Source organism: Halichoerus grypus, chromosome 3 (assembly GCF_964656455.1).
Source record: "Halichoerus grypus chromosome 3, mHalGry1.hap1.1, whole genome shotgun sequence".
Classification (NCBI taxonomy): Eukaryota; Metazoa; Chordata; class Mammalia; order Carnivora; family Phocidae; genus Halichoerus; species Halichoerus grypus.
Window position 1 is genome coordinate 116,938,179 of NC_135714.1, and position 72,089 is coordinate 117,010,267.

General features: G+C 34.3%; 1 pseudogene; it reads left to right on the forward strand.

Moving 5' to 3' along the window:
• Positions 1 to 25,459: 25,459 nt before the first annotated feature.
• Positions 25,460 to 50,721, forward strand: LOC118548926 (cytoskeleton-associated protein 2-like pseudogene; annotated as a pseudogene).
• Positions 50,722 to 72,089: the final 21,368 nt, after the last annotated feature.

The following is a 72,089-nucleotide window of genomic DNA, read 5'->3' on the forward strand; positions in this document are numbered from 1 at the left end:
TAATTATATTCTGATAGTCCCTCCAAAATGGAACAGATTATGTGATCCTCAAATGAATAAGACATAAGTTTTATCATAAATATACAGAATAAAGACACTGCCTAGAGTAATTATAAAAAACTATAAAACATTAAGTACATTTTGGTAGTTTATCTTTAATATGAAATCCAGAAAATAGTTAATTATTTTGTTGGGAATCCCCTTACAAGACATACAGGAGGGCAATTTTAATTATTGAATGTCATGTTGTTATGCTATTTTTGATGACATATAATTATCAAATAGACACTGTTATTTTCAATAGAGATCATCCATCATTGTCACACTCAGCTCTGGTCAATACATTTATTTTTTTATTACTTAGTGTTAATTTACATTATTACCTAATTTTCCTTAGGTAATCTTTTTTTTTTTTTTTTTTTTTTTTTTAAAGATTTTATTTATTTATTTGATAGAGATAGAGGGAGAGCACAAGCAGGTGGAGTGCCAAGCAGAGGGAGAGGGAGAAGCAGGCTCCCCGCTGAGGAAGGAGCCCGACGTGGGATTCGATCCCAGGACCCTGGGATCATGACCTGAGCCGAAGGCAGCCGCTTAACCGACTGAGCCACCCAGGTGCCCCGAATTTTCCTTAGGTAATCTTTAAAACAATAGTCAAAACCTAAAAGGAAGATTAACTTTTAAACTATTTGAACAGCAACCATAATTTAGAACAAATGAGTTGCAGCAGCAATTCTTGCCTCTAGAGATTAGGCTCCAAAATGACCCCATATGCCATCAAAGAAATTGCATAAAGATCTGAGCTCAGAATAAGTTGCTCTTAACCTTGAATGTGTGAACAATTTTGCATATCCATAATTGTCAATATGACACCCTTCAGGATACACTGGTTTCTCTGGGCAGAAAGCCAATCAGCCTTATGTTCAGTTATATGTGAGCCAGCTGGACATCTGACAGGGGCACTGTGGTGGTTAACTGCCCTCATCTACACTCTTCAACTCTCCAGTGACTTTGTTGTTCTGAGATGCTTCCTAGGGGAACAGGTCATGAAAGAGATGAGTAAGCCATAACACATGTACCTTCTGGTGATGAGGGCACCACTAAAGCCCAAAGATAATATTAAAAAAAAAAAAAGTATGACTGTTCAGCAGGCCCCTGTAAATGCTCACTTTTTGGAGAAGGCCATTCTCTGGTTACCCCTTTAAATAGGTGGATCTAAGAGCTAGCCTAAAATATGCCACTTTAGAGAATAATGCTGATATAGCCTTCATGTTGGACCAAGGCTACCAAGTAGGATGTAGGACCAATTCCTAAAAGTTTCCTTAAATTTTTAGGTCTTCTGAAACCAAATAAACTGATAAGCTACCCATATTGCTTCAAGCACTGCCACTGATCTAAGAGAGTGTTTGCTGAAAGAAGATGCCCAAATGATTAGATAAGCCCTTTTCAAAAATAACTATTATTGTCAAAAATTATGCCTATTGAAACTCTAAAGGCAATAGACTTACTTAATGTTATTCCAGGAAAAGTGGTCTGATGTGTATTTTGTCCAATAGGAGGATTCATCTTCTACTCTAGATATCATGAAAATAGTGTAGGAAAATACACATTCATATATTGCTGGTAGAAATACAAAGTTAGACGACATCTGTAAAAAGGAATTTGGTAATATCTAGAAAGAATGCCTTTTGATTTGTCCCTTTAAACAGAAATATCTCCTTTAGGAATCTTTTCCAAAGATATCCTATGATAACTGAAATGGCATGTGCACAAGGCTATTTATTGTTGTCCTATTTGTCAAAACAAAAAAGCACTAGAAATAATCAAAATGTTCATCTACAGGGGACTAGCTGAAGAAACTACAGAACATCCATGGAATCTCTAAAAACAATGAGGAAAATCTTTATACATGACTATAGATTAATCCCTAAAAATATATAAAGGAGCAAAACAATGTGATTATTGTATTACCTTTCATTTATGAAGGGATTAAGATATACATGTAAAAGGAGGTAAATCTATAAATCTATTCATCTATAATATATATGATAGATGCCTGTATTTTTCAAGTGGAAGTAGAAACAAAAAACTAATGAAAATCACTATTGAAAGAGTATAAGTAAAGAGACTTAAGGGAAAAGAAATTGAAGGTATAGTTCTCTGAATGTATTTTTTACAGATTACACTTTAGAGACTTCTAGGTGTTTTAAATAATTATAAGAAACAAATCTAAATTAATTTAAAAAACCCTACAAGTGGAAAACAAAACTAAATTATATATCAGTTTGATACCTTAACCATAGAATAATTGTTTTGTATGACCTGAAAACAGTAATGTGACAGTAGATCCTTAGTGGGATATGTCAAGGTTAAAAAGAACTGAAAAGAAATATTGAATAGTATTTGATAACCATATTCATAGAAACAATACTGGCATTATTACTTTTAAGATTTACATGTAGATAGATATGTACATTTAGATAGGTACAGAAAGACATAGATGATAAATCAAAAACAAGTATATTGTCTTTAGGAAATAAGATTTTGAGTAACAACAGAGAGAAAAAATAAAAGGAAAAAATTTTGATAAAAACTCAGTACTGTTAATTTTAATTACAACTAGAATATGAACTCATGGTATGTTTATTTTCTCTTCCACAATATAATATGTTTATTTTCTGGCTACTAAACTAAAAAGGCCCAGAAGCAATAGTCAAAACAGATATAAAGAACCCAGACTATGGTCTCTAAGTAACACTTCTTAGTAAAATCAAAACTTCTTAGAGAAAGGTTAGATTCCACTCTGATAAGAACTGTACAACATAGGGCTGGAATTATTTTCATATCAAAATGCAACACAAAGAAACTATCAAAGACTATTAGAGTCCTGTTGGAAAGTTGTGGGAGTCAAAGTAAAGAAGCTTCCACCAGTTGAAAACAGTATGGCTAAACATTAAGAACTATAATTATTGCTATGAACACTTCAAACATGTTTAAAAAAATCCATGAGCTCATAATAATTTTAATAATCTCATTGATTACCTCTGGAAGTTGCTAGGGCAGCAATTCATTTTTCTGGAAATTAATAAATAACAGGAAAAAGTGAACCATTTACCTTTCCTTTAGTGTAGAAATATACTTAAAGGTAACCAAATAGTTCATGAGTAAATTTTTTTATGGAAGAATTACAGCTAATATATCCAGAAAAAATTATAGCATTGAAACAACACAAATTTGCATCCCTAATGGAGAAATGGGTGTTGCCAATGATCTTGAATGGCTGCTAACACATTAAATGAAAAGTTGACGGAGAATTTTATAACAGATCGCAAAATGAGAGATGACCAGATATCTTGAGACTCATAAGATATTCTTGATAAAAAAATAAAAATAAAAATTGAGCTTGATTAAACCATTTGATCTAATCACTTTATATGAAACATAGAAAATAGAGAAATATGTTAAATGATATAGGGATGCAATTAGCTAAACCCCAAATGTGGAAAGTTATATAGGAGAAATGAAACAAAAATAAAGGGCAAGACAAAAAGTGAAGGGATTTTATAGATTAAAAGAGACCAAGATATATAAAATAAATGAAATATGTGGTTCTTTTTTTTGGATCTTGATATAAAAAAAAAAACCACTTACTGAAAAACACAGTTAATGGGACGCCTGGGTGGTTGTCAGTTAAGGTCTGCCTTCAGCTCAGTTTTCAATCCCAGGGTCCCTGGATTGAGCCCTGCATCGGGCTCCCTTCTCAGAGGGGAGCCTGTTTCCCCCTCTCCCTCTGCTGCTCCCCCTCCTTGTGCTCTCTCTCCCTGTCAGATAAAAAACTCAAATCTAAAAAAATGCAGTTATGAGACAAATGAATACTTGTGAACATGAAGGGATATTAAATGATATCAAAGAAGTGTTCCCCTTTTAAGGTATAATAATGGGATTCAGGTTATATAATTTTTTAAGAAGTGAGTATTTCTTAAAAATGCATGCTTATTTAAGGGTAAAATTTTATGCTGTCTGTGTGTCCTTTAAAATAACCCAGTGAGTGAGGGAAAGTCGGGTGGAATACCACACCCACCCATTTCCACATCCTGCTGAATGTGGAGGGCGTCAGAAAGACTGAGGCACTTCAGAAAACTTGTGAACAAAGTGCTCAAGTTGGAAAAGCTGAAGCTACTTAGCAGTAAAGTTATCACTATTTTAAGTCTATATTATTTTTCTGATATTCAAATAATTTATGGTCATGGAAAGAAGCAAAGGGTTCCTAGAAATCAGTTGATGATTGACTTTTTATTTGATTTGATCAAGGACATAAGCAAAGATTAACAACTTTCTCTGACTTAGTAATAAGATCAAGAAGTAAGAAAAAATAATAACTCACACAGCATGGGATGAGATGATATGAAAAACTCACAGACTAAAATAAAATTAAAAAAATGGATCATATGAGAGAATGTTGCTTTAATTATAGTAGTTATAAATCTTTATCTGCTCTTTAGTGAAGAAAACATGGACAGTGAAATCATCTTGCATTCTGCTCTATGTATTTTTTATATCTTAATACGCTTTACATTTTATTACACAAGCCATGCAAGGCGCTGGTTATTTTCACTACCAAATTTGAGTGCTGTCATTGTGAACAAGCTGTATTGTCATCTTCATAACAATTTCTGAAAGAACACCAACGTAGTGCTGCCTAAGCTGCATCTGTGTCAGTGTGCTTTCTGCTTTGCGGTGGCAGAAGCTACAGTATGAAGCGCTGGATCTCTCAACCATTCTTACATGCGCTAGCGGGGACCCTACATTTCACAGTACAGTGCTAGCCAGCAGATTTGCTATACTTTAGTCATGAAGTACTCAGATTCTTTCAAAAGCATATACTTAAAAAGCAGAAAAATGTTTAAGGGTTGAGTTTATTTTTTGAACAAAATCTAACGCTGTTAGAGGTTCATGTTGAAGCAGACCTCGATCTTGAAAATACAATTAATTCCAAAGTATTGTCACAATTTATAAACAGAGTAATGACCAAAAGATCAAAGTCTTCACTTTGTTTCCCCACCCCCTGGCACTCGCAAACACAGAGACTTTAGGAGAGGTAATTTCAAAGTTAAAAAGGGGTTCCCCACACTAAGTTTAGGAATAGACTCTGGAAAGAGTTCGAGTATCGGGGAGAGAAAAAGGAAGGATTTTATTATTTTTTTTGTTTGTGCTAAATTTTGCCTTTGAAAAAAAAAATAGGTACATCAAGGTATAGGAATAAATAGGTGTAAAATAGGTACATCAAGAAAGCCATAGGATACATTGTTTGCTACTGATACTGATTTTCTTCCTGGCAATTTGTAGACACAATTTTAAGAAATCAAAAGTATGGAAAACCAGAAAAATAACTTGAAGAAATCAATCTGAAAATTTTTAAAGATCTTTAGACATTGCTGTAAATAACAGATGCTTAAAATAATAATAAATTGCCCAGGCCAAACTTTGTGATAATATTCAAAATCTCTCAAAACTCTGCAATATCAAATATGTGTTGTAACAAATTTGAAAGACAGTTTATACAGATAAATTTTTGGTAAGTGTGTAAATTCAGTAAATTTGGAAAATAGGCCATTTAGGGAACTTATAATTTTTTATACTGATTTTTAAAGATTCCTTTTCCTAGAGTAGTTTTAGGTTCACAACAAAATTGAAAGGAAAATAGAACAGGGTAGTGTCGTTAATTTAATTAATTTGCTGAATTTTATTTTCATTCACTTGAGCCAGAGCCCAGGTGTATTCTCTGACAAAGAGAAACCCCTGCAACAGGGTCTGCTATGATTTCCTCACAGCCACGCTTCTGAGATTTTACACAGTATGGGTACTTAAAACAGTTAATACCTTAATATAAGTAAATGATTAATATGACAAAGAAAAAGTATTTAATTGACCCACTTTTTATGACTGAAAATCAATGTAATTACTACACCAAAGGTGACAAGAAAGCTTCAAATCTAATCCCAGGGGTGAGGAGATGAAGCAACTATAGCAGCCTAAAGAACTACTGGCAGAAACATGTTAAATCTTTCTTTTTTTCCTTAGAGTAATCATTCTGGGTTGCTTAAGTATTTTAATTGTAAAATTCATCTTTGGCAGGTTATTAATCAGAGTTCTGAGGAAAATAGAAAAAATCTTACATGTGATAGCTGCTCAACATTTGAAGATATCAATTATATTTGTCCCACAGGATTTTATAAGCTAAACATTCCAAGTCCCCTGAAGTATTTCATGTTACATTTTTACTTGACTCCATATACTTGTTATTCTCTATCTTTCTAAATATGTGACTCTCAGACCTGGATATATCATTTCAAATGTGACTGACCAGCATGTTTGGAACACCATGACTCTATTTCACTGTGTTTCTTTCTGTTTTTTTTTTTTTAATTTTATTATGTTATGTTAATCACCATACATTACATCGTTAGTTTTTGATGTAGTGTTCCATGATTCAATGTTTGCGTATAAGACCCAGTGCTCCATGCAGTATGTGCCCTCTTTAATACCCATCACCAGGCTAACCCATCCCCCCACCCCCACCCCTCTAGAACCCTCAGTCTGTTTCTCAGAGTCCATAGTCTCTCATGGTTCGTCTCCCCCTCCGATTTCCACCCCCCTTCATTTTTCCCTTCCTGCTATCTTCTTTTCTTTCTTTTTTTTTTTAACATATAATGTATTGTTTCAGAGGTACAGGTCTGTGATTCAACAGTCTTACACAATTCACAGTGCTCACCATAGCACATACCCTCCCCAATGTCTATCACCCAGCCACCCCATCCCTCCCATCCCTACCACTCTAGCAACCCTCAGTTTGTTTCCTGAGATTCAGAATTCCCCATATCAGTGAGATCATAAGACACATGTCTTTCTCTGATTTACTTATTTCACTCAGCATAATACCCTTCAGTTCCATCCACGTCATCACACCCCCAACCACTACAGCAACCCTCAGTTTGTTTCCTGAGATTAAGAATTCCTCATATCAGTGAGATCATATGATACGTCTTTCTCTGATTGACTTATTTTGCTCAGCATAATACCCTCCAGTTCCATCCACATCATCACAAATGGCAAGATTTCATTCCTTTTGATGGCTGCATAATATTCCATTGTGTATATATACTAAATCTTCTTTATCCATTCATCTGTCGATGGACATCTTGGCTCTTACCATAGTTAGCTATTGTGGACATTGCTGCTATAATCATCGGGGTGTATGTACCCCTTCGGATCCCTACATTTGTATCTTTGGGGTAAATACCCAGTAGTGCAATTGCTGGGTCATATGGTAGCTCTATTTTCTTTCTTTTTTTTTTTTTTAAAGATTTTATTTATTTATTTGAGACAGAGAGAATGAGAGAGAGAGAGAGCACATGAGAGGGGGGAGGGTCAGAGGGAGAAGCAGGCTCTCCGCCGAGCAGGGAGCCCGATGCGGGACTCGATCCAGGGACTCCAGGATCATGACCTGAGCCGAAGGCAGTCGCTTAACCAACTGAGCCACCCAGGCGCCCTGGTAGCTCTATTTTCAACTTTTTGAGGAACCTCCATACTGTTTTCCGGAGTGGCTGCACCAGCTTGCATTCCCACCAACAGTGTAGGAGGGTTCCCCTTTCTCCACATCCCCGCCAACATCTGTCGTTTCCTGACTTGTTAATTTTAGCCATTCTGACAGGTGTGAGGTGGTATCTCATTGAGGTTTTGATTTGGATTTCCCTGATGCCAAGCGATGTTGAGGACTTTTTCACCGTGTTTCTTTTAATGCATTCTCTTGTTCATTTGTTTTTTCCATAGTCCCTCTCCAATCCCTTAATAGCCATAGTAACTTACCCTGAATTCATGAGCAACTGGTTTGCACACATTTTTTCATAGGAATTGTTCTCAAAATGGCAGTACTCTGCATTTGTGCAAAATGTTTGGATAAAAAATATCAATTTGCATTTATTACTTAAAAAGTTATTTATTAAATATCCACTCAATACTTGCTATATTATCAGTACTATGTTAGGCACTAGAAAGGCAGAAATAAACAGGTGAACATTCTTGTCTTATTACTAATTATTTCTTAGCAGATGAAGCATAGAAAAAATTTTTAGTATATGTGCTGCCGAAGCGAGCACGAAGCATAGAAAAAATTTTTAATTAAAAAAATAGGGGCGGGGCATCTGGGTGGCTCAGATGGTTAAGCGTCTGCCTTCGGCTCGGGTCATGATCCCAGGGTCCTGGGATTGAGCCCTGCATCGGGGGGTCCCTGCTCAGCAGGGAGTCTGCTTCTCCCCCTCCCTGTGCTTCTCCCCCTGCTCATGCTCTCTCTCTCTGTATCTCTGTGTCTCGAATGAATTAAAAAAAAAAAAAAAATCTTTAAAAAAATAGGGGCGCCTGTGTGGCTCAGTTGGTTAAGCCTCTGATTCTTGATTTCAGCTCAGGTCATGATCTCAGGATCTTGATCTTGAGATCGAGCCCAACATCAGGCTCTGTGCGGGGTGTGGTGCCTGCTTAAGATTCTCTCTCTCTCTGTCTCCCTCTCCCCCTCCTCTCCCTCCCTCTCTAAAAAAAAATAATAATAATAATAAATCACAAATGTTGATAAACAAGGAAACAATGCTGTGAGAGAAATATCAATAGTAGATACTCCATTTAACAACGCTGCTTAGGGAAGACTTAGGAAGAGGCAATATTTTGCTTAGAATATAAACAAGACCTTTGAGGTTGTGGCAGAATGAAGATGTCCACAAATTCATTGACACTTTTCATATCAGGAAGTGAAGCTTATGTTTCCTTGTCTTGAATCTGGGAGACTCTGACTGCCTTGACCAATAAAATGTGTTGGAATTGAATCTGCCAGTTTTGAGACACTAGCTTTACAAGACTACTTTTCACTTCTGATCTCTTTGAATGCTCTTGGAGCCCTGACTAGCTATGTCCAAATAGCTGGCTGGTGGCTGGTGGAGAAGCCCTGAAATTATATGAAGAGGAAATATGGGCTAGCTGAGACTGGTCCTTTCCTCAGTAAGGTACCAGGTTTGTAAATGAAATGTCTTGAAGCCTCTACACTAGATCAGCCACCAACCATATGCCATTGAGCAACCGCATTCCATGCAAAGGAAAGCAGAAGGACTGTCCAGCTAAATTCCCGAGCTACACAATTGTGAGAGTTAATAAATGATTATTGTTTTAAGCCACTAAGTGTTGGGGTATTTTGTTATGCAGTTATAGATAGCTTTCACCAAAGAGGAAATAATATATAACCAAATCCCAATCTGAGAAACATCTTGGGGGTATGAGAAACTGGTCGACTACCAGGAGGGCTGTAGCTTACCTAAGGGAAATGTCCGTTAGATGAGGCAGAAGAGACAGGTAGGAGTTGGATTATTTAGGGCCTAAAATTCAGGGAAAATTTATTGGAATTTATTCCAAGTGCTATGGAAAAAAAATTGAATGTTTATGCATATGGAAGAGTTTTCTAACTGCTAGACACAGACTAAGTTGGAGAAAAACAAGAGTGATCATATGAAGATATTTAGGAGGTTGTTGTAGTAGTCTGGTAAAAAAAAAAATAGAATAGCACGGATATAATGATGGCAGAAAAGATTTCCCTAAGGATATATTCACATTTGAGATATATTTTGAAATTAAATCAACACGACTTGCCTTCACACAGACTGGATCTGGGGGGATGGTAGGGAGGAAAGAAATCAGAGATTATATTGAATAGAGTCCTTTATTAATACTAATTAATAGATGTCATTTATTAAGGGGTAAAATAAGGATAGAACACACATCTCAGAAAGGGAGAACTAAAGAGAATTCCATTTTAGGCTTTATTTAATGCATTCAATAGTGAAGTCATATAGAAAGGTGGATATGACAATAGTGATACTATCCAATGAGCAATCTAGTCAAAGAATATATGCTAGGAAGTCATCAGCAATTAAATGGAGATAAATTTCAATGAAACATTGACATCTCCTAGGGAATGAGTATATGGAAAGAGGAGGAGAGGGACAAGAAACAAGCTCTAAGGAATGCCAATATTACAAACATAGATAGATAGAATTTAAATTAAAAAAATATATACAGATAGAGGAAGATGATTTTGCAAAGAAAAAAAATGAAGGAACAGTGAAGGGGGAGCAAAATTAAGAGTAATAAAATAAAAAACAAGAGTATTGTACTTATATGGTAAATGTCTTCTAAGGAAGGAAAATAAAACAATATATGAACGATATATGCCTGTATTTCATTCCTATGAAACCATTAGCACAGTTTCAATTAAAATAATCATTATTATTTTTAACTGACCATTAGAAGATCTTTTTAACACTTAAAAATGCATTATGATATTAAATATCACTAGAGGATTATTAAACAATTATCCCTCCTTTTTTTTCCTCTTTTCCCTTTCTGTCCGAATGTACCCATTAAATGCACATGTAATGACACACATATATATCAGGCTGCAAAAATGGGGCTATCATTTCTCTTCTTTTTTTAAAGATTTTATTTATTTATTTGAGATACAGATAGAGAAAGCATGAGAGAGGGGAGAGGGAGGGGGAGAAGGAGAATCAGACTCCCCGCTGAGTGGGGAGCCTGACATGAGGCTCCACCACAGGACCCCGGAATCATGATCTGAGCCTAAGGCAGACGCTTAACCTACTGAGCCACCCAGGCACCCCTATCATTTCTCTCTTATGTATCAGTACTATAGACATTATATCCCAAAGCATTTGTAAGACAGCTTTCCATATGCTGAATTACAAATAAATAAATAAGTAAATGACTGAGTGAATAAATGAATAAATAAATAGTAATAAAAGTAAACTGATTTTATATTACTTGGCCATTTTCCAATTTCAAAATTTTTAAAGAATCAATATTTGGAAAACAAATTAGGACTTTTGGGGATTTTTTTTTTTTTTTTTTGAGAGAGAGCTGATGCCAGGATATGATTCCTTTTCTTACCATCTCATTTCCCTTTCTTACCACCTCCTTCTCATTCCCCTTTCTCACCTCCTTGTAATTCCAAAGCTTATTAAGGGATGCTTCCTTGACATCACTCAGAAAGCTTGATTGAAAGCATATAAGACAATTGTTTTTCTCATGCCTGAGAAAGCTGAACACCCTACATTTCTAAAACCTGTCAGTGAAAAGGTTGGATAAGAAACTTTGTCAGGGTAAAAAACACTGTCCAACAGAACTGGAGCCAGAAGACTAACAACTGGAATATTGGTGAAATGGACAACCAGGGCTGAGATGGGACCAAAGGAGTGGAGCAGAAAAGCATTTAATAAGCCCAAAAAGCACAGGGAGACAAATCAACTTTTTTTTTATTAAAGATTTTATTTATTTATTTGATGGAGAGAGAGCGAGAGAGAGATCACAAGCAAGGGGAGCAGCAAGCAGAGGGAGAGGGAGAAGCAGGCTCCCTGCTGAGCAAGGAGCCCCATGCAGGGCTGATCCCAGGACTCTGGGATCACGAGACACTCAACCAACTGAGCCACCCAGGAGCCCCAAGAAATCAACTTTATTTATTTATTTTTAAATTTCCAAACAAGAGATTTTATTCTTAAAATAATTAAATGCTCTAGACTTAAAAGTAGGGTGGCCAACCTGTTCCAGCTTGTCTGGGACTCTTCTGGTTTGAGCACTAAAAGTTTCAAGTCCTGGGAAATGCTTCAGTCCCTGGCAAACCAGGATGGTTGTTCACCTGGGCAGGTGTCACTTCTCACATGGCAGGCAGGCATTAACTAATTTCCTATGAAGGAAAAGCTAAACTTTGACCAACATGATTCTTTCCAGGCCAAGGTGAAAAGTTCATATTTCAACTCTCCCTTCCACTTAAGACTTTCCCACTCCTTGTCTTTAACTTGTTACTAGAGAAATCAACTTTAAACATTGCCAGACCCAAAGAGCAGAAATCCATCAGCAAATAAGAAAATCCCTGTTACTTCTTTTGTTTCTCCATTCCCACAAAAAAGCTCCAAAGACACTGACACTTCAGTTAGATCTGGATGAATCACATCAGAGGAAAAAAGAAAAAGCCCACCACATTCTTCTTACATAGTTACGGATTCTCTTCAACTTTGGCTTTACTTTGTAGATTTGGCTTTATTTGCAGATTGAAGTGTTGCTTCATATCTCGGACTGGGTTTCTGATTGAGACTGTTTTGAAATTTTTTTTTTTTAAAGATTTTATTTATTTATTCATGAGAGACAGAGAGAGAGAGAGAGACAGAGGCAGAGGGAGAAGCAGGCTCCCCGCGGAGCAGGGAGCCCGATGCGGGACTCGATCCCAGGACCCTGGGATCACGACCTGAGCCGAAGGCAGACGCTTAACCGACTGAGCCACCCAGGCGTCCCTGTTTTGAAATTTTTAAGTGACCATAAGATTGTCTATTAAGTTTTTATCCAGGGCAAGATAAAGATCACCTCAACCAGAATAACTACTAGAATACAAGAATATAGTATGTATTTACTATGTTCATGAATCATGCTTGCTCAACATACATTCATACATAAAATATAAAATTTTTATAATCAAGCATGCATGTACATTTTTACTTAAGTATGTCTTTACTATAAATTTAGTGCCATTATTTCTTTCACTCAAAAAACATTTCATAGATTGTTATATTTTATCCAAAATTACAAAGTTGATAACTTGCAGTAATTCATTAGTATTGATGGGCAACCAGTTCTTATTTATCTGTGTGTGTTTGTGTTTAAACAGTGAATTAGAGAATTACTTTTATCATCTCTAAATGACCACATTTCAATATCAAAGATTTTGATTAATAGATCTGTGTAGGGCCCAGAAAGTGATTCTAAGAAAACACCCTTGGCGGTCCTTCTGTATATGGGCCTCAATCATATTTTAAGGAAATACTGGGCTGACTAAATTTACCAGAACATTTATGGAATTATTGTCCAATGTACAACAATACTTTTACTATATTTTAAATAGTGACAGACTCGTGGCACTGTTTCTAAACCTTTTTTTTGTGTTTGTTTTCTACTGTTAATCTCTCTTCCCAGAATCCATGCTATTTTAATATGAGCTATCAAGAGAAATGAAAAAATAAAAAGGGTTTTGAAGTTGACTAGAGTTGGGTCAATCTTCTTATTACTTATGTGTTCATGGGCAAGATACTTAACTTCTTGTTACCTAAATTTCTTTATTTTTAAATTATAAAAGATAAAACAAATGCCATATTTTCAGGCATATAAAGCACATGGTGTTCAATTAAATTTAATTTCTTTCTTCTATATTCTTTTCTTCATCCTCCTTAATAAACTTATTGCCCAATAGACACATTTGTAATAGTCTTCCTCTTCCATGAAAAAGGCATAATCGAATATTTTGAATTAAAATTCCAATTTTTTTCATAGCTTTATTATAGGATTCTCTCCACTAGCACAATTTCTATATTAAAAGTGGGTAAATACTTTGGTATTCTACTGTTTAAGTCCCTGGATTTCATTTTAACATCTTTTTTTGGTAGTCACATGGATTAAATCTGTAAGAATTATTACACACTCTGAAAAATACACCAGTAATGACAACACTAAGAAGTTGTACTGTGACTATTTCACATTAATGTCTGCATTACAAATAGCTATACTTTGATGCACTTATTCTCTAATGGGGATAGGAAAATGACATAGGAGCCCTAGGGAAAAAGAAATTCAATATCATTTCACACTCATTAACCATATAAAACCAGATGTTCATTATCGTTTCTGTAGAGAAATGTCAAAAAATCTGAATGATTAGAAAAACAGGGTGTTTGATTAATGACTTTTTTAGTTGATTAATACAGTTTTAAGTTATTTCAATCTCCATTGTTGAAATATATGAGTAAATTTTTCTGTCTTAGCAAATATAACACAATAAATATAATGGCCTTTTTGTAAGCAAATTCTTTTTTTCACATAATTCTAACTCTGAATTTAATTCGTATGGGATTATATTGACTATAAAAGAAAGTGAGAAATGGATACAACCCTATTTTCAGAAAACAAACTGAAAATATTTTTCTTCAGGAAATTTGTTTTCCTATCTTTTAATTCTTTAAAATACAATGCCTAATTTAGGTTCACATTAATTGGATTGTTTTAGCTGAAATTTCCTTAAACTTTGCTCTTCTTTTACCATTTATAAAGTAGTATTTTTGTGCCCTGTGAGATTGTATCTATTAGAAAAAGAAGAAAGAAAGAAAGAAAGAAAGAAAGAAAGAAAGAAAGAAAGAAAGAAAGAAAGAAAGAAAAAAGAAAGAAAGAAAAACTAAATATATCTTTAACCAGCTTTTCTTTTGAGGTATAAGTCACACATGGATATATTCACACTAGAAAAATATAGTGTGAAATATGTGACTATGAATAACAAACATCTCCCGGTGAGATAAACTAGCATTAAGTTGAATTTCTAGAATGGCAAACTCTCTAACATACAGCACTGTCATTTATTGTTTCACGTGTGAAGCAGCAGCATATTTCCAACCTTCATGTTGCAAACACTGAATCTGTTTCTATATTTAGATTCACAGCTGGTTGGTTTTTTCACAGATGCTTCCACTACTAAGATAAGCTTTAAAGAACAGATGAATATGTCAAAATGTTTGTCTTTTATAGAGAAAATAAAAATAATTTATATTTAAAATGATTACTTGTTTTAGGATCAACATGTATTGAGCTCTTTGCACTAAGATTGGAAAGACACGAGGATACAAATTAAGACATTTCACAGGTCATGCCAGAAATGAGAGAGCCTTATATTTGTACGCCAATATTGGTCCTTTCCCATCTCTCTTAAAAGAACTAAATATTCAGGGGCGCCTGGGTGGCTCAGTCGTTAAGCGTCTGCCTTCGGCTCAGGTCATGATCCCAGGGTCCTGGGATCGAGTCCCACTTCGGGCTCCCTGCTCAGCGGGAAGCCTGCTTCTCCCTCTCCCACTCCCCCTGCTTGTGTTCCTGCTCTCGCTGTCTCTCTCTGTCAAATAAATAAATAAAATCTTTAAAAAAAAAAAAAGAACTAAATATTCAGATTACACATACAGACAAAAAAAAAAAAATTTCCCTGGATGCTAACTTATCTCTAATTTATACAAAATCGCTTGTTCCTTCTATGTTTAAGTGTAAGGCAAGTAAGGTCAAATGAAAAGTAGGTCAGGAGCTTGTTATATGAACTCTATTCTTCCACACTAGATATTATTTTGATTTGTGAAGTTTGAGTGAAGTATTTAAAAGCACAAACTTGGGAATGAGATAAACCTGGCCTTCTCAACCTAGCACTTGTGGCTATTTAATTGGTGTTTAGTTATTTAACTTCTTTGCCCTTCTATTTCATCTCCTCTTTACAACCAGGGTAATAATGTTGTCTTCCTCAGAATGGTTTGAGGATTAAATTGCGTTGAATATAAAGTGCTAGTACAGTGTTTAGCATATGATAACACTAAATTGCTTTTATTAAAATTATTACTATTTTCTCCTTTTTTATCATGAAATAAAAATTTGCACCTATTAAAAACTAAATGATAAAAATGTATTTAAATATGTGAGCCATCTTCCCAACCTAGGCCCATAATTCCATTCTCAAAACATAAACAGCATAAAAAATGTCATATGTATTAATACATAACATTTGCCTATAATCATATGTTTCATTTTTATAAGGTGGGAATGTATTATCCACATTTTCAATATACTGCTTTTTAATTTAGTTAATAATATATCCTAAATGGTTACCTGGGTGGCTCAGTCGGTTAACTGTTTGACTATGATTTCAGCTCAGGTCATGATCTCAGGGTCTTGAGATAGAGCCTTGCGTGGGTTCCACACTCAGATGGGAGTTTGCCCCCTGCCCACCCTCTAACCCACCACCTGCTCTCTATCTAAAATAATTAAATAAATCTTTAAAAAAAATTTATATCCTAAAGAACTTCTATTACAACAGCAGAGTCATTTATTAATTTTTTATTTTTTAGAGTAAAGTCATTTAAAGTATGGATTGGTTATCAAGAAATTAATTAGCCTTCTACTAAATGTTTGTGTTATTTACATTTTGGGTGTGTTATTACAAATAATATTCTAAAGAACCTTAATTAATACGCATCTTAGGTACAGTTGATAGTAAATATGTGAAAAAATACTCCTACTGGATGAATTGTTGCATGAAATAATATGTGCATGTTCAATTTAATAAATAATGCCAGGTTGCCAAAATGATAATGCCCATTTCCCCATATTCTATTATTATCAAAATCTCAACTATGATATATAATTGTTACTACATAGATCTCAAGTTGTACTATAGTTTTAATTATATTTTGCTATCTAGATTTTTATATCAATACATTAGCAGGACTTTGAACTGAGGCAAATGATTTATCTCTGCTGTGTTTCCTTTACCCTTGTCTGGAAAATAGAGTAACAACAACAACAACAATATAATCCAATGGGATTTTATACTGATGAATTGTTACAATGAATGCAAAGGGCCTTATATATGTTAGATGCTCATTTAAAAAATAAATTGGGACTTCTTCTATTATTGAAGAATACTTATTAAAATCTAGTTTCCTGTAGTAAAATTAAGTAGTATACTTCCTTGGAATCAAGGAGAACCATATAACTCTTGTTTAATCATTGCTAGGTTTCATACCTTGACTATAAAAAAAATAATAAACCTAACTGGAATTTAGATAAAAACTTGAAAAAAATTAATAAACTGTTTGGCCATACTCATTGCCTAGAATATCTGGAACTTTTTCTATATGCACTGAAGCTAGTTGGGCAAGATCATGTTCAATTAAAATTCTGATGGAGATTTTGACTAATTTCTTTTTGTGCTGTAAAGATGTATGTTTTTATTCAGAGCAATAAACCATGTTCATTTAACCCTGGAAATGTTTTTCCCTGAAATGTAAAACAATCACTAACAGGATTTCTTAGGTGTGTGGTAGATAGAATTACTGTCCCCAACTCTTTTTTTCCTCCTCCTTAGCACTCCATACTCTTTGCCACTTGACTTTACATTACTTCCCATTCTGGGGACCAGAGTGAGTATTTATTTATCAATCTATCTAGGTAGAATGACTGACTTTAAACAGATGATTAAAATGCTTTTTGACACAAGTAGGACCAACAATGGAAATAAAAATAGTAGGAAAATGTTTTTCAGTACCTAGAATTATTAATCCAATTAAATAAAATTACCTTTTTTCAGAAGTTTCATGTCACTTTTATATTATCTATTTTGGTTATTCTCATATGTTTGAAATATCCATGCTAAACATGGCAAGTCTGAAATAAAGTTAGAGAAAGGTCTAATTACTGCCTTAGATTGTCAATCTCACACTAAATTACAAATTTGGATAAAGTAACTCAGTTCAAATATATAACCTTTCAGTAGTATTTACTGTAGAGATAAAATAAATCATTTGATCTAACTGAAAAAAAGTTGAAATTATTTTATGACTTTCCTGATTTATATGTTAATGACTTATTTTCCTTTAGCCAAAACCTCAAATGCATGTATCTTGTAGTCTAGGCTCATGCCTGATATTTCCTGGATTGTTAAATAAATCTATTGAGTAAATGATAAGTAAATACATAAACAAATTAATTAAAATGTGATTTTAAAATAATTAATACATGAATTAATAAATAATGGACTATACATACACTAATATGAAAATGCCTGTAGGAGCACTCAGATGTATCAAAACAACTCAATAATGGCTAAGGGAATTATGATATTTTAACCATTCCACTATAAAGAGGTCTAGCCTAAAACAAATTATAATACAGTTTTAAAGTCAAATTTGTATTATTTTCATATGAAAAAGAATTAAAAACAGAGTGTGTGCATTTAGAGAAGATATTCTTTAACATTCACTGACAGAATAAATTGTATTGCTATCATTCCAAAATGCAGCTTCTCTAATCAATTTACTATTTTTGCTTCTGTGAAGCATTTAAGTATTTCTTTCTGTCTGGCTGTCTGCTGAGTCTGATAATATCCAAATATTGCATACTTTTCTGACACTTGAAAACTTATCTTTTTGAATGTTTAGGCATCTGTACTATCTTTTGGTGTACTGGAAGCTGGAAATTCAAATAATATGCTTTTAAAAAGAAATAATCCTCGCAGAGATTAAAACACGTGATTTTAATCCCGAACAGTGTATTTTAGTACTTTTATCCTCTGTAAGATATGTCAACCATAAAGACTTGCAAAAATACAGCCCTGGTGAGATCTCAACTTTCTCATCATTTTATAAGATATTAATGGACTGTGTTCAGAGTCATCAAATCCCTTGACTGATGATTAAGCGGCCTCTTGGAGGTAAATGATTTTATACCTAGGATTTCTGTCAAGCCTTAGATCTTAGAAAAAAACATGTTGATTACTTAAACATAGCGATTTAAAGCATAGGGATTTGGTAGCACTGATTCACAGAACGCTTTACTATTGTGAGGTGTGTCAACTTAAACAATATGATTAAGTCTATACATTGCCATCTTGGAAGCAGTAATAGTTCTTTGGTTTATGGCTTCGTAGCATCCCAGCGGACATGCAAGAAGTTAAACACCCTTACAAGAAAGTAACTTAAATATCAAGGAAGTAGCAAAACAGGAGCAAAAGAGTTTTCCTTATTCTGAACTTATTTTACTGTTTCTTAAGACCTATTTTGGTAATTGAACCAATTTTTAAAAGATACTTTTTATTTAAATTGAGTATTTGAAGCAAAATACAAATATTAAAAATAATGTTTCATTTGCATACAAGTAGGGGTTTATTCCTTTAAGGTGAGCAAATGCTAACGTCTATTGAAAACTGTTAATTTTTTTAAAAGTCTACTTCCATTTCAGCAATAGAATGTGGGCAAACAAATTAAGGCATATGTAACAAAATTAACAATCTTGGTAACCAATATAAGGGTTTAGATTTTTTATCAGATAAGCAGATGGACCTTATTCATATAATCTGTAAAATCAAATTAAATGTATTAAGTTATTTGTACAAGTAATTAGTCTAATTTAGATGAAGACAACTCACACAGTTTTAGACTCAGAAGAAATGCTTGAAATTCTCTGCTCTAACCATGAATTCATTAAAGTCCCCATACATCCCTGCAGAATAGATATAGTGACATAGAACTCTCTATCAAAGAAAGTATCCCATTTCTTTTTTATTCAGTATCATATTAAAAAACACACACACAATACTTGTTATATAGAGCTAAAATCAGGCTCCTGAAACTTCTACTTGCTAAATGTAATTCTAATCTCTTCAGAGTCAGAGTAAATCTGCTTCAACTTCAACAATATAACTCTTTGCATTTATGAAAAAATATCATTTATCTTATGAATTACATCCATTTTAAATCAAATATACCAAGTTCTTAGAATTCATAGGCAATAAACCAACAACATTAGAATAAATAAACAGCCCAAACTGGTCCTTCATTTATGATAAATCCAAGAGTTTGGCACTCATATCTATCACTAAACATACAGCACTAGGAGTAAAGGAAATGAAAACAAATGCACTAAAGGATATCAAACAATATAACATTTTAACAAAAATATGTAAAACTTCCACATGAGACAGATTTAAGTAGAGTTTCTCTTGTTAAATGAAGGCTGAAGGGCACAAGGGGACATTCATGAATTTCCCCTTCACTTCTCTTGTGGCAACCCAGGCTCCTCCAAGGAGAGACTTTACTTTCTAAGGAATATAGTTTGAAACAGTTAAATATGAAGTTTTATACAAGAACCTTTTTTTTTTTAAACTGGTTTGATGAATGTAGTGTTCCTTGACCTATCAAAAGAAAAATAATTGTTTCCTTTTGGGGTGGATTTGGATTCTCAAAGAAGAGATCAACTGTTGACCTAAGTGCAATGTCAGATACCCACATGCTCCAATTCCATAATCATTAACAAGAGAAAATATTACAAGTTAAACATCATCCTAATTCTTTCAGTAAATGTAACCAGTGAAGAGGTGAATCTGGGCAGTGTTAAGAATACATTCTTATTTGCTTATGAGTGGTTATCTAATTCAAGAAAGAGAAGGCTACTTTCCATTATTAATGTGGTAGGATTAATTCCTACCACAATTGATTGTACAGTGATGCTGCCTACTGTTAAACCTGAAAATTATTAGACGTCAGTATTATACCAAAATCTGTAGCAGGGCCCTCTTAGTGACTGCATTTTGCCCATGCTTTCCCTTAACTCCATTGAGATGAATACAATTCCATGTAAAACAATTGTAATTCCTGAAGTTGATTTGATTTAATTAGGTGATTTCAATCTATGATTTTTGTAGCAGAGTTATGAGATAAAAATAAATAGATATGTCTGCAGTTTAAAATGAATCCACAACAGGGCACTTGGGTGGCTCCATTGAGTGTCTGTCTGACTCTTGATTTCACATCAGGTCTTGATCTCGGGGTCATGAGTTCAAGCCCTGCATTGGGTTCCATGCTGGGTGTGGAGCCTACTTAAAAAAAAAAAAAAATGAATCCACATCATGTAGTAATAATATCCTCTTTTTGGAAATAATTTTCATCATTACAAAGTTTGATCCAAATATATTTATGGCATCACATGGAAAATACACATTCATATGCCGTGTTTCATTTAATTGATTCATTTATTCAGCAAATATTAATTAAGCACATAATATTTGGCATCATTGCTACAATGAATATCAAAATATTTTTTATTCATTTAATTAAAGTATAGCAGAGAATACAAATGCTGAAAACATAGTTGTTAAACAAACAAACAAAAAAAACTGACACTTCCAGCTCTTGTTTTACACAATTCATTTTTTGCCTTTGTTGCAGTCATCTGATAATCCATGCTTTCTCCCACTCTCTTTAGAGATTTTTGTTTTAGGCTCATTCTCTATCTCCAAGATAATTCTATGTTAATCACTGGTGGGTTATTCCATGACTAATCTTTCAATCATAAATATTTTCCCTCTTGCCTTCTACTGCCCAATTCACCCATTTACTCCAGTGGTCACCTACCTCAGATCAATTTCTTGGATGAATATAAACTGAATGTATCCAGTGACTAAAGATGTACCAGATTATATGAAAAATAATATAGTCATTTGATCAATAACAAACTATATTTCCTTCATAATCTTGATTCAGTCATTTAACTCTCTAACAAAACTTAGTTTCTATCTCATTCCCTATAGTAGCTTACTCCACCAAAATGTGATTCACATTTGGACTTACTTTCTATTGATTCTCTCTCCTTTATCTATCTTTCACCAACTACATAGTCTCATTTCATTCTTTAACGAGCTTAAATTTTAGTTAGTAATTATAACTATGTACATAAATATATCCTCAACTTCTTTGCGTGCTTTTGCTTCATTATACTTTAATTCATTATGCTTGTGTAAGTAAAATAAAACCTTATATCCAGCATTCTATCTATTTCTTGTCTGCACCCATGCAGTTAAACGTGGTTGAACAAAAGCACACTTTTGACAGGTCTCACTTTAAATTCATGATAATTAATCTTAAGGTCTTCATTTTTGTCCATCATTCATACTGTATATTTGCAGTCCACTCCCTACTGAACTCTTATAGATGAGGAATTCGTGATTTCTTCTCTCACCACTACCAATTAATCCATCCTCACACTCAGCTGATGATTTTGATTGATTGATATTTCCCCAAGAAGATTGAAGAAGAAATACAATAAGCTCTCCTCTCCACGTATATCCATGTAACTTGAGCTGTTCTTTATTTACTTCCTTTTTTCCTAATACTTGACAAACTTTCTTTATTACTATAAAATATAGCTCTTCTACTTGCTGTCTAAATTCTATCCTCATTTATCTACTCAAGAACAAAATTATAGCAGTTGAGTATTCACTTAAAAAGCTAATAGAACACCCACATTTTGCTCATATATCTGAAATGTGCCAGTCACTCAGGACTTCTTAAGACTTTACTCAGGGGCGCCTGGGTGGCTCAGTCATTAAGCATCTGCCTTCGGGTCGGGTCGTGATCCCAGGGTCCTGGGATCGAGCCCCGCATCGGGCTCCCTGCTCCGCAGGAAGCCTGCTTTTCCCTCTCCCACTCCCCCTGCTTGTGTTTCTGCTCTAGCTGTGTCTCTCTCTGTCAAATAAATGAACAAAATCTTTAAAAATAAAAAAAAATAAATAAAAAATAAAATCTTAAAAAAAAAAGACTTTACTCAGTCATTCAATGATATAACTTAGTGGTCAGTTTTGCAGATCACACATTATTCAAGAGTAGGATTATAGGCTGTTAGAATAAGTCCATAGGCTGTTAGAATAAGTCCATGGTAACTACAATGTGTATATGTTTAGAACTAGGAATTTAAGGCACCATTCTAATAATCTGTAATTTATATGCAAATTAAAATTAATATTTTAATAAAATGACATCTTTATAATGCTTTGTTTTTCCAAACAAGGAATTATATATTTGTTCCAGATATATATAGTCCCAATAAGTTTTTTCATAGATAGATATAGTTTTATCAAATTATTTTATCTTGCAATGCTACTGCAAATGGATCATTTCACAAAATATGTTCTAATTGAATATCAAAGACATAAAACAGAAGATGCATACCTGTAATCCACAGGAAAATATTCCTATAAGACATGAGTTATTTTATATACTAAAATCTCCTTGAAAATGTCAACTGTAAAATAACATAATACTGTCCATGAAAGTCAAATATGCAAGAAATGAATGCTCTAGAGAGGGAAGAGTGAAGTAATACTGATGGAATGTGGCTATATAATGATTACAGATCCAACAAAAGCCTGAGAAAACAGACTGGCCCTCTTGCAGATGCTTATGTTGGGTTACATTGAAATGAGTAGAGATTTTAGAACTCCACTCTGGGTTGAAGTGACTGAATTAGGGAATGGAGCAGTCTCAAAACACAGCTGTTCCCTCTCAAAATTTGTACTAAATTTTGAATCTGCAAGGGAAAGAAAGCTAAAGAGCTTTGCTGAAAACGTTATGAAGAGTTGAAATGAGTTGCCTATGGCTTTTCAGGGCTAAGGAAAGGAAGACTTGATAGGGTTTCAATTGAAATTCTTAGAGGGTCACATCCTAAAGATGAACCAGATGTAATCTTGCTAAATGGTAATTCTACTCAGGTCCAGGTTCATTTCTGGCAAGACTGAGGTGATCAGCCTCAAATTTCTATTACAGAAAATAAAGAATGGTTTTTGAGGAAGGATAACATCATATTCTATAGCTAATTTATACAAAATGTCCAATGTATAATAATGAGCAGTAGACATATTACAAGGCAACAAAATGTGGCCAATATTTAAGATAATGTTCAAGATAAAACCATGTCATAGAGGTAGATTTTGAGGTGATTTAGGAATTAGAGCTATTCAAACAAGGACTTCAAAATAATATAATCTATATGTCTAAAATAATAGGGGACAGAATGGAAAGAATAGACAAAAAAAGGAATATTATAAAAGATTTGAATGTGCTAAAAAAGTTAAATAAACATTATAGAAGTGAAAATAACCATATTTGAAATTAACTTAATAAATGGACTATTGACATGTTAGATGCAGCAGTAACAACTAGAAGTGAAATGAACAACAGATCAGTAAAAATATCAAAATTAAAGCACAGAAATAGAACAAAAGGGAAAATGATTAAAGTATAAAGGACACATGAAACATTCTCTAAAAGAAAAAAAGTAAGCGCAACTACAAGGAAGGAAATAGTAAAAATAAGAACATATACAAATGAAAAAACAAATGTACAATAAAGAATACCTACAAGGGGTGCCCCGGTGGCTCAGTTGGTTAAGCGTTTGCCTTCGGCTCAAGTCATGATCCCAGGGTCCTGGGATGGAGTCCTGCATCAGGCTCCTTGCGCAGCAGGGAGTCTGCTTCTCCCTCTTACTCTGTGCCCTGCTCATGCTCTCTCTCTCCCTCACTCTCTATCTCTCTCTCTCAAATAAATAAAATAAATAAAAATCTTTAAAGAATAGAAAAAGAATACCTACAAATTAAAAGCTGATTCTTTAAAAGATTAGTAAAACATGATGAACCTCTAAAAAGGCTAGGTCGAAAGAGAGTGAATGAGAGAGGGAGAGAGAAAGAATAATTATTATTATCAGAAATAAAAATGGGGACATCAATACAGATTTTACAGGCACCAAAAGAAAATAAAAACTTAAAATGAATACATTTCATAAAATAAAAAAAGGACAAATACCTAAAAAAAATCCTACAACTAAACAGAGTTGGCAGAAGAAAATACAGAAAAATCTGAACACTAATGATGTTAAATATCTTATTATAAATCACTGTCACAAAGAAAACAGAGGCCCAGATATTTCATCAGTTAGTTTTTCCCAATCATTTACAGGGACAAAAAATAATAATAATAATGCTAATCTTCCACAGATTAGAAAAAAAAAAAATCTCTCAGCAAATTTTATAATGCCTAGTAACCTTAATACTAAATCCTAAAAAGGACATAAAAGAAGAACTCATAAGATATAAAAACACACCTTAACAAATTCAAAAGAATAGAAATGACACATTGTCTATTCTTAGACCACAATAGAATTAAACTAGAAATCAATCACAGAGAAATAGCTGGAAAATCCCCAGGTACTTGGAAATCAAACAATATGCTTCTGAAAAACATGAGTCAAAAAAGAAATTTCAAAAAAAAATTAAAATATTTTGATCTAAATGAAAATGAAATACAACTAAAAATTTATGGAAGCAACAGGAATGCTTACAGGGAAATTTATTGAACTGAATACATATATTAGAAAAGAAGAAAGATCTAATGTTAATAATCTAAGCTTCCAACCTAGAAAACTAGAAAAGAACAAATTAAAATCAAAGTAAGCAGAAGAAAAGAAATAATAAGAATTAAAGTAGAAATCATTGCAATTGAATGCAAGAAATCAATTAGAGAAAATCAATGAAACCAAAATTTGGTTCATTGGAAAGGCCAATAAAATCAGTAAGCCTCTAGCCAGGTTAACTAAGAAAAGGAGAAATGAAAGAGGGAAACCACTACAGATGTCATGGATGTCAAAAAGATAAAGTACATGCACACAAGCACACACACACGCACACACACACACACCAACCAAAGAAACAAACCATAACAAGATATAAGCAAGCAAAATCAAGATATACATATGAAAGATAACACATCATAATCAAACTAGGGTTGTTTCAGAAATGCAAGGGCAGCTTATCACTCAAAAAAAAAAAAGCAGAAAATTGATATGATTTTCTTCATAGCTGCAAATCAAACTTTTGATAAAATTCAACCTCTATTTTTTAAAAATTTATTTAGTGAACCAAACATAGAAGATAATTTCTTTAAGCTATTATTTTATACCAAAAATGGCAAACATCATGTGCAATGATGAAATAGTAAATGATTTCTTTGAGTTTGGGAATGAAACAAAAATGCCCACATTTGTCGATATTGTGGTAGAGATCCTCATCACTATATTCAGGTAAGAAATATAAGTAAAAGACATAATTATTGGATACAAAGTCAGTATACAAAATCAATAGAATTTCTGTACACCAGGAACAAATAATATGAAAATCAGAGTTTAAATATTATTTAAAATATGATTACATATGGGGACGCCTGGGTAAGTCAGTTGGTTAAGTGTCTGGCTCTTGGTTTCAGCTCAGGTTGTGATCTCAGGGTCGTGGGATGAAGCCTTGTATTATGCTCTGAGCTCAGCGTGGAGTCGGCTTGTCCCTCTCCTTCTCCCTCTCCCTCTGCTCTTCCCCCTCTGCTCCTCGCCCTGCTCTTTCTTTCTCTCTCTTTCTCTACTAAATAAATCTTTAAAACAATATAGCATTACATATGATAAATTCCTAGGAATAAATCTAAAATTATATAAGATCTTGACACTGATAAGTATAGAACATTGCTAGGACAAATTAAAGAAGAACTAAATACATAATTGGAAGTTCCAATATTTTATAGATGTTGACTTTCCAAATACAGTCTATAGATGCAGTTCAATAGCAATCAAAATTTATTCAAGCTCTGCAACTGGAAATTTACAACTGAATTTTAAAGATTTTAAAATTATTTTAAAAGTGAAAAGAACCAAAAAAGACACGTTAAACTTAGAGAAGAGTATAGCTGAAGGAATTTGTAATACCAAATAGTCACACCTATTTAACCTTGTGTTAAAAAGATAGTATGGTATTGGCACAAATTACAACAAAATATGCATAGAAGCAGATCCACCCCGACTCAGGACAAAAGTGACACTTACTAAAAATATATATTGACATCTATAACATACTATACACATATATGTATGCATATATGCATGCAGCTCAGAAGGATTATAGATTGCAAAGTAGAAGGTATCTTAAAAATGCTTTAGGGGAAAGTATATGAGGATATCTTCCTGACCATGGAATAAGCAAAATTTCTTTAAACAGAATACAAAGATGCTTACCATAATAATAAAAAAAAAAGTTTGGTAAATTTGATAAATTAGAAACTTTTGTTTATCAAAATACTGTTATGAGAGAGAACAGATACCTCCTAAAGCAATAAATGATATTCCTCTCTCTCTCTCTATATATATATATATGAACCCATGTATGTAACAAAATCAAGAAACAGAGAACATTGTTAGTATCTCGAGAAACATTATTCATATCCATTCTAGTCATTATCAAGCCCTTTTTCCCTTAAGAGTTACACTACCCTGACTTCTAACATCACAAATGATACTCATTTCCTTCACTTAAGTGGAATAGAATATATATAATATCTAGTTTATTTCACTCAACATATTTTTTGTAAGATGCATCCACACTGTTGTAACTGTCTTTGCTGTATAGAATTCCATTGTATGATTATACCACATTTTTTATTTATCTTTTCTATTACATAGTAGACATATGGATACTCTAGATATAAAGATATTCTAAACTATAAGTATTATACACTTTAATACTTGTATTTTGGTCAAGATATGAACAAAACCAACAAGATTTTGTTGGTTGTATACCTCAGCAGTGAGGCTAGAATCAAAGGACTTATCTCACCTCACATGATTTATATAATCTGTAGGTGTTTGTAAAATAGGATAATATTGGTAATAATAATGCTGACTTCCTAGATTTACAGTAAGAAATAAAGAAGAAAACTTCAACCTTGACAACATCTGGAAGATCATAAGCTCTAAATAAAATGCTAACATTCTCTACTGCCAGTCCCAATTTCCTTCCTTGTTGTCAACTGTGATCTTTGGGGATTTGGAAAGTAACAAACATAGTGAGACTAATCTGGTTTACTTACTCTTTTTTTTTTTTAATTATGTTATGTTAATCACCATACGTTACATCATTAGTTTTTGATGTAATGTTCCATGATTCATTGTTTGCGTATAACATCCAGTGCTCCGTTCAGTACGTGCCCTCTTTAATACCCATCACCAGGCTAACCCATCCCCCCGCCCCCCTCCCCTCTAGATCCCTCAGTTGGTTTACTTACTCTTAGCAGAGTTTGTTCGTTAAGACCTTGGCACCTGATGGAATCACGAGAACATGCTAAACCTTAACCTATAGGTAAGTTTTTAGCACCATTTTCTATAATTTTGTTTAAATATTAGATTTCTATTTGTCAAAGTATTATAGCACTGTTTTCTGCTAAATGAAAATTTCTCAGTGATTACTAAACACATAAACATACTCCCTTTTTATGTCAGGATGACCCCTTTTGGCAGGGTAACACCTCTCCCTGCCCTCCAAAAAAGGAATAGTGAAGGACATTTACAAACTATAACAAAGATTTTGCTAAGCAATAATAGTGTAGAGGACAACAATAAGACTGGTGATCAAAGGACATTCCAGGTCCATCTAAAACTCAGATAGCCATTCACACTAGTGAGTTGGGAACTGGCTTCCCAATTGCTAAGAAGAGACTTGTAGTGGTTTATCCAGAGCCTGTGGAAACAAAAGAGGAAAATAGTAGCTATCTTGCTAATTTGTACCAAGTCAATAGAGGATCAGCCACAAGACTATTGGTTAAATACCTGAGAATTTTTTTCTATGAAATTAGGGAATTTAAGAATGAGAACACTGTTTGTCCCATGACCCTCCCACTTTTTTAAAATAAAGAATTAAAAAAACAATTACATAAAGCCCAAGCCAAATCATTCTGAGAAGGCATGTCTTCCTCGAAAGTCTTTAAAAGAATTTCCCAACTTTATCAAAGTCATTACTTATTTAGGAATTCAACAAAAGTCTAATTGTGGTTTTTAGATGAAGATTCATATTGGTGAAAAAGTACCATTACACAAAAGTACAGGAAAGAAAGCTAACTTAATGATACTGAATGACAAAGAAGATAAATTGTCATGATGATTCTTCCGTTGTATGTGCATAGACTAGACCTGCAGCGCACCACCTACTGAGTATGGCTGACCTTTGAACAGCGTGGGGTTAGGGGCGCCAGGCGATACAGTCAAAAATCACAGTGTAACTGGGAGTCCCCCAAAACCTAACTACTGAAAGAACCATGTGGCCGGTGAGGAGCAGCACAGCTGACAATCCAGTAGGGCAGGAGCGGCCTGGGGCCTCCAAGGCCCACTGGAACCCCAGCCGCAGCCCCTCGGGGCCCCATTGATGAGGTGAGGCAGCCATAAAGCAGGTGTAGCTCCAGCCTCCACCCCCACTGCTTCTCCCCCAACCCTCGTGACCCCCACAGCGAGGCTGGACTTGGGTGAGTACCAGGAGCACTTAGAGACTTCCAGAAATGTCAGTGGCTCATTTTCGAGGGCGCCGCCACGCTGCTGTTGGACACCTTGCAACACCAGGACCTGGGGAAACAGGAGGCTGACGCGGTATGTGCAGCAGTCGGCTTTGAAATTTGTCCCTCGGCCAACTTGCACGTCTTTGACGGCAACTGTAGCATTTGTAGGAAGACGCAGAATAGACACTCACAGCTTCTCCCTTCAAGCTCCAGAAGGGATTCAAAAGAATATCCACATACACATTCAACACACACAAAACACAACATACACTGTGGCATGCAGAGTTCTTACACTCCCCGCTCAAACCATAGAGACTTGGAATCGGCCTACATTGCCTGCATGAGTGTCGACGGTGGTCATTGAGGAATTCAGTGACAGAGATTGGGAGAAGGCCATGAAGGAGGAGGAAACCCCAAGAACACATCTAAAGAGTGAGCTCCTGCTTTTCCCTTTCTGAGAAGGAGAGAAGATCGGGGCCAGCAGTTCGCTGTCACTGCGGCACCTCTGTGGGGTTTATGAACGTGGCTGCTGGCTCGGTTTGGCCAGCGGCCGTCTTCATCTCTGCAGTTCGCTCCGGCTACCAGGATCTTTCAGCAGCTTTCTGTCCTTCCTCAGCCCAGATTTTGATGTGCGCTAGTTGACATCCTTCTTTCTTTTCTCAGCTTTTGTGTGATCTTTTAGAAAAATACACTTTTTAACATTAAAGAAAATAAATCCACATGTAAGTGAACCCATGCAGTTCAAACCCATGTTATTCAAGGGTCAACTGTAGTTTTCTATAGCACTGAAAAATCACATCCTTTCGCATTAGTTGCATTACTTTCAATTTGACATTTGTCTCTAATTGCTTTTTGGACACTAAAATTGCAATCAATTCTAACTGAAATGTTTATAATAAAAATGTGATATTAGGTGAAATTCATCTTTGTAGCTCTGTCACTTGCTATATTTGTCCCTCCAGTTTCCCAAAGAGAAAACTAAATGCTTTCCCATTTCAGGACGTTTGTGACTTTCAGTCTTTCCCTGCCATCCTCCCAAGATGTTTCTCATTCGAAAAACTGCAGGCCCTCTACCCCTTATCTGTGGTTTCCCTTTCAACGGTTTCAGGTACCCAAAGTCAACCACAGTCTGGAAGCATATGATCCCCCTTCTGATGTGTCATCAGAAGGTCCACAGTAGCCTAACACTACATCACAGTGTCTCTGTCATTCATCTCACTTCAGCTCCTCATGCAGGCATTCATTATATCATCTCACACATCCTCACAAGAAGACGAAGGTAAGTAACAGTACAGTAAGATACTTTGAGAGAGAAAGCCACTACATTCACATAACTTTTATTATAGAATGTTGTTATAATTGTTCTATCTTGTTAGTTATTGTTGCTAATTCCTTGCTGTGCCTAATTTATAACTAAACTTTATCATAAGTATATATGTATAGGAAAAAAAAAACAGTAATATAGGATCCCATACTCTCTGTGGTTTCAGGCCACCACTGAGGGCCTTAGAGCATAAACCTCTATGCATAAGGGAAGACTATTGTATCTCCTATCATACCATTCAGAAAAGTAAATACCCTAATGCTCCCTGCTTTTGGTGCCTTGACAACTTTCACTCTTCCATTGCACACTCCAAAATTGTTTCTCACTTGAATTATCTCCCATCATGCCATTAAGAAAGCTCTGTAATCTTTCCACTTTTAATTATCTTGAAAGAATTGCTAATCAGTAGACACTGACATTTTGCTGTAGCTCAGAATACCAATAGATTCTCTCTTTGCAGATTTGTCTCCATCACTTATATACATTCTGTCCTATATCTAATTTCTTCCTTAGTGGCATTAATTCCCCTTATTCTCTGAGAAGTCTATAATTTCTCCTTACAGTTGTTTATAAAATATTCTTGTCTCTTTAATTACTGATATAACCATTTCTTTCTGGTTTTCCCCTCTCATCAAGTTGTTGGTACATACTCTCCTATCATTTATAACTTAAGCAGATTTTAGCTATATCACTTCCTAGAATCTGCTCACAGGTCAACAATCATTGTGATGTTTTCAAGACTGATAAATACATTTCTATCTTTAAGTTTTCTGAACCTATCTCTGTCATATATTTTTAAGGAAAATCCAGTGGTACATGGAAATACAGAGGTTTGTTGTTTGAAGTAAACCATTCAAAATGATTCTTTCCATTTCTGAATAGAACTTATTTGGCAAATGCATCCTTCCAGGGTCTTATACACTAATTTTCAAGTTCAACAATTTTATTTGATTAGGCAATATAACTTATCAGATTCAATGATCGACCTGAGAACGGCAATAGAGTTACTGTTAAAACACAGATTCTGGGCCAGGTTGCTTGGATTGAATTCTGGTTAGATGGTTAGTCACCACTTTCTAACCATGAGACTTTTAAAAAGTTACTTAAACTTCTCTCTTCCTCAGCCTTGCACTCTGTAAGATAAGGATATTAGTAGGGTTGTTATAAGTATTACATGGGATAAATACAGATAAAGCACAAAGAACAGTTTCTTCTTGTTACAAATGCTTTATGAGTGTTAACTAATATGTAAGGATAGGATTTCAAGCTGAAAAGCTAATAAAAGAGTGATGTGTGTTAGTTTGATATACCTTACACACTGACATAATGCTTTGATGACTGAGACCAAAATGAGAAAACACTAGAGAGGCAATTTAGACAAAACATCATTCACTGTTAGTCAATATAAGGAATGACTGAACTGAAAGCCAGGAGATGATGAAAGAATATTCTTTTAAGATAAGAAGAAATTGTCATTAGTGGACAGGAAATAGACTGAAAGGTTCATATTATTTGTAATAGCAAGAGATATGTCTTTTCAGGTGCTGTATGAAAGAACCAGTCACTACTCGGAAAAGAATCACCTTTCTATTGCTTCCTTCAATCCATTGTGTAAAAGTTCACTCATTTATAGTCCCTTGAAGAAGCAGTAGACATTGAAACCAAAGTTGACTTCTACCTTCTGCAGGCAACATAACCAGGCTGAAGAAAATATACTGGCATTCTATGGACTACTGAGTCAGCAAAAATTTTAAGCCGTAATGAAGACCTGAGCAGACAGGACTTATATTATTTCTTCTTATGAGATTTGAGAGAATGATGAGTTGAGGATAAATGAATGTCTGCATATACAGGCGTCTCCAAAGGCCCAGGGCCAGTACTATTAGATATTAAAAAATGTTAAACAATTTTTTTTCTCCATAAAATGAATTCATTTGCTATCCTTCTTTCACTAAGTTTAAGCCATTTGATTTATTACACTGGAGAAGAGAAAGCAATTACAAATACAGTGAAAAAGAATTAGAATATGTTGTCAACAAGTTACCAATTAACAGGAAGGAAAAGTAGATAATTCTTTTGTTTCCAGAAGGAAGGTAGGAAAAGTGCAGGAGAGAGGGAAGAGAAACATATAACAAATTATTTTGCTGCTGTCCTTAAGGATGAATCCAAAGAAGGTGAGTATTCAGTGAAAAAAAAGCTCCTATAGGATGCAAGAGGGAACTCATAAATAATGGATGTTTAGTATACTGCTATGCACTTTGGTCTTTGACAGGAGATTGTTCTTAAGTCAAAAACAATGGCTTAACTGCAGCACATTAAAAAATACAGCAACACATTTTTAGATAAGAAGAGGCTAGAGTTTCTATTGCTCAGCTTTTCCATCATTTTGAAAGGATACAAACGTTCCTGCATATTCCCACTGTGAGCCAGAGGGCCTGCCATGTGGTCCTGCAGATGGTGGCAGGTTGAATTGATTTACCAGGAACTGAATGAGAAAGCAGTCAAGCTTCAGAAACAACCAAGATGATGCTAAGTCACTTGAAGGCAAACCCCAGAACTTTGACAGCACCCAGAGCATAAAACACTTGTATAGCCAACATCTATGGGATGCCCTGTGACCAGGTGTATGAGGGATGTAGAGAGAGGTGAGTGAAAGCCTCAAGGTTAGCAAAACAATGAACTGCTCCTCTTCAACCCACCATGATGACACTTAAGTTATTCTGCAAGAACAGAAAATATCTTGGGGAATCAATTGATAAAAGAGAAATAGCCCTGATAAGGAGTTAAAACTTTAATAAATATCAGAATGGCAGAAATGCAACTTTATTCTAGGCAGCCCAGCTAAATTATTACAGATCTCTGCTTCCCTTTCAGCGGAACGTAGTCATATAGATGTAGGTAAAAGTTGCTAACTAAGACTTTTGGGGATTTCTTAAATAGAGGACAATTAGCCTGTTGACTGTCCTCCTTTCTGCTGCATGGCATGTGGGCATTATAGATGGAATTACAGGTGACTTCTTGTGACTCTAAAGTTAGGACCTCATGCTAATCATGGAGGAGGAGAAAGAGAGAAGATGTCTGGGTTCCTGAAGTACTATGGAGGTCCCATGCCAGTTGGGATCTGCTTTTCCCCAGAAGTAGCTCTGAACTGCTGGTTTTTCAAATAGTACTATATGAGAGAAAAAATAATTTAAGCCCATATTATTTCTGTTTTCTGTTTCCTAAGTGATACAGAATTTGGTACCTATTTCTTTGATGCTGCATAAATGTGGAATTGACTGAATGGAAAGGCTGGGAGGTAAATAATAAAGACTAACAAATATTAATTGGAAATTTCATTTGGAAACCTGGTGACCCTTGGAATGCATTGGCAGACTATTTGGTCAAACTTTCACCTTCCTTTTTTTTTTCTTTTACTATTTTTTTGTTGTTGTTGTTACTCAAAAAACATTTCATATTTTTATTTAGCTGATTCTGTGCTTATGCTTCAACACTTTCACAATGATTTTCTGCTCCTCAATGAGGAAAGCATGCTTGATTCCATCATGAACACATTTAACACACATGGAACCATCATAGACCCTGCTGACATGTTTTGTTTGTTTGTTTGTTTGTTTGTTTCATTTTAGACAACCTCTTAAGAACTGTAGGTCTCACAGCACAAACTCCTCGAAATCAGCCTGGGCACGTGCCACATGAGAATTTTGGTGCTTTCCCAACCTTCTTGGTATAAAGATAAATGATTCTATTACCAGGGGTTCAGGACAACCTATTTTTGTTAGAGGCTGTATTGTAGGACAACCTATGATGGTTGTCAAATGCTGGACCATTCTGAATGCCTATCGACATCGTCCCGAGAAGAGGCACCTTCCTTATTTTGAATAGCAGACTGAATCATCAGGCTATAGCACTAAGATGAATGTAAGAATAGATTAAGAGTATTGATGCTTATTGGCTGTTTTGTTCTGTGTTTAGCAAAATCCTATAAAACAGAGAAGTCAGAGTACAGCTAGTCATTCTGTAAAGTAAAGGAAATTACAACACTCTTAAGGGATTCCTTTATATTGTTAAGGGAGGCAAAGTTGACAGAGTCAACCTTGGAATATTGCAGGGCTGAAAAACCAAGTGCTTCTCTTCTAGAGTTTGAAATGATTAGCAATGGTTGCATGATAGGAGTCTTACCTGGAGATAAAGTGACATAGCCTTACCTGGATATAAAGTGATATGGCACATTTTCATGTGTTCAAATGCTGGATATTTAAAGAAGATTTAACTGATCATTTGGGAGGCAAAACAGTTTTATTACAACTACTGTGTGACTGCCTGGAAAGCAAAGTCAGACCCAATTATACCTGGAATCTCCAAAATTCCCTGGGCTTTGCCTGGTAAAAAAAAAAATATATATATATATATGGAATGGTCAAGCTACTAAAAGGGCATGTAAATATTTATATTTGATAAAGGATATAGCATAGGAAGTAGAATGTAAAAGATTTGAGCTATGGCTCAAACACACCATTTAAGTGTACAGAATTGGCCAGTTATCACTTTAGTGTGCATTTCAAATCCATTGTCTGCTACACCATTTCAAATTACCATAATCTGTGGTTTACTCTTTGGCAATACTCTCCTTCACTGCCTCCTACCTTCATTAAATGTTACGTATTATTTATTTTGAAACATTTCAGGCATGAGGAAGGGAATTATATAAATAATCATTATATATGACATGTGTTATCATATATATGTTATACATATTATGATATATGATATATTATTATAAAACAATATAAACAATGGGTCACCACTACTCAGACTAAGAAATAAACCTCTATAAGCACAGCTGAAATCCTAGTTCACATTCACCCCCACTATTGCCCACTCCTGCCAGAGATAACCATAATCCTTAATCCAATTTTTATTATTCCCATGTATATTATAAATTTGCTACCTATGTACATGTCTCTAAATAATGTGCATAATTTTTCATATAAATAGTACCCTACAGTATATGCCTTCCTGAAAATTCCCTTATTTCAACTTCCTATGCTTCAGGTTTATCAAACTTAATAAATGCAAATCAAGTCCACCATTTTCAGATTTCCACTGGATGACTTTACCAAATGCATTGGTTTGGGATTTTATTATTGTTAATGTTGTTTTGCACTAGCAAGAAATTCTGATACAAAAGTTATTTCTATATATTTTTTTCGTCTACACTTGTGGAAGAGTTTCTTTATGTTATATACTTGAGCCATAGGGTATGGAGGTCATAAGGTATGCACATATTTAACTCCATAAGCATTTCCAAATTGCTCCCCAAAATGGCTGTAAAAACTTCCACATCCACCAGCAGCAATATATGGGATTTCCTATTTCTCTACATCCTTACCACCATTATTGGCAAACATTTAAATTACTGTCTAGTTTAGGGGCATGATGGATATTTAATTATAGTTAAATTTTACATATCCGTAACTTCTGATGAAGTTGAAATTCTTTTCATATATTTATAGGTTCTACAACCTCCTCAATAAAATCAGTTTATACATTTTGCCACTCTTAAAATTTAGTATTTTTCCATCTTATTTTTGATTGATAGGAGGGTATTTTGAAGTCTAGGTACTAATTCTCTGTCAGTTATATGCATTTCAAATGTATTCTTCCAGCCTAGAACTTGACTTTCACTCTTTTTAATGCTATCTTTTCAGACAAAACAATCAATATTAATATAATCAAATTATCATACTTTTTTCTATATGTTTTCTGTTTTCAGATACATTATAAATATTCCATACCCTTCAGTCATGAAGAATATTCATATTCTCTACTAATTTTTTTGTTTTCTTACATAGAACTATTTAATACCCAGAACTTTTGTATATGATGTGAAGTAAAGATTCACTTTTTAAAAAGGAAAACTATCTTTAGCATTACTTGTTGATTTTTTCTTTTTTTTTAAGGTTCATTTATTTATTTGAGAGAGAGAGAGTGCAGGAGGAGGGGCAGAGGGAGAGGGAGAGAATCTCAAGCAGACTCCCCTGGGAGCACAGAGCCCAACGCAGGGCTCAATCCTAGGACCCTGAGATCCTAGGACCTGAGGTGAAGCCAAGAGCCAGATGCTTAGCCAACTGAGCCACCCAGTGCCCCAACTTGTTCTTTCTTCACTGATTTGTAATCTACCTCTGTCATATATAGTGTTCAGAGACACGTGGTTCCATATCTGGGCTCTTCTGTGGTGTTGATTATTTGTCTTCACCACAGCAAAATTCCAGTGTCTCAAATTACCATTGCCTTATGGGATGTCTTAACATGAGCCCCTGCATCAACTTCCTCTTTGTTCTTCCTTACAATTGTCTCACCTGTCATTGGGTCTTTACTAGTTCATATATATTTTCCTACCAGCTTGTCAAGTTCCACCAAAAAAAATTGAGATTTTGAAAGAATTGCAATGAATTGATCCTTTAGTTTGGAGAGAATCGACATTTTTGTAGTAATGAATCTTTTTTTGTGTCTATTCATTTGCTTATATCATCTTTTATACTATTAATAAAGTTTAAAAAGTTCTTCTCCATAAAGAACTTGGACATCTATTGTCAAATGCATTTCTATATACATCATATTATACATGTTATACTTTTAAAATCATATTTTCTTACTCTTTTTTATCTAGTGAATAGGGATGTAATTATTGGCAAAATGATTTTGCAGTCAAGAAACTCCTTAAAATCTTATCTACTCTATTAATGTGCTAGTATATTATCATTGTTCCTTCCCTCCGGTCCCTGTACTGTATTTCTTATCTTCATCTCCCTGAATTGGCTAAGGCCTCAGATGTAATGTTGAATGTGGTAGGAAGAGACATTTGTTCCCATTCTTTGCTTTTAAAGGATATGCTTCCAAGGTTTCAGCATTAAATACTATGTTGTTCTTCATTAGCTCTGAGAAGTGTTCTACTATCTTTAGTTTGCTAAACATTTTTATGATAAATGGGTATTGATGTCTATAAAGGCCTTTTCCACAACATATCTCTAATCATACATATTTCTCTCCTTTAATTTTGAATAAGGAAAATTATATAGGTAGATTATCTCATAAGTCTATCCATCCTTGCATGCCTGAGATGAATCCTACTTAATCACAATATACTGTATTTAATATATTGCTGGGTTTATTTTGCTAAAATTTGTAGGATGGTTACCTTTGTTCATACTGGCATTAACCTTATGATGACCAGACCAAATTTTGTGCCAAAAAAATGTGAAAAAGGAAAAAGAAAGACAAATTTTGGAACACACAGTGTATAAAATTTTCAAGGTTCTTTACATAGCTTTCACTTAAATTTCCTAACAGCTTTATAAGGTAGGTGGTCTTTATGACTCATTTTTAGCTAAAGTTTAAGAAGGTAGAATCACTTTCTCAGGAACCAAAATTGATTGATGACAGAGGCAGTCTTTGGAAAAACTCAATTATGTTGTGTGTTAGAACCTTCTTTTGTTTTAGGCCTATTGAAATGGCTATGTGCCTAATATTCATATGCGCCTAAATATTTTTTGATCCTTTCTCTGTCTGCTTTCCATCTTTATTTTTTTATTTTTTTTAGATTTTATTTATTTATTTTAGAGAGAGAGCAAGAGCACTGTGGGGAGAAGCAAGGGAGAGGGAGAGAATCTTAAGTGAACACATTGCTGAGTGTGGAGCCCCATGTGGGGCTTAATCTTACAATCCTGAGATCATGATCTGAGCTGAAACCAGAGTTGGATGCTTAACTGACTGTGCTACCCAGGAGTCCCTCCCTTCCATCTTCTGAACATTATGCCTCTAAAACTTTCTTATTTCTTCATTTTACTCGCTAATACAACTAAATGTATACTTCTTATGCATTTGATTTGTCTATAAGCTCCAGAAAGAAGGTCAATAACTATCCCTTATCTGTTTTTTGAAACTGAATGAGTGCCTTGCATGTTGCTTTGTAAATATATAATGATTACCACACATATATTTTTGTAGTGAATTGAATTATTCTTCCTTGAAGCCAGAGTTTATATTTTGGAAAAGTTGTTGATTTTTCCTGTACTGTGTAAGAGAGAAAATTCCCTTGAGTAGTGAAGGAGAAAATTAGTTTAGAAGAGAAACAAAGTAATTAACATAGGATATAAAACAAGCAATAAAGACAGCCAAAATATAACAAATATAATGAAATTAAAATGGCATTAAGGGAAATATCAAAGTCACAAGAATCAAAAATGGTCAACTAAAATTGCAATTAATTAAATTGTATATAATCAACATTCTAAAAATAATACCTTACAGAGTATTTCTGCAGGTTCTGTTGGGTAAACTTACCAGAAAGTGAGGTAACTCAAGATCCCAAGTAAAAGGAATGAGAAAACCGAAGGGAAAATGCAGCACTTTCTCAGGCCAAGGAAATGACTATGAAGACCGTAGAGGAAAGAAAGAGAGGGAATAGACATTGAAGCACCAGAGTCTCTCATTTTTGTTGACTAGTTCCACTTTGTTATATAAAAGCTATTTTTCTTACCATTTCTCTGCAAACAACTGCAACTTGAAAACCACAGTATAAGAAATAAAGTAATATCCTCTATCTCCATTCTTACATTTTAAAAAATTTTTATCTTAATAAAACAGGTAATACTATGCAATTATAATTCAGATTGTATTTACTGTTGCTTTTTATGAAGATAAGCATCTATTCAGAGTTTACATTTGAGGCACAATTGGATCACAGCGCCCACATGTCAGTTATCTCATTTACCTATTTTAAAGATACATTTTCATAATTATTTAATACTGTTTTATTTGTATAGCCATGCTTCCCCTTGGAGGGAAAAATACATACATAAACATGGATGCAGATATCAACATGAACACAGACCTCATGAGCCTATATTCTAATCATGGAGCAAAACTGGGTGAGGCATTTTTTTTTAAGATTTTATTTATTTATTTGATGGAGAGAGACACAGCGAGAGAGGGAACAGAAGGAGGGGGAGTGGGAGAGGGAGAAGCAGGCTTCCTGCCAAGCAGGGAGCCCGACGTGGGGCTCAATCCCAGGACCCTGGGATCATGCCCTGAGCCGAAGGCAATCGCTTAAGGACTGAGCCTCCCAGGTGCCCCAGGGTGAGGCATTTTTGAGAACAACAGAATACAAAACCAAAATACTAATTACAATTACAAAAGTGTTTTGGAGAAAATAAAGTTCGGTTGCAAATTTCAGAGAATGTTTCATAATCTGTATATTAAAAGATCTATCAAATTAGAAAAGCTAGAAGTCATGTGGGGCATCACTATGAGCAAAAATGTAACTTACAATGGTGGCTAAAATGAATATGCTATCGAATGGCAAAAAATATATCCAAGATAGCCATTTGATAGAGGTGAAAAACTGAAAATATTGGCCAGGTGATAAGAGATTTTAAAAGTTGAGAAACTAATTTGATGTCATTTCTGCTGGATTACCAGTTCTTAGAATACAGTTTACCTCCAGTACCTGAAACTGCAACCTTAGTTGGAAATAGTCTTTGCAGGTGTAATCAAGTTAAGATGAGGTCACACTGGATTAGGGTAGGCTCTATTCCAATAACTGCTGTCCTCGTAACAGAAGGGTTATTTGAACACAGAGACACAGACATAGGGAGAACGCCACGTGACAATGGAAGCAGAGACTGGAGTGAGGCAGCGGTAAAGGAACACCAAGGATTGCCCAAAACCACCAGAAGCTGGGAAAGAAGCAAGGAGGAGATTCTCCCTGATAGCCTCCAGAAGGAATCAACCCTGCAACTGCCTTGATTTCAGACTTCTAACCTCCATAACTGTGAGAGAACAAATTTCTGTTGCTTTAAATCACCCAGTTTGGGGCGCCTGGGTGGCTCAGATGGTTGAGTGTCTGCCTTCGGCTCAGGTCATGATCCCAGGGTCCTGGGATCGAGTTCTCCCTCTGCCTCTGCCTCTCTCTCTCTCTCTGACTCTCATGGATAAATAAATAATACATTAAAAAAAATAATAAAAAATAAATCACCCAGTTTATAATAATTTGTTATGGCAGCTATAGGAAACTAAGTCAGATCCCTATCTCACACCTTATATGAAGATGAATTCCAAGTGGCTCAAATAATGTCTTTTTTATTTTAAAATAAACAGATTTCATTGAAAGTTGCAAAGAAATATAGAGGAAGATCCTGTGCACCCCTTTATCCAGGGCTCTCCTTCTTTTAACATCTTGCTAAGCTGAGGACAGCAACAAAACTAGGAAATTGATGTTGGTACAATCCATAGATCTTATTCAGATCTCACCAATTATACATGGACTCAATTGTGTGTGTGTGTGTGTGTGTGTGTGTGTATTTAGCTCTATGCAATTTTATGACAAGGTTAGCTTGCTCTAACCACCCCCACAATCAGGATACTCATCTGTATCATCACAGATTTCCTTCAGGCTACACTTTTATAGCCATCCCCAGCCTACTTCTTTCCCTAAACTCTGGTAACCACTAACCAGTTCTCCACGTTATTTCATGAGTGTTACATAAATGGAATCATGCAATATGTATCCTTTTGATATTGGCTTTTTCACCCCACATAATTTTCTTGAGGCTCATTAAAGTCGTTGCATATGTCAATAGTTTGTTTCTTTTTTTGCCAAATAGAATTCCATGGTGTGGATACACCACAGTTGTTGAACCATTGACCCATTGAAGAACATTTGGGGAATTTCAAGTTTCAAACTATTAAAAATAAGCCTGCTATGAATATTTATGGCAAGTTTCTGGGTGAAAATACATTTTCATTTCTCTGGAATAAGTGCCCAGAAGTGAAATTGCTGGGTCATTTGTTAAGGCAATTTTTAGTTTTAAAAGGAACTGCTAAATTATTTTTCTGAGGAGCTGGGCCACTCTAAATTCTCAAGTATTAGTGATCCAATTTTTCCACACTCTCACCAGCATTTAGTTTTATCACTGTTTTTCATTTTAGCCATTCTGATTAGTATATAGTAATATATTATTGTGGTTTTAATTTGCATTTTCCTACTGGTAATGAATTTAATATCTTTTCATGTGCTAATTTACCATCTGTATGTCTTCTTTGGTAAAATGCCTATGCATATCTTTTGCCCATTTTCTAATTGTATTGTTTTTTCAATGTTGATTTTTGAGAATTCTTTACATGATAGAGATAAAAGGTGTTTGTTGACTATAAAACTAACAAATGTATTCTCCAAGTCTGCTGATTGACTTTTCATCCTCTTAGAGCTTTTCACAGACCAAAAGTTTTTGAATTTAGTGAGGTGAATTATCAATTTTTCTTTTATGGATTATCCTTTTTTTTTTTTTTAATTTATTTATTTGACAGAGAGATAGCACAAGTAGGCAGAGTGGCAGGCAGAGGGAAAGGGAGAAGCAGGCTCTCTGCTGAGCAGGGAGCCCGATGTAGGACTCGATCCCAGGACCCTGGGATCATGACCTGAGCCGAAGGCACCCGCTTAACCAACTGAGCCACCCAGGTGCCCCTGGATTATCCTTTTGGCATCATATCTAAAACTCTTCACTTTGGTTTAAGCCCTAAAGATATTTTTCTGTATTTTTTTCTTAAAGTTTTATAGGCTTACATTTTACTTTAAGTCCATGATCTATTTTTAGTTAATTTTTATATAAAATGTCAGTTTTACATTGAGATTCATTTTTTTGTCTGTAGATGTCCAATTTCTCCAGCACCATTTTTTTGACAAGAAACACTACCTTCATTTAATTGCTTTGTTCCTTGTCAAAGGTTAAGTAGGCATATTTGGATCTGTTTTTGAGTTTTCTATTTGATTCCATTGATTTATATGTCTTTCCTTCTGGCAATACCACACAGTCTTGATTACTGTAGCACAAACATGGTAGTATCTTCAAATATTGTCTCTCATTTCTTTCATCACCATTTGATAGTTTTTAGCATACAATCCCTGGTAGATATTTTGTTAGATTTCTACACAATTATTTTATTTTCTTTGGAACAATTGGAAATAATATTGCATTTTTTATTTTTTTTCCCACTGTTTATTTTCAATATACAGAAATGTAATTGACTTTCATGCATTGATCTTGAATCCAATGACTTAAATCTAAGAGGTTTTTTTTTTTTCTTTTCTGTAGATTCCTTGGGGTTTTCTACATACACAATCATGTTATCTGCAAACAGTTTTTATTCTTCTCTTTTCCAATCTATTTTCCTTGTATTTCTTTCTTTTTTTTTTTCTTATTGCAGTGGCTAGAAATTCTGGAATTATGTGAATAAGAGTGCCAAAAGCAGACATCCTTGACCTGTTCCTGATTTTAGAGAGGAATCATTCAGTCTTTCATCATTAAACATGAAGTTAGCTGTAGATATTTTTTATGATATTAAGGAGGTTCTCTATTCTTAGTGTACTAAGAGTTTTTAAACCATGAATGAATTTTGTCAAATGCTTTTTCTATGTCAATTGATATCATGCTTTTTTCTTTTTAGTCTGTTTATGGTGTGTTATATTGATTGGTTTTCAAATATTAAGCCACACTTTCATACCCAAAATAAGTGTCACTCATCATGGTGTATTTTTATATTCAAAATTTATTTACATAAATATATTTAAGTTATTCAAAGTTAAAAGTTTTAAAAATTATATACTTATAGAAATATATAAAAGTTACATTTGATTTGCTAAAATTTTGTTGAGAATTTTGCATCTATATTCATGAACGGCATTGGGACCAAATCACCTCCATCTTGAAAGGCAACAAGGTGACTCTCACTGAACTTTCTAGTTCAGAGCCTCACTAAGATGGTCGGCAGAGGGGTAGTTTCCATTATTTAGATTGTTGAAAAAAAAGAGGAAAAGATCACTAGGGGAGAAACAAGAAACTAGTGCAAGTAATATTGGATAATGTCTTATTTTTTGTCTTGAGGAGAAAATAAATGGAATTTTATTTTTAATAATATTATGAATTATTTTAGTCTCTTGAAATTCTGAAACTTTGGGTCATTACTTCAAATATTTTAATTAATTTAAGACATGGAAAGGAGAGATTAGTATCACTTAATATTTGGCCCCACCCCCCAAAAAAATTCTCCACCCAAATTAGCTCAATTATCAAAAAGTTTATTAGGTATCTTTTCAAATTTCTTTAGACCTCTATATAGTGATTAGGTATTACTCAGATTATATTTAAGGTATTATGGAATATTTTCCCATGATACTCCTTTTGATTAACAATAAAGCAATATTTCAGCTGTCAAAATTATAAACTTGTGTTATAGTTACAATTTTCAGTCTAGCTCCTTAAGCAATTTCTAAGAAAAATGTCTCAAAAACACCTCCAATGAATATAAAAACAATTTCATGATTCCATAATTTAGAAGTTAAACTAAAATCTGAAACATACATTTCAAAAAGAAATATAGCAATTCAGAGTAGTCAGACTCAAATAACTTTTTATCAGAAGTCATTAAAATTAACTATCATGGCTTAACACTTGAAATGCACTTACCTGAACTATTTTTTTAATGAAAAATTGAAAAAAAAAAGATAATTACAAAGAATAACTCACTCTTGTCTATTTTCACTTCTGATGCCAAGCAGTAAATCTGATCTTTAATTATATGTGCTAACAATATTTTCGCAAAATCTAATACTCATATGTAAACATGAGTTAGACAATATTTGTAAAACTTTATATGTTAATTTATAATTTTCTGCTCTACAAATGTTTGCATAAATAATAGATTGGGGTGTTGCTGTTTCCATGATCTTTGTTTAATTAGAAACACTCCTGGCAATTCAACATAATCGGAGGAAAAAAATGACAGATAATTTCTTCTTTGCATTAAATGTAATTATATGAGCTGTCTGGAAAGTAAATTTTCAAAAATCTTCCTATGCCACTGTAGATTTTCTGTACCATCTAATGAGAAACTACTGTGTTTAATTTTGTTATAAAATATTCACAATTTATTTTAATAGTTCCAGAAAAAGAAGACTAATGGTACTGTTGAAGGGAGGTGTTAATAACACACAGACATCCCCTTCTCTCCAGATCTTTCTCTTTCACACACACATACACACACACACAAATGAAATTCTCTTTCTTCTAGACATCTACAGGAGAAAAATGAGAACAGAGATTTTCAATTTAAAATATTCATTATGATCCTATAAAGAAAACAAGGGTAAAATATGGTTCTGAAATTTAGGATTAATTAAGTTCTCTCCTACAAACCCATGTGTACATACCCACATAACCTACACACAGGAACAATCTACTAAAAGAATGGAAATAAGGCCCTCCATCCTAACACAAAATATTGCTTAGAATGTAAATACATTCTCAGGATACAAATAAAGCAGTTAATGTGAATACACCCATCTCATATTATTTATGAGATTTATTATAACACTGTAACACCTGACACTAGAGAAGGAGCTATCTGTTGCCAAGTTCTGTCTAGTAACAGTTTCCAGTTAAAATTCCTATTACCTCATTCTTAAAAAAAATTAGATTTAAGGAAGTATGAGGGTCCAGAAAGAAAGGCCAAGATAAACAAAGAGAAAATCTATCTTCAAAGGCAAATAATGTTATCATAAGGTGTATGTGTGTGTGTGTGTGCGCACGCGCGCGTGTGTGTGTGATTGAGAATCTTCAGAGAGTCTCAATATGTTCAAGATTGCAGAAGTTCTAACTTGCTAACAGGAGGGCTGAGAATTGGGAAAAAGGAAGAGAGTATAAGAAAGTGCTTTTGGTGAAAAACAAAAACACCACTGCTGACACAAAAATGTCCACAGCAGAAGGAAAATTCTATAAAAGGGCAAGAAGCTCACTAAGCACTAAGTGTCCAAGAAAAATGAAATTTAAAAAAGCCACACAAAGGCAAATTAATTTAGAGTGTTACACATTAAAGACAAAAAAAAAAAATGTTTAAACACTTTTAGACAGAAAACACTAAAACAACAACAGACAAATGGATCCCCCCAAGAAACAAGTATCAGAATAGCATCATATTTTTCACCAGTGAGTGGAGATATTGAGAAACACTGGTGCAAAGTCTCAAAGCAGGAGAGAGAAAATGGAATAAAATCTAGATTTCCATATTATATAAAATTACTAAACAATTTTCATTAACTGAAAATCACTGAACATCTCCTTGCATACAAATGTCTTCTCAAGGAAATTATCTACATATTGACTTCAGAAAATGAGAATAAAAACCAAGAACTGTAGTTTCTTGTGGTCTTAATTCTCAACTTCCCTTCAGCAGTTGTTCTCCAACAGCAGCAGTAGGGAACCGTGGCAGTGGCCATTAACTTTAAAAAAAAAAATAATTGCTATGGGGACAAGTTGAAATTCTGTCAATTAAAACTATATGGCAAATTGACTTTTAGGAAATGACTCTCTTGTCATCTAAAATATATTAGAACATATAGTTTTATCAACAAGCAAAACCAAATTCAATCCAAAAATATCGGTTGTTGATTATAATGTTACAAAATATAGTCATTGCCCAAAAAGAAGTGAACACAACATCAGCTTGATTTTAAGAGTTAGAAGAATGTAAAAATTAAAAATACATTTACTGTTGACACTAGGAATATTCAGTTTGGAATGGCACTGCTGCTATGACATTAAAAAACCTAAAGAGAAAAAAAAAAACCTACACCCTAGGGTCTGAATTAAACAACAGTTACACAATCATATTAATTAACCAATATTCACCAATTTTCAACTTTGTCAATCAAGCTACAGAGAAAACACAAGGCATTTAATTATGTTTGACACATAGAATATACATATTATCAGCTTTAAAGTGAAAGTCAAGGTAAAGAAGCATAGAGACAATAACAAGCTCATCTCACAAGAGGGAAATTCAAAAGATAATAATTACATTGATTAAACAAATTAGAAATTTCAGTAGTTAAAAGCAACTAACAAGGATAATCAATTGAAAATTTTTTAAAAAATTAGAAGAAAGAAAGGGGTGAAAGAGTTGGAGGTGGAGAAATAAAGTAAAGCTGATATATCACAGACCAAAGACAACAAAATAATCTTCATTTGATGAATTAAAAAATAGCAGTATAAGCATATATGTTAGATACGAAAAGGCAAGCACCAGAACAGCTCTAAATATATATAATTAAAGCCTCAGTGAGTATAGTTGGCCATGCAGAAGGTTAGGGCAAGAAATTGCTGAATTTCTTTTTACCTCCATCAACAGCATTTGCTTTTATTTTTAAAAAAACTATGTGTATCAATTTGATCTATTCTTTAGAAGTTAAGAATGCCCTAAATTTTAACAGCACTTTATTTATTATAAGGTGATGTTTGGTAAAAATGGTGTTGAACTAACAGTTCTGATAATTGAAAAATTGATAAATTTCATCCTTTATATTGCTTTCATAAAGAGAATTATTGAGATTTCTAGGAAATACTTTTTTAATGTTTTATATTTCATATATTACTTCTATATTATAAAATGTAATTTATCATTTTTCTGGAATTAAAAAATATATAACTATATAATGAATTCTACCTACAAATATTCTTCCTGGGTTTCTCTCCTTAACTTTTCTTTTTTCATTTCTGTAAGCTTGATAGTTATGAATTAAGGTTTTGAATCTTAAAAACCCAGAAAATAGTAAAATCATTAATAATGGGAGTTAACATTATTAATTAGGTATGATGAGTCAGACACTATGCTAACTGCTTTGCATGCATTATCTCATTTATTAATCACAATAGCTTTCTCACTTAGGAATTCTTATGACCTCTGTTTTAAATACAAGGAAGTAGAGGTTAAAGAGGCTAAGTAACTTGCTCAAGATTTATTTTTCACTTAGTTAATAAATATTTATTATACAGACACTATTCTAGATGTTTGGTACATATCAATGGAAAAATAAACAGACAAAACCTTTGCCATCATGGGACTTATATTCTATTGGATAGGTATAGGAATTTAAAAATAAGTCAAATAAATAAGCTATGTAGTTTTTTATAAGATGATAAATACTATGAAAAAATATATAGCATAAAGCTGATTGGTAGGACAATTGCAATTTTAAATATAGTGGTCATGATAGGCCTCATTGAGAAGATGTCATTTAAGCAACTGTCAAAGGATGTGAAGAAGATAGCCAAGTAGATATCTGCATTAAGGTCACTGAAGGCAGAGGGAATAACCGGAGAAAAAGCTTTAAGACAAGATCATGAGGTCAAAGGTGTGGAGAAGACAGGAAAACTGTAAAGAATAATGTAGGGTCCCACAGCCCATTATAAAGATTTTGACTTTCACAAAAAGTGTAACAGGAAATATGAGGCACTAAACAGTGACTTTACATGAGTGTATGAGTTCACTCAACAAGGAAGCCACATTTCATCTGGGCCTGGAAGTGTTAGTAAGAACCCATTTACACAACCTCTGGAAAAAGGAATGTGGGCAGATGAGAGAGGAAATGATATGTTCAAGCTATCAAGGCATGCTGATATGGCATGTGAGGGACAGGGTTTCTGTACAAGAAAAATCAGAAGACCAAGATGGAATAGATATTGAACATTTGATGTCATACAAAGATTTACAAGTTTGTTTTGTAGGCTACTGGGCACCAGACACAGGGCTTTTGTTTTGTTTTTTCAGGTATTTTATTTTATTTTTTTAATTATTATGTTCAATTAGCCAGCATATAGTACATTATTAGTTTTTGATGTAGTGTTCAACGATTCATTAGTTGCATATAACACCCAGTGCTCATCACCACACGTGCCCTCCTTAATACCCATCACCCGGTTACCCCAACCTCCCACCCCCCCCCCTTCTGTAACCCTCAGTTTGGTTCCCGGAGTCCAGAGTCTCTCATGGTTTGTCTCCTTCTATGATTTCCTCCCATTCAGTTTCCCTTCCCTTCCCCTGTGGTCCTCCATGCTATTCATTATGTTCCATATATGAGTGAAATCGCATGATAATTATCTTTCTCTGCTTGACTTATTTCACTTAGCATAATCCCCTCCAGTTCCATCCATGTCGATGCAAATGTGGGTATTCATCCTTTCTGATGGCTGAGTAATATTCCATTGTTTTTATCAAGGTTCATTTCAGGTGTCCCTTTTAAACTTGTTCTATCCATCAAAACTAACAACTTTTGATTCTGTTCTATCATTGAACTTGGTTCTTTAAGGATCAAATGTTTTTCAGGAAGATCCTTCTGATGGTACTGTGGAAGATACACTAAACAATTAAATTTTTTTAAAAAGCGGAAGAAAAACGGTCACATAGGAGTCATGGTGCCACCGGGGCCATTACAGCTGCTAAAGAGTGGCAGAGAAAGCTCCAGGAGTACCTAGCAGCCAAGGAAAAACTGAAGTGCCAAAACACCAAGCCTTATCTAAAAGCTAAGAGTAATGGTCTGAATCATCTACCTTCTAAATCTATTATTATACCCAAAAAAGATGTTACTAATCATGTTGCTTTGCCTATCAGAACTCTAAGACCCAACAGCATTGGGTCTGCCAGTATCACAGGATCCAGAAGCCAAAGTTGGAACCACCAAAACTTCTGGGCAAAAGGCTGACTTCAGGATGTATTTCTTCTAACTTAAACTGTAAACCTTCCAGCAATAATCAAGAACAGCATGAAGCTGGGTCATTCATTACTGGAGAACTGTCCAGAAAAACTGTGGGGTCACTTAATATACAGGAATTAAAAACTGCAAAACAGCAGGTAGCAGATCAAGGAAATGTTAAATGTGCAAACTCTGTGGATAATAACCATGTTGAAAATGAATTCTTGGATGGCTTTCTAAAAGAGATAAACAAAAAGACACTTGCCCCAAAAGTTCTCAGACTCTGAAAGGAAGCCAAATCCCTGAATTATGGACAATAGATAAGCCAAAGACTAACCCTTATAATCAAACCAAGAGCAGATTTGCTCCTAAACAAGCCTTGGGCAAAAGTTCAGGGAATAGTGCTGTTCTGAAAGAATTAAGCAATTTGCTAAATAAACACAAATTAGGATTCCACCAGTAAAGTCACAACTCTCGAGAGGACCAAATCTTGTAAGACCAGGAGAAAAACTCCCAAAGACAGCTCCCTCTCATTATGTTCAGATCCTTAGTAGGACTCAAGCATCAAAGAAACCAGTAGTCAAGGACATAAAGGATATACAGGTTAATAAGGATAAATATGAAAGACTAAGTGAAATTAAGTTAGTCACACACTGTCACTGAACAAAAAAGTAAAGCAAACCAAACCCTCAACATGTCCCAGTGTGCTTCAGGGAAGCTATAGCAACAGACACCCAAACATTAAGCAAGATCAGAAATGCCCTAAACCTGTTTTAGATCTCAGATATCATGTGCCCTGCAAAAAATCAAAAGCCTTAAGCCAAAGTCCTAATTTGACAGTTGGCAATTTTAATTCAGTCATTCCAAGCACCCCTAAATTAACAGCAAATGGCACCAATGGGGATAAATGCACCAACAGCTATTAACAAAAAGCACAGAATTTGGACTCCAAGTTGAAAAAGTCTCTTCCCTGGAACCATTTTCTCAATAAGACAGCTCCCAAAATTCAATCTGGTGACCAAACTGTAAATGCAAGAAGAGTCCCAAATGGGACCCAAACTAATCCAAATATTAAGAAGATCACAGCAGAGGATTGAGGGAGACAACTAGAAGAATGGTAGAAACCTAAGGGGAAAAATCTAGAAACAGTCTCCTATGGAACTTAAAAAGAAAAATAATAGGGGAAATTAATATTTCATTCTGGAAGAATATGGAAAAAGAAGATGAATAAAAGAAAGCACAATTTGAAAAAAAAAAGAAAGAAAGAAAGCACAATTTGAACCGTCCTATAAAATTAACAACACTCTAACAGAATGTCTGCAGATCATTGAAGGTGGTGTACTTTCTAATGAAATATTTACCATATTGTCTGGTGTTCCTGAGGCTGAAAAATTTGCTAAATTCTGGATCCACAAAGCAAAGTTTTTGGCAGTTAAGGCACCTTTGATGTTATTGGGATGTAGGAAGAGGCTGTTAGAAATGGGGCAACACCGAAACAAGAGTTGGAAGAAGTTGTTAATATTTGCAATACCCAGACAGATTCACAGAAGGAGGGACCTCTGCCTCTGTAGTTGCTGAAATGAATATAACATCCATAGAAGCCAATAAGACGGAATTTGAAAAGTTTTGTCTTTTAAAGAGAGAGAACAGGTTATAGCAACACCCTCAAATAACCAAGGCAGAACAGGATAATCATCCTGGTATCAAATTACAGATCACCCCGATTCCTAGAATAAGTGGAATGCCAGAAGTGCAAGACATGAAGCTCATCCCTCCTGTATGGCATTCACAAGGATTGAGAGAACTGTGTCCCGCTATCTGGAAATGCTGCAGGGACATGGTTTAGGAGTGGCTTCCCTTAATGAGCTATTAGAAGTGGAAGAGCAGAGTGTTTTATATTCCATAAAAATGAAGCTTTGCCTGTAACATTAGAGTTTAAAATCTTTGAGTCATAATTTCTTAAAGCCTTTTTTTAAAAAAAAGTGTTTCAGAGCCTCCCTGAAACAAGAAATACCCTTGTCTAGGTGACCTGGAAAAAACTATATAATGGACAGGCAGATTATGGGCTCTCAGGATTTAGTAATTCACTGGGCTTACTCTCAAATTTAATATCATCACAGGACTGTCTTTGGTTTATTTGTTTAGGACTATAGTTGGCCACAGTGTTTTATAGCATACATAAATTCTAAACTATTGAATATTAATTTATCCCACAAGTATGGTAAAAATTTTCACTTTATTGATCTACTTTACTCTCAATACAGTTCTTTTTTGTATCAGAAGGTTAGTGCCAGAGTATGATAGACTTTCCTTCCTGCATCTGCCTTAGCAGAGAGGGCGAGTCTTCCCAGCTGAGCCTTGAAGCTAGCCTTCCTGACTGGATACCACGTGATAGCCAGTCTGGTCACATCCCCTCACTTTACAGAGTTAAGCTAGCTGTGCCTTTGCTCAGAGATCGCAAATGACTTTTAAGTGTGACTTGGACTTCTGTCACTATGTCCCTGTAGATGAGGGGCAATTCATGTCCTGCCTGTGCCAGGTCTCCTCTAATGAAACACAGTTCTGAACTGAGGTAGTCATCTAGCTTTTTATATCCAAACCTAATTTTGCATTTGGTTTTTGGAAATGCCTCAAATAAAAACAAAAGGGAGCAGGGGAGAGGGGAGGGGAAGGGACTCTTGCTTCTTCACTTCAATTCTTTGCTTTGCTGTGGGACACCTGGCCTGAGAAGATGCTACAAGCCCCAAAGACCACTACAGGTTACCTTTCTTTCCTCCTGGGCAACTGCTCTTGGAAAGGTAAAATCAGAATCATTACGTGAATATAATGTATAGATAAATCTGACCAACATATTTTAAATTTTAAAATTTTAGCTTTCTTAATATTTAAGTATTATCTAAAACACAAAAATCAAATTTTATTCACTCCTTTAAAAAAAAAAAAAAGTAGCATTCACTATTCTAGGGTTTTAAGCACAGTGCTATGGCAGCCCAGAGAGGGAAGCAATCACTACCTATGTTAGGGGATGAGTGACACATAAGAGTTGGTCTTCCAATGACAAATAGGGGTTGCTTGGGTACTGAAGAGGAAAATGTCCATACAGCAGACAACATGAGGCTTAAAAACAAGAACTAGATGTGAACTCTGATAAAATAAAAAATTACATATAGCAGAAAAACCCACACATTAGTAGATAATTTACAAACTACAGAAATTTACAAAAAATTTTGTGTGCATTTAAGTTATTACAGATGTGGCTTCCGTCAGTGAACACATTTTCTAGTATTAATATAAAATTTTCTGATTCTTACTTGAAAAATTAGGATTTTGAATTAGGTAACCTTTAATGTTTCTTTCAGTTCCAACCAAAAATAAAGTTGTATACAGATTTTCCTTACTCACATTGGGGATTTATCCTAATAAACCCATACATAGTAAGTGAAATCATCCTAAGTCAAAAATGCATTTAATCCACCTAACCTACTGAGCATCATAACTGAAACTGGTCTACTTTAACTATGCTCAGAACACTTACATTCACCTACAGCTGGGCAAAATAATCTAACACAAGGCTTATTTTATTAATTGTGCTGAATATCTCATGTAATTTATTAAATACTGTCCTGAAAGTGAAAATCAGAATGGGTACAGGATGGTTTTAAGTGTACTGGTTGCTTACCTTCATGATCGTGTGGCTGGCTGGGAAATGTGGCTCATTGCCACTACCCAGTGTCACGAGAAAGTATCATACCACATATCACTAGCCCAGAAAAAAGATCAAAATTCAAAATTTGAAGTACAGTTTCTATTGAACGTGCATCATTTTTGCACCATCACAAAATCAAAAACTGTAAGTTGAACCATAGTCTTTTTATTTTGCTAACCTCCAAATCATTTTTACCATTTGCATTATTTTTTCTAAAGCGGAGTCTGACTTGTAGCAGATGTAATTTTGTACCGTAAAGTCAACATAAAGGCTTTCTACTTATTCAAATAATCAAATAAATATTATAAATGCTACATACTGCAATTTCTTTTAAGTTTCCAAAATTATCAAACTTCCAGATGACCTTTAAATTGCTCATTAAATAAACTATTTCTTTTGTGAGTCTCACACAAAATTATTTGTTCTCAGTATGACAACTTCCTTTCTGTCACTTATACATGCATGAGCTAATTTTCTCACAAATGAAGAAATATAAAAACATGTTCAAATATGATGTTACTCAGTAAGGGGTAATGTAAAATCTGAAAGTACCGTGTCTCTTTATTCCTCCACTCTTATGTATTTCTTTGATTGAAAGACATTAAATAGAGCTTCAGCAGGGGAGAATGAAATAAAATAGTGATTCTTCTGCAATTAGTGGAAAACTAGTATAATAACCATATATGAGTAAGTCTTACACAATTCTTTAGCATATTTCTTTTCAAAGGACCTTCTCAGTGCATGTTTTCATTTTGATTTAGGATTGAGTAATTATGTTAATTGTTTTTCTGTATGTGAATCTTTCAGTGACATTCACCAAAGTGCAATCTATCCCAATCTTCTCCAGTAGGCTATATAATAATATTAATTATCACAATATACTTGGAAAATAATGCTTCTATTAATATGACCTTGAATATAACACTAATAATTTTTATTTTTCTAAAGAAGAAATTATAGAATGTGGTGTCTAATGAAGGAATAAACATGATTTCAATTCTGAATGATTTGAGAGATCTAAAAAACCAATCTCTTACTTCTCTAAGTGAAATTAAACACTGAATTTTCTTAATCTTTAATATAGTTTAAGTTAAAAATTAATTTTCAAACTATCAAAAATCCTTAGTATAACCTCTGAGAATATGACATTTATCAAATTGTGATAATCCTCCATATTGAATGAGAAATTGACTGTTAAACATTTGGTCTTTATGGGATAAGAAAAATCTAGGGTAAGTTCTCTACCTGTGTCACCCGTCTTATTGGTACAACCTTTCCCGTATTTAAACCTAGCTCATGAAAACAGTGTTTCTTTTTTCATAAATGTAAGCCAAATATATTCAATAAACATGTTATAATAATAAAAATGTAAAAAAAGGAAATCTAGAGTAGAAAAAATGATTTATAAATTTTGGTTCTCTCCCACTGCCAATAAAATATTAACTCTGTACCAGAATGTTTAAGAAATTACATTTTATACATACATATTTAAGCACACTGAACTAAGTTTACCTGTTTTAGATTTACTCACTGAAAATATCTTCTCAGAACCTAATCCATAGAGATGAAATAGTGAATGAGAGAAAAATCTTGCCTTTGCAGAGCTCTTGTTCTAGTTGGAGAGACAAGCACTATAATTAGCATGTCACTTATTGGCAAGAACAAAGAAGAAAAATAATAAAGTTTGAAGAACATTTTATAGGGTCAAATTTTATTAAAAATTGTAAGACCCCAAAAGTGTCCTGTTATCTTGTTTTCATTCTTATTCTGTCAACAGTGAATCATTTTTTTTACTACATATACTCAATATCCTCTTTCTCTCTTTACTGTCTTCATAGAATAGGCTAATATAAGTTCTTCCTGCTGATTGATTAGTCTACTACACCTACAAAAAACTTAGCTTAATTATATTAATTACACACTTTGCATTTTTATATAAAATTATATATAGCAGAGGATTCTAGGAAGATGACAAGGGAGGAAACAACAGGAATATGCTTTTCCACTGAGATAATAATTGCATTGGCAGAATATGTCCGATGTAAATGTTTTGGAACCCTAGAATCAATTGGAACCTTGCAAATTCCAGGGGAAGGTTCCGAGGGTAAACTATAGTTAATTTTAATCCATTGCAGTTTATAGCACAGTAGCAGCTACACATCCTCCCCATCCACCAGCCCCATGACAGGCAGTAGTGCATGCATTTCAAGAGCAGCTTGCACACAGTTTGTGGGAACCAGTGTGAACAAAAAGACCCTACCCCCCAAATGAAGATCTGTGCTCTGATTGTGGATTGCTCTTTCTGATTACAGAGGTACACACAAAGGGGCAGCAGCTATTCTTGTGTTTCCTCTCATTGCTACAAGCCCCTCACCCTCTGGTGGACATGACTTCTAGGATATTTAAAAGTCCTCCTTTGGGAAATAAACATTAAAAACTAGGACACTCAAAGGGTGCCTGGGTAGCTCAGTCAGTTAAATGTCTGCCTTTGACTCAGGTCATAATCCCAGCATCCAGGGATCAAGCCCCACGTTGGGCTCCCTGCTCAGCGGGGAGTCTGTTTCTCCCTCCCCCTGCTCTTGCACTCTCACTCTCTCTCTGTTTCTCTCAAATAAATAAATAAAAGCTTAAAAAACCTAGGACACTCAAAAGCAATCTTATGTATGGCAAAAATTTGAAAGTGACCATGAACGCCCAGGGAAAGATGTAGGCTCAAAAAGGACCTGAGAAGACCTGAAGTTTACACCTTAGGCTAATAATCAGCATAGCACATATAACAATCAACAAAACAAAACAAAAAACAAGCAACAACAAATCCTGGGAAAGAAGGAGAATTTGATTTCCAGAGTTACCACATTATTAGATTGAAATGTCCAGTTTTCAACAAAAAAAAATCAGAAAACACACAATGAAACAGTAAAATATGACCATTTCAAAGAAAAAAATATACCAGCAGAAAATGTTCATGGAAAGGACTGATGGTGGATCTACTAGAAAATACTTTAAACTGTCTTAAAAATGCTTAAAAAACTAAAGGAAGACATTGATAAAGTCAAGAAAACAATGGATGAACAAAATGGAAATATTGGTAGAGACAGAAAACCTAAAAAAATAAAAAAATTCTAAAACTGAAAAATACAATACCTGAAATGAAATCTTCACTAGGAGGATTCAAAGGCAGATGTGAGTAGGCATGAAAAAGAATCAGTTAATTTGAAGGTAGGGCAATGAAAATTATCAAGTTTGAGGCACAGAAAGAAAAGGTTGAAGAAAATGACAAGAACCTAGGTAATCTGGGACATCATGAAGTGGAGACCATATGCATTGTGGGAGTCCCAGAAGAAGAGAGGGTGAAAAAGCAGAGGGAATATTTGAAGAATTAGTGGTCAAATTTCCCAAATTTGATGAAAGGCATGTATATAAACGTCCAAGAAGCTGAATGAACTCCAAGTGTAATGAGCCAAAGAGACCCATACAAAACACATTTGAAAGCCAAAGACAAAGAGAGAATCTTGAAAGGAACAAACGAGAAGCAACCTGTCACATATAAGAACAGATTTCAGAAACTTTGGAGGAGACAAGGCAGTGGGCTGATATGTTCAAAGTATTAAAAGAAAAAAAAATTGTCAACTAAGAATCTGGTCCAGCAAAACTATCCTTCAAAAGCTGAGGGGATTTGGTGTCACTTGACTGCCATACAAGAAATACTGAAGGGACTGTAGGTCAAAATGAAAGGACACTAGAGAGTGTAAAGAAATAAAGATGTCAATAAAGGTAAATATTTGAGCAATCTAAAGAGCTAGTATTATTGTAATAATGGTGTGTAATTACACTTTTTATGTTATACATGATTTAAGAGACTAATACATTGAAGGAACAGTTGTTAGTCCAAAAGCTAGTATTGTTGTAACTTTCTCCCACATTTTGCTTTCTACATAATTTAAGTTACAAATATATTAAAAATTATTCATAGGTTTTTGGACACACCATAAAACATATATAAAGATCTAATTTGTGACATCAACGACTGAAAAAATGCAGATAGAGCTGTAAAGAGCAGAGTCTTTGCATGTTATTGAAGTTAAACTTGTGGCAATTCAAGTTAAAGTGCTATAACTGTAGGATGTTAAACATAATCCACATGGTAACCATAAGGAAAATAAATATAGAATATACATAAAAGGAAATGAGAGAGGAATTTAAGTCTTTCACTACAAAAAAATTAGCTAAACACAAAAGAAGACAGTCATGTGAGAAACATGGGATACAAAACCTATAAGGGCATATAGAAAACAAATAGCAAAATAACATAAGCAACTCCTCCTTATGAGTAATTACTTCAAATATAAGTGTATTAAACTCTCTAATCAAAAAATAGAAACTGGAAGAATGGATAAAAAAACATGATCTAGCTATATGCTCTCTACAAGAGACTTTCTATAAAAAGACTAAATACATTGAAAGCACAAGGATGGGAAAAGATATTCCATGCAAATAGTAACTAGAAGAGAGCAGGAATGACTATATTACTATCAGGCAAAATAGACTTAAAATAAAAAAAGAGTACAAGAGACAAAAAAGGTCATTATATATTAATAAATTGTCAAGACAGCAAAAATGCTTAACAATTATAAACATCAGCACACTTAATAACATAATATTAAAATATATGGTGGAAAAATTGACAGAATTAAAGAGAGAAAAAGACAGTTATATAATAATAGCTGGAGACTTAATGACCCCACTCTTAATAATGGAAAGAACAACCAGCCAAAGATAAGTAAGGATATAAAGGACTTGAACAACACAAAAAGACAATTAGGTCTAAAAGGCATTTACAGAACCCTCAACAACAGAATACACATTCCTTTCCAGTACATATGGGATACTTTCCAGGACAGATCATATGTTAGGTCACAAATTGAGTCTCAACTAATTTTTTTTTAAAAGATGTCATACAAAGTAAAGTCTCTGATCACAACAGGATGAAGTTAGAAATGAATAACAGAAGAAAAACTGAAAAATGCACAAATTTGTGGAAAATAAATAACATGCTCTTAATCAAAGAATAAATTACAGGGGAAATTACAAAAATATTTAAGATAAATGAAAATAAAAACACAACGTACCACAACTTATGGGAGCAGCAAAAACAGTGCAAATGGGGATATTTATAGCTATAAACACTTTCATTAAAATACAAGAAAGCTCTTAAATAATCTAACTTTACAGTTTAAGGAAGAAAAAGAAGGACCAAATCAAACCCAAAGTTAGCAAAAAGAAGGATATAATAAAGATTAGAGAAGAGACAAATAAAATGGAGAATAGAAAAAAAATTAAGAAAATCAACGAAACCAAAAGTTGGTCTTTGAAAAGATCCACAAAATAGACAAATCTTTAGCTACATGGATTAAAATGGGGCAATTACTACCAATTATACAGAAATAAAAAAAGATCATAAAAGAGTATTATGAGCAATTGCATGCCAACAAATGGAATAACCTAGATTAAATGGACAAATTCCTAGTAACAAAAACTTATAAAGTATAAACCATGAAGAAATAGAAAATCTGAATAGACCTAGAGGTAGGTAAGTAATTGAATCAGTAATTAAAATTCTTGGACCTGATGGTTTCATTGAATTCTACCAAACATTTAAAAAAACTAACACCAACTCCTCCCAAACTTTTCCAAATAACTGAAGAGGAAGGAACACTTCTCGACTCATTTTATGAGGTCAGTGTAAGCCTGATATCAAAGCCAGACAAAAACAGTATAAGAAAAGAAAAATACAGACAATATCCCTTTTAAACACTGATTTGAAAATCCTCAACAAAATACTAGCAAACCAAATTTAGTGGCATATTAAAAGGAGTTACACCATAACCAAGTGGGATTTATTCCTGGAAGGCAAGGGTGTTTCATTATACAAAAACTGATCAATTAACTATACCATATTAACAGAATGAAGACAAAAAAAGTGATCATCTCAACTGATGCAAAAAAGTAGATAAAATTCAACACACTTTCATGATAAAAACACTCAACAAACTAGGATTAAGAGGATTCTACCTCAACATAATAAAAGTCAAATATGAAAAACCCACAGCAAACATGATACAATGCTAAGCAATTGAAAACATTTCCTCTAAGATCAGGAACAAGGGAAGGATGCTAGCTTTTTCCACTGTTCATAGCGCTGAGAGTTCTAGCCAGAGCAATTGGTCTAAGGTAAGAAATAAAGTCACCCAAATTAAAAAGGAAATAGTAAAATTATCTCTGTTTGTGGATGATATCTTATATATACAAAATCCTAAAATTTACACATGAACACACATACACACACACACACACATCCAGAATTTAGAACTAAAAATTCAGTAAAGTAGCATGATACAAAATTAATGCACAAAAATCAGTTGTATTGCTATTCACTAAGAATAAACAATCTGAAAATGAATTTAAGAAAACAATTCCATTTACAATAGTATTAAAATGAAGTTGGACCCTTACCTAACACCATATACAGTAATTAACTCAAAATTAGTCCATGACCTAAATGTAGGACATAATATTATTAAAATCTTAGAAGAAAACATAAGACAAATTCTCATAATATTGGATTTGGCAGTAATTTCTTAGATACAATATCAAAGGCAATGGAAACAAAAGGAAAAATAGACAAACTGGGCTTCATAACAACTAAAAACTTTTGTGCATTAATGGACACTATCAACAGCATGGAAAGGCAACCATGGAATGGGAGAAAATATTTGCAAATCATATATATGATAATGGATTAATATTCAGAATGGAGAACACCTAAAACGCCATAGCAAAAAAAAATAAAAAATAAAAAATAACCTAATTCAAAAATAGGAAAAGGACTTGAAAAGACGTTTCTGTAAAGATGATATTCAAATTGCCAATAAGCACAAAGTTACAATAATCAAAACAATGCACTGTCATAAAGATAGACATATAGACTAATGGAATAGAATAGAAAGCCCAGAAATAAACCCTTGCATATACGGTCGAATGATTTTTGACAAGGGTGTCAAGACCATTCATTGAGTATTGGACGGTATTTTCAACATAACCAGAATTAAATCTGCTGGTTATGATGTGGAGAAATTGGATATGAAGAAACTGGAATCCCTGTGCACTGTTGGTGGGAATGTAAAATGGCAAAACCTCTGCAAGGAAACAGTGTGGCAGTTCCTCAAAAAATTAAAAATAGAATTACTATATGATCCAGCAATTCCACTTCCAGTTATATACCCCAAAGAATTGAAAGTTGGGTCTCAAAAGAGATATTTGTGCACTCATGTTCAACTGCAATACGGGTGGACCTTGACAACATTATGCTAAGTTAAAAAAGCCAGTCACAAAAAGACAAATATGGCATGATTTAAATACTTACCTGATGTACTTAGAGTAGTCAAAATCATTAGAGATAGAAAGTAGGTGGTGGTCTCCATAAGCTGGGGCAATGGGGGAACAGGGAGTTGTTCAATGGGTATAGCGTCAGGTTTGTAAGAAAAAATAGTTCTGGAGATGGACAGTGGTGATAGCTGCAGAGGTAAAAATGGTAAGATCATAAATTTTATGTGAATGTATTTTATCACAATAAAATAATTGAAAAATTATATATTTATTTCTATGTAAATATAGAAATCCATATCTAACTTTTGAAAAAAATTTTAGCAGGAGATGAGATTTGGATAGAGTTGTCAATAATGACTCCAAAATGAGCATTATTATTAGCAATTATTTCTACTTATTGATGGAATAGAAAAATAGATTTTAATATATTATAATTCTATGCATGACTTGCATGACTTCCACATGAAAATAAATTAAAAACTATATAATCAAATATATTTTAATAAAGCATGGTAAAAATGTAAAGCAATAAGAACTGATGATAGCTTTGCCTCAATTATTTTCATGTCTAACCTTTTTTTGTTATTAATGACTTAGACTAGAGCATATCAAATAATTTTCCTAATGTTCAGAGTAGTACATAAAGACTGAAATGATATTGACTAGAATTATGGATAGGTAAACACAAGTTTTTAGCTGATAAAGCCAGAAATACATGTTATATCTATAATATACCTGAGAACTTCAAATTTCTTAATACAAAAATGAGTGAGAATGTACTGCATGATATAGTTGAAGCAAACACTCAAGTGCTCCCCATGTCCAGTTCTTTTTGTCATTTCTGGGAATTGTGATATTTCATTTTATTCTGTAGATTCCCCACATATTTGGTACTGAGGTAATTTTCCATCTCTGTAGTTAGATCATAAATTTCCCTTGCCACTTCTTCCCAAATTGCACTATTCTGTCTGTCAAAAACAGCTGGGCTGGGTAAGAAAATAATACTGGTCTATTAAAAAAATGCAATCTAGAAATGTGAACTATTTGATTACACTAAAATAGAAAGTTTAAACTAATCATTTGCTAATCTTCTCACATCTTCTTTGAAACAGCTTTTGATGAAAAGGTTAGCAGAAACATCAAATTTCCGGGTTCTGAATGGTTTGTTTGCTGGGAAAACATACACAGTATTTTCTAAATGTGTTGTTAAGTAAACTATGGTTGATTTCAGTAAAATTATTTTGGTTTCAAGAAGGATTCCGCATAAATACTCACAAACTGAGCTAAATTCCTTTCAACATCAAACTACATTTGAGTTAGTTTAGTGTTAGTCATTTTAAAAATGTAAACAAAAAATTCTAAAATCACAAAATTTGGATCCGAAAATGTAAAATGTTCTTGTGTATCTAAATTGCTCATTGCCTTATGTTGCTAAGAAAGAACTGTTAAAAACTCATTTCCTATAATGAGTTTCTTAGGATCAAGTGTAAATTAAAATGCACCAGAGATATACTGCTTATGCTCTTTTGGTTATGAAGCTATTTTCCCCACATATTGTCTGCAAGGCTTTGAAAAGCAGAGGTGCCTACCTTAAACTTTATGTTAACCGCTGCCAAGTATAAGAGTGGCATATGCCACTAAAATCACTGCAGAATATAAGGAAAACTAAACATAAACCACATAGCAAGAAAGAAAAGAAAAAGAATAAATACAAGCATAAAAAGGAAAAAATAAGAGAAACACAGTTATACAGTCAATAATACCAAGCATATAAATTACAACTGTAAACACAAAAAAATTCAGTTCCTCTATTAAAAGGGCACTATTAAATTGGATTTTTAAAAGATTTAAATATATGCTGCCTACAAAATACACACCAAAAGGAATGGAGATGTATATTTAAAAACAAAAGGATAAACAGGCATAAACAAGAATAAAGCATAGGTAGAAAAATTAATCTCAGGGAAAGTGCAATTTAAGATAAAATCACTACAGAGAATAAAGATGCTCATTTAATAATGATAAAATGTACAATACCCATTAAGTGTATACTATTCATGAAATTGTACAGGTCAAATAATGTAACCTCAAAATATATGAGACAAAGTATGTTTCTCAAGGAATAGGATATGTTGCAGGTTTTGTTCAATGTGAAACAGATTCTGAAAGAATTTAGTCTTTAGAATATTTATTAAGGAAGGCCTTTGGAGGGAAGGAGAAGAAGCCAAAAATAGGCTAAGAGGTCAAGTTAGATTCAGATTTGACAGCTTCAGTCAATACCATGGGAACAAGGGAGGGGTTATGAAGTTGAAATAGCATCTGAGAGTTGTCCCTATTGAGCTAGACTATATCCTTCCACCTGGACCACTCATGGATCTGGGCTACCACCTCAGATCATGACTGGGCACGGGGGCTTCTACAACTGAGGCAGTTCCTGGAGGGACTAGAGCTGAGGGGCTTTCTGCTGCCAGCACCCTGCAGCTGTGGCAACAAGCCCTTCCTTAAAGGGGAATTTGGGTAGTGTATCTGTGTGTGCCCCATGATTTACCCCACTCAGATCCAATTTTACATATACAATCAGGAAGCAGTTCTGTGAGATTCTATTGAGTCTCTTCTTGAAGAAGACTTAGGCAAGGAAAGTAAGGGGGTTGAACTACATTCCACAGGATGACAGCTCATTTTAGGGCCAGGATGATACTCATTTTCTCCCTACTCTACCATCCCTTTACCTTCCACCAGCACCTCTGATGACTTAGCTGATGGGCTGAACCAGATCTTCATCCCTGAGGGGTCTGGGACTCTGGCCACCATGCCATCTTCATGCCAGTTGCACATTTACTATCAAAATTAGAGAAGGGATATTAAGCAGTACAGAAGTGGATTGTCTGGGTACAAACATACTTCTCCCTGACTCCATTGTTTTTAGCACCTCTTCCTCTTCTGATTATCACAATCAATTACACCTGTGAAAACGGTCATTCTTCTTGGTGCCTGATGGATATAAACAGAAATGAGCCTGTGTCCAGGTAGTAACCACAGCTCAATGGATTTTTGCTATATTCCAGGCAGAAATGTTCCTCTTTTAGAAATCAGGGCCTTTAATTCTGTGAAGACAGGAAGACAAATTCCTCAAGGGAGTTATTGGGACTAGTTATACTGATTATAATTAAGATTACTACTGTTTTCATTACTTAATATGCAAGTCTATGTAATCTTCCTACTGGGGCTAAGAGCCACATAAAGGTCTTTTTGAGAAAGTATACTACATCCTGGAGGATGACTTTCTGTCCTTTTAAAGTATCCTTTCAGAGGTGACAATTCAACTGTAACTTCTGCATGCTACCCCAATGCTCTATCAAAGTGGCAACTTTTGGCTGGTGTGGTATATGATGAGGTAGGGAATTCCATTGTCATGGTCTAATTCACTATATTCTTCACTATAAAGTGTCTTCTTTGGACAAACTCAGTGGTATGAGGGATCCCATGCCAATGAATCAAATACTTCATGAGCCTTCAAATACTGGGGATGGTTGAGAAACTTGAGTACAGAAAAGGCAAAATCATACCTGGAATTTGTATCTATTCCTATCACAGTAAATTTTCTGGTCTTCCAGGTTGGAAGGAATACCAAATGTCAATTTGTCATAAATTAATACGTTGATCTCTTCAAAGGATGATGCCATTATAGGATTTTATGTATTTTTTTTATTTTTTTAAAGATTTTATTTATTTATTTGACAGAGAGAAAGAGACAGCGAGAGAGGGAACACAAGCAGGGGGAGAGAGAGAGGGAGAAGCAGGCTTCCTACCAAGCAGGGCCCGACGTGGGGCTCGACGTGGGGCTCGATCCCAGGACCCAGGGATCATGACTTGAGCCGAAGGCAGAAGCTTATTGACTAAGCCATCCAGGCGCCCCGCCATTATAGGATTTTAGTATTGCTCTCTGTTGCTGACATGTTGAACATTTAGGATGGCAGTAGCTAGAACAGCCTTGGTAAGTGAACACCCATGTTGTTCAGTTTGAGCACCAGCTCCCTATCTGTCATTGTGACCACTTTTTAAAAATGTGTCTACCATGTCAGCCCTGGTATCACTGATAACAAAAGCTAATTGGCTCCATTTAAGGCATTTTGTTTGGTTGGTTATTCAGTGCCTCTCCCATGGGTGATCTCTGATGAGACTATAATATACAAGCATCTTCTCATTTCTTATCTACCCCCATATGTCCATCTACATGACTCTACCTTAAACAACTCTGTCCCTTATCTAATTGTTCTCCTTTCAGGTCCCTGCCAGAATATTCGTCACTAAGAGTGAGTCAATATATATTTTCTAACCTTGAAGCACTTCTTTTTCCACACTAAATGAATGACTGGGTGTACAGCCTAAAGCTCTACCCATTGAGAGATAGTTCCCTTGTCTCTGTCTTTCAAGGCCAGCCCTGAATGTAGTGCAGTTGCTGATTAGTTTTACCTTGCTCCCACATTTGAGCTGACCCATCTGTAAAACAAGATAGGCCATTTTCCTCCTGATATACCTCTCATTTGACCATAGGTAGGTGTAAACTGAGGAAATAGTGATAGATTACATACAGGGTCTGGTCTTCCTATACATGCAGTTTGCCTGGGCCTTCTGGTCTTGCTCATACTCAGTCTTGCATGTAGATTTCCCACTTTACAATATATTATTCTTGGGCCTACCAAAACTTGATGGAGCTGAGAGAACCCATCTGATGATGGACAATCCCAGAATCAGGGTAAATCTGTATCCCATGATCAGGTGTTCTAAATTTCAAGAAACCTAGTAGAAAAGCAGAAGTTGTCTTCAATCAGAGAAAGACATGTATCATATGACCTCACTGATATGAGGAATTCTTGATCTCAGGGAACAAATTGAGGGTTGCTGGAGTGGTGGGGGGTGGGAGGGATGGGGTGGCTGGGTGATAGACATTGGGGAGGGTATGTGCTATGGTGAGCGCTGTGAATTGTGCAAGACTGTTGAATCACAGATCTGTACCTTTGAAACAAATAATACATTATATGTTAAAAAAAAGAAGAAGAAGATAGCAGGAGGGGAAGAATGAAGGGGGGGAAATCGGAGGGGGAGATGAACCATGAGAGACTATGGACTCTGAAAAACAAACTGAGAGTTCTAGAGGGAAGGGGGTGGGGGGGTGGGTTAGCCTGGTGATGGGTATTAAAGAGGGCACGTTCTGCATGGAGCACTGGGTGTTATACGCAAACAATGAATCATGGAACACTACATCAAAAACTAATGATGTAACGTATGGTGATTAACATAACATAATAATAATAAAAAAAAGAAATTGTCTTCAAAAGATGTATAATTCTCTACTGCAAATGGCATGCCATTATTCCAAAAGCATGGGACTAGCATTGTGATTTCTGTGCTGGAGAGATGGAGGGAGAATGGGAATGAATGATGGAGAAGCTATACTTGTTTAATTGATCTGCTTCTTTGTAGCAGGAAATAGCCACCATTCACAACTTACTGTACAGAGGAAAAGCAGTTAATATGAGTACACAACTGATTATAAAATGTGTTTACAATATTGTAAACTGGCATTTTCATTTTAATAAATTCTTATAGGACTAGTAATAGGCATTTAAGTAAGTTTTCCAGGCACAAAGATATCAAAAGGTGGAGTCCAATATACCATAAAAGGAAAATAAATGTAACACCAGCTTTTTTTTTTTCAAAACAAATAAATGGTAATGTTAATAGAATATCCTTATGTCATGGCAGCAGGTAAATGCTTACTATGTTTTTCTAAAAATAAATATTCTGCACACATTGATAATTTATATTTTTTTGGTTTGAACATCTGTTGTTTAATCATTGTTTTTGCGGTAGAGCAAATGTAAAACATATTTTACCTTAATTAACTCATTAAGGGGAAAATAGCCAAAAGCATAAGGCTTTTGAGAACAATGATTTTAACCACATCACTAGGAATAGAATTGTACCTTGTTCTCTTTATAGCTGTGTTATAGCTCCCCGAGTAATTCAATTACTGTATAGCATTGAACCATATCTGCAGAGTATTAAGTGTAGTTAAGCTTTCCAGTCTCTAGAGGTCTCTGCACATCACTTTTTCACTCACTGCATCCTTGCATCCCATCAACTTTTCTAGAACAAGCACTTCAACAGTGTGTAGACAGAACTGCAGCTCTCTAATGAACTCAGACAAATTCTTCACTCATGGTCTTGCCTCATCCTCATATAGTATAAAATAAATAACAAGAATGCGAGAAAAGCCCAAAAGATTCAAGAAGAAAAATATTTTTATGCCTAATTATTTTTTAATCTATTTAAGAAAGATCTTCCCTTCCTATAATTATTTCAGGAGTCCCTAGTCTGAAATTGTTTCCACTAACTTAATTGTTTCTAAAAGTATATATAATATTTTGTTGTTCTTTTTAATATTATATACAGTATACAAAGGCTAATCCAATTCAACAAATACATTTTTTTTTTATCCTATGAAGTGCTTTAAGATGGGAAAGACAAATAAATACTATATTCCTGCATACAATTCACAGAATGCAACATGGATGCTGATTCCCACACTTAAAGATGATCTAATCTTTCAACACACATCTTAACTAAAATAAAATTTCATGGCATCAGAAAATAAGACTTGTATATAAATTAGCATTTTCAAGTGTAGCTAAAATCCTGAGAAAAATAGAGACCCATCTTTAAGGCCTAAATTTCATTTTGCTTAGTCTCTTTAACATATATGAGGATGAATCACCCCTCCTCTTTAGGAATCTGGTTTATGAGGAAGGTTACACCGCTTTGTGTGACTTGCAAAGCAGAGCATATCTATCACTTGGGCATGCATGCCAGGAGGAAGCAAACAACATTTCGATGTAGTAATAAGAATGAATCTCAGTCCATAGGAGGTTTCCCAGGGCTGGGACAAAGGGCTGTCTTATTGACAAATGCTATTCATGACCTTTACTCTAGCATTATTTTCTATTTTGATCACATTCAATATTTATGACCAAATGTTCCCTTGATTATTTAAAGCTTAGTATGTGCCAGACACTACAAATAATAAATATAGTAGCTCATTTAATCCTTGTAACAACCTGCAGTGTAAGTGGTATTATTAATCACTCCATTTTAAAAGAGAGGAAACTAAAGCAGAAGAAACTAAGAAATTTTCTTAAGGTTGTCTAAGTAAATGATGCAGCTGGAATCCCAACCCATTCAGTCTGTCTTCACAACCTGGACTCTTAACGCTTAGGAATGATAATCTTTCAAGTAGATACCCTACCACAAGCTACAAGAGGGAAGAAGTGGATTAACCAGTTGTATCATCCAAAGGAAGTATTTTTCCAAGTTCATTTGTTGAGACTAGAGCAAAACAAACAAACAAAAACAGCAAAAAAACCCACAAAAAAAACCCCCTTATTTGAGAAGCTTTCTACATCACTAACATCTCTGACAGAATGGCTATATTACACTGTATGGATAAATATAGACTTTTCTCTGCCTAGAGATAAATATTAAAATGGTATTCATTTACTTCTTACATCTTTACTTCTTAGTCAAGAAGACATGTCACAGAAACACCTTACCTTCTACGAAATATGAAAGAAAGATTTAGAGAGAGGGAGAGGGAGGTGGAACGTCTATACTTATTTAACTTATTATTATTTATTTATTTTTGGTTACAGGAAATAATCAACATTCACAATTTAGGGTACAGAGCAAAAAACAGTTAAATGAGGACAAAACTGATAATAGTTGTACACTGTGGTATATCAATATTTTATGGACATTAAAAGTAAAGACATGGTTTAGCCAAATTTCACATAAAAAAACTTATCCCTTGTTTTTTGTAAGATCTTTGGCAACTTTTCTAGTAGTCTGATTCCTAGTCTCATCTATAAAATGAGGAGAATAGGGCGCCTGGGTGGCTCAGTCGTTAAGCGTCTGCCTTTGGCTCAGGTCATGGTCCCAGGGTCCTGGGATCGAGTCCCACATCGGGCTCCCTGCTCTGCAGGAAGCCTGCTTCTCCCTCTCCCACTCCCCCTGCTTGTGTTCCTGCTCTCGCTATGTCTCTCTCTGTCAAGAAAATAAATAAAATCTTAAAAAATAAATAAATAAAATAAAATAAAATGAGGAGAATAAAATACTTACTTGATTACACTGTGAGAATGAAATAAAATAAAATCTTAGCAGAATGGGAGGCAATAAATGTTCATTTTAATAATGCTGTGATGGTGGTGTCTTATAACTAGTATTTATAATTAAGCTTAGTATTTGTCATATAAATGATTGCCACAATCTCTCATTCCTTCCTATTCCCATGATGTTATTGTTGATTCTCAGGAGATGACTTTAAAACGTATTTTAATAAAAAGATTGAGATCTCAAACAAGGGGTTGGAACATTGCCTCATACCATAGGCAAGGCCCATAATGCTCTACAGTAGTTTTTGCCCCTCATTTCTCTTCACATCCTGCTATAAGTTAGTATGAAGCTTAACACGCCCTTCTTGCTGATAAGTACTAAACTTAAAATTAATTCTGATCTGTCTGATGCACCAAAAACTCAAAAGACAAAAATAAAGAAAATAATTTTCATCCCAAATCATTTAAGTTAGCAATATCACTATTCTTCCAGGCTTCAGACCTAGAAACACTCTGAAAATCATTTGACTGGTAACTCTCTTTAATTACATTAAAGTCCTCATAAAATTGTGCTTTTGTTTTTATTTTTTTCAAATCAAAACCACAATGAGATATCACCTTACACCTTTCAGAATGGCTAGAATCAAAAAGACAAGATATAACAAATGTTGGCAAGGATGTGGAGAAAAAGGAACCGCCATGCACTGTTGGTAGGAATGTAAATTGGTGCAGTCATTGTGGAAAATGGTATGGAGATTCCTCAAAAAGTTAAAAATAGAACTACCATATGATCAAGTAATTCCACTACTGGGTATTTACCCAAAGAAAACAAAAACACTAATTCTAACAGACAGATGCACCCCTATGTTTATTGCACTTTTAGAATACTCAAGATATTACCCAAATGTCCATCTATAGGTAAGTGGATAAAGAAGATACAGTACACAAACACACACACACACACACACACACACACACACACACACACACCACACACACAGGAGCATTACTCAGTCAAGAAAAAGAATGAGATCTTGCCATTTGCAACAACATGGATGGACCTAGAGGGTATTATGCTAAGTGAAATAAGTCAGGCAAAGGACAAATACCATATGATTTCACTTATATGTGGAATCTAGAAAACAAATGAATAAACAAACAAAAACCGGAATCAGATGTAAAAATACAGAGAACAAACTTACGGTTGCCAGAGGGAAGAGGAGTGGGGGGGGTGGGCACAATGGGGTAAGAAGAGTGGGAGATACAGGCTTCTGGTTGTGGAATGAATAAGTCATGGGAATAAAAAGTACAGCATAGGGAATATAGTTAATTGTTTTATTTTATTTTAATATTTTAATTATTTTAATGGTGTATGGTGACAGATTAAGTATAGAGTTGGTGAATCATTTTGTTGTATATCTGAAACCAATGTAACACTGTGCATCAAATATACTAAAAATTGTTATTTGTTATTTGAAATGTCTTATTTTATTTCCTCATTTTCTCTATACTAACAAAATTACTCACATACAGTCCATTATCCCCTCACATATACTAGTTGAAATAATGCCTTAATTGATTAACAAATATTAAAGACCTGATATCTAGTCAATTGACTCTAGCTATTGGAAACTATAAAGGAAAATACAGTGTAAAAATTTAGTTCTTGGATACAAGGGGTTTAAATTCGAGGTAAAGAGACAAAAAGTACAAATATATTAAACTACAAATAGAATTCTAAAAACAAAACAAAACAGAAAAAGAGTGAACTAAGAAAAATCTTCATTGAAACTACTGAGTGGAGGCTCACGCTAATTAAATCTGAAGCAATTAGCTAAGTCTTTGATGTTGGCCTTAAAATATAGATAGAAGCTGCATAGGTATAACTGAAGATCAAAAACTTTACTGGAAAAGAATTCCACGTGAACTCAGATATGGTAGAAAAAGCAGCCCTGCATGCTGCTTAGCTATGGAAAAGTACCTTTACCATTCTATTTTTGAGCAGATTTGGAAACTGAGGAACTTCTGGGTAATCTTTAAATAAGGTCTCATGAGTTGTCTTGGCATTCTTCAATGAAACTGATTAGAAAAATGAAAGATCACACTAATACTTATAAAATGAAATTCCACCAGACATTTAAAATAAGCTGATCATGAACAAAGTCCCTAAAAATACATTTGGGGAGAGACGGAGTCTCTTTAACAATTTAGAAATTGCAAAAAGAAAAACATAATCTGTCCACTGCCTAAAAATTGCTGCAGAGTTGTCATAACATGACTGTTGATACCATATTTACATATTTACGATACTTGGAAACATTGAGACAGATTTCATCTAGTATCTGCATACATTTTCCTGAAAATATGCTAACATTTGTAAAGGAATGATATCACATGAAGTGGTAGATGGTCGTATTCATTAATCTTTTCTTTAGAAATGAACTCCACCACTGTCATTCTTGTACAGCCAGGATTTGAGAACCTGTATATGAAGTTCACATCCTTTTCTATTCTAATACTTGCCCATTATCTGGCACCATAGGGTATCTTAAATATCTCTGGCCTAATTTGAACAAAATATACTTAATGATCTCCACAAATACTTTCAAAATTTTATATTTTACCACCATCAAAATGTATTTAAATAGGTGACAATCAATCCTTAGTAAGATCTCAAGTTTCTACAATACTAGTCCTTATTTGTTTGACCTTGTTTTTGTTCTTACTCCTCCATCCTTTGAAATCTAATCTTTAAATAACCCACTTAGACATCTCTGGTATTAATATTTCTCCCAGAAAATATGATTTTCTGTTCAGGCAAATTGGATTTCCAATGATATTATTAATCTTTCTACAATTTCCCAGTCTTTTGGCTCTCATTTCTTTCTTTAATTTATAAACACTTGCATTTTTCTATGTCTTTGACATACTAAAATAGATGGAGTTTCTATCCTAAATCGTGAGCATTACTAAGGAAATGTAAGAGTCAGGTAGCCGTAATCTTACAATCTTTATGAATACAAACCCACAAAGAAATTTAAACACAATTTCTCCAGTTTACTACAGGAACTATATGATTTGGAAAAGACTAATTATGTACACGGTCATATGTGCATAAATTATGCTAGTTGAAATTTCCCAGGGTTTTAAATTTCTAACAAGAGTAAGAGCAAGAGTTGAGGGTGGGGAAGGGATTAGTAAATAGATAAATGATAGGTGGATATGTAGACAGACAACTAGATAGGTAAAATAAAAATGAATTACATTTAGGTTTAGCTTCTTTTTATATGTATTCACCCCATTTTCTTCTGTGTTTGACATAACAGATATTTTTTGAAAATAGCTTTCACATTATTTCCAATTGGGGCATATTTAACTGATGATGTTAGAACAACAAATACCAGTATTCCACAGATTTTGATAAGCACCCTGTCCACAATTATCACAATAAATTAGAGAATTAAAGGAAATAATGCACAGACATTTTGCATATTTTGAGATTTAAAGCAATTTTTAGCAATTTTAGAAATTAATTTTATAAATATATGATAGATTTAGCCATTTTAAAATCTCTAATTGTTTCATTATAACCAAGTTTATGGTATATTTATAACTTTTTTCTTTTAGAAGGTAGAACTTTCTTTTAAATTAACATATGCTGTAATATTTTAGGGTTTTTAAGTATGTTTTTTAAACTTCTCAGTAATTGCTTTTCCCTTCCCCTTAATAATTTTAGGTGTATAAGTGCAGCATCTGGGGTGCCTGGGTGGCTCAGTTAGTTAAGGGTCTGCCTTCGGCTTAGGTCATGATCTGGGGTCCTGGGATCAAGCCCTTCATTGAGCTCCCTGTTCAGCCAGGAGCCTGCTTCTCCCTCTACTGTTCCCCCTGCTTGCACTCTCTCGCTCTGTCAAAAAAAAATTTAAAAAAATTTTTTAAAAAGTGCAGCATTTTTTGAACCCCAGATCCAGCTTACCGTAAGGAAAGGCTAAGTTATAGTCAATCTCCCACCCAACTTGTATTTGTTTTAATGAAAAGGAAGAAGGCCCAAAAGTTTGGTATGCCA